At 42.4% G+C, this 72,089-nt stretch overlaps 2 long non-coding RNA genes across 2 annotated transcripts; both read right to left on the bottom strand.

Annotated features, from left to right (window-relative positions):
- Positions 1–23,801: 23,801 nt before the first annotated feature.
- On the bottom strand, positions 23,802–37,091 carry LOC140731992 (uncharacterized). Its single transcript, XR_012099957.1, has 3 exons — positions 36,876–37,091; positions 36,684–36,788; positions 23,802–27,425 (listed from the first exon to the last, which is right to left on the bottom strand). It is a non-coding gene; the product is annotated as an uncharacterized lncRNA (long non-coding RNA).
- Positions 37,092–38,015: 924 nt separating this feature from the next.
- Positions 38,016–52,437, bottom strand: LOC140731993 (uncharacterized). Its single transcript, XR_012099958.1, has 3 exons — positions 52,204–52,437; positions 52,012–52,116; positions 38,016–42,153 (listed from the first exon to the last, which is right to left on the bottom strand). It is a non-coding gene; the product is annotated as an uncharacterized lncRNA (long non-coding RNA).
- Positions 52,438–72,089: the final 19,652 nt, after the last annotated feature.

Below are 72,089 nucleotides of genomic sequence, written 5' to 3' on the forward strand. Positions count from 1 at the left end.
ATCACTCCGACTTGTGCCTTCTTTGCCATGTTATTCAATAACTGACTCTACACCCCCTCCCCCTGCATCTACATCACAACTCACTACTGCCCTGATACCTACCTCAATTAACAACACTCAGCTGCTCCTTTTCCGGCCACTCTTTTGGAAGAGTGAGCACTCAGCCCTGGTCATTCTGCAAATAGATCTTCGTCACAGTGCCTAGATTGTGACTGGAAGTTTTATTTCCCCACCACCACTAACTCCCACCCCCCCCCCCCCCCCACAACATAGTAAAACCTCTTAGTGTTTTATTCCAGGTCTGTTTATATCACTAATTTTTCAAGGATTATGACTACATAATTGACTCTAATTAAGGATAGAGTAAGTGACACAGAGTTTAGCAGTACGAGAGCACCCATCCCCCACATCGATCTATGATGACATCATACACGAGACAGGAGGTCATGACAAACACATTAAGTCACGCAGAGGTTAAATATGCAGCTCAGCCCTGGTAATTAACCCATCTTACATAGCCTGTTTTTTGGGAATGCTGTTTAATTAGATAAAAAAGACACTGGAGGCTAGGGTTGGGCCAATTCTGCCCACACTTCTATGACGTTTACTCCTCTCTCCGTGACAAGACTGCTCCGGCTTCTCCGTGCTTCGTGTCTGTGAGTCTCGCGCTGTTTTCTCCCCACTGCGTGGCGAACTGAGACTGAGGCTATGGGCCTGCTCCAGGCACTGGTTTTATGGACTCAATTTGGTTTGGAATGCTGTTGTTTGCATGATTTGTGTTTTTCCCCTCTCTGTCTCTCTCTCTCTCTCTCCCCCTCTCTCTCTCTCTGTCTGTCTGTCTCTCTCTCTCTGTGTGCACTGAGTGGTGTTCTTTCTTTAAAATTGGGGTCTTTCAGGTTTCTTGATGTATGGCTGTCTATAAGGTTGTATAATTTATACATACTTTGGCAAGTGTACTTTGATTCTTTAAATATAAAGTGAAGATCAGGTGTCCATAAGGTTTTAACAAAAGGAATTCCACTCATACAAATTTAATCTGTACCTAGAATTAATTACGTGTTTCAGTGAATGTCATCAATAGTAAAGAAACTATCAAATATGAGGCTTGATCTTCTTCACATCACTACTTTACCTCAGCTGTGTGGGATTTGTGCAAGTACAGTAAAGCTGGGACATGGTACCACATGCCAATGACATGACAGGTGAGCGCACTACAACAGGGAGGGTTAGGGATAGAAGCTTGGCCTAGCTATCAGACGTCTGTGATGGTTACCATAATTCTGCTGTTAGGAATGGGTGTCATTGTACCACCAGTCACACAGACACCATTGCCAGTGGCAGAACTGGCTGGATGCCCGATCATATCCGCATAAAGGTCAGCATGAGGATGCTTGAAATAATCCAGATTCAAATCTGGCTTCTGGAGGGTGGGCAGGTATCGCAAACAGAAGACAGAGATTTCAGGAATGCTCTGTTGATAGACAGGAACCAGAAAGGAAATGGCAAAGCCAGTGTCCGTTTCCCCATAGTGGTATGTCAAGATCCCGGTGATGCCAATGTTAGGGTTGGGGGAATTGCAGAACTCCAGTGTTGCATCTTTTCCCCGCGGTAAATCCTGTGGTTTAATTAATGGATTTTCCGGTGCACCCTCCTTCATATACAAACTGCAAAAGAGAATAAAAAGACTTCAAGAAGCGGCACCACAACCTAACCAAAAATTATCTTCTATAAACTTAACAGTCGGCTCATAGAGTACTGTGCAAAAGTCTTTGGCACATATATATAGCTAGGATGCTGAAGACTTTTGTAGAGTGATGTATTTGAGCGGAGAGCGAGTTTGTACATCTGGCTGTTGTGAATGATGAGGGTGGAGCACCGTGGAAGGGGTGTGGGACAAGTAGAATTGCCAGGGCACAGGTACAGACACACCCAGCCCTGAGACAGCAGGCAAGGGTATTTGATTCCAAACAATTGGGTTACTCATTATTACAAAATGCCTCTCTAGTGCTTCCCACTCCCTCCCCTTCCCCCTTCTCCTTTTCCTAACCATGATTCCCCTCTCCCTGCCTCCTTCCCACTCTCAGAACACAATAGAGACCCATATCAGAATCAGGTTTACCATCACTCACTGAGCAATCTAACCATGAAGGAACTGAACTCAGTCTCTCAAAATGCAAAATTAGCCTACACCAGTCAAAAACAATTGGGTTGCAAGAACTAACATTATTGATGACACGGGTAATTTAACCGTGCACTGTAGTTGGGGAAAGAATCAGGCATGGTAAAGTTACTTCTCGAATTGAATGACACACCAGTGACCAGGCTCTCCAGTCTGAGATGATGCTGGTAACCAGCGCATCAGTCCTGAGTCAGAGAGCTATGACAGAGGAGGCGGTGCACAGGTCAGAAGGAGAAGTTTAAAAGGGAGATCTTCGCAAGAACTCTGCTATAACCGGTGCACCAATCGTGTGTTGAGAGCAGGGAAGGTGCTGGCATAAAAGGGAGACACTGCCTAGCGGAGTGGTCATCAAAGCAATGGTCAGAGTGGTGGGGCTTTGGCTCATTCGGGCTTCAGCGAGGTAAATCGGCGAGTGGACTTCGTTTACCCTTGCATTTTTTGAGGAATACAGAGCATGTCTGTAGGGTTAGTACTTTGCTCTGGGTGTCAGATGTAGGAATTTCGGGAATCTTCCAGTGTCCCAGATGGCTACATCTGCGCCAGGTGTACCAAGATGCGGCTCCCGAGAGACCACATTAGGGATCTGGGGTTGCGGCTCGATGACCTACAGCTTATTAGAGAGAGTGAACAGGAGATAGAGAGGAGCTACAGGGAGTTGGTCACCCCAAGGGTGCAGGAATTAGATAAGTGGGTGACGGTCAGCGAAATGAAGGGAAGAGCTGATAGTAGAAAGCTCCCCTGTGGCCATCTCCCTCAGTAAATGTTATCTCGTTTTGGATGCTGTTGGGGGGGTGACCTGACAGAGGACGGCCACGGCAATCGGATCTCTGGCACTGTGCCTGGATTCATGGTGCAGAAGGGAGAGAAGAAGATGAGGAATATGGTAGTCATAGGGGGTTCCATAGTGAGAGGAACAGACAGGAAGTTCTGTCAGCCTGATGGAGATACCCGCATGGTGTGGTGCCAGGGTACGGGAGGTCTCAGATCGGGTGCAGAGTATTCTGAAGGGAGAGGGTGAACAGCTGGAAGTCTTGGTACACGTTGGTACCAATGACATAGGCAGAAAAAGGGAGGAGGTCCTGAAGAGAGAATTCAGAGAGTTAGGTAGGAAGCTGAAAAGCAGGACCTCCAGGGTAGACATCTCGGGTTTGCTGCCTGTGCCACGTGCTAACAAGCTCAAGAATAGCATGATCAGGCATATTAATGTGTGGCTGAGAGACTGGTGTAGGGAGCAGGGATTCAGATTCCTGGATCATTGGGGCCTCTTCTGGGGGAGGTACAACCTGTACAAAAAGGATGGGTTACACCTGAACCCAAACAGGTCCAATATCCTAGCAGGCAGGTTTGATAGAGCTGTAAGGGAGGGTTTAAACTAGTTTGGCAGGGGGATGGGAACCAGAGTGATAGGGCCGAGGAAGGGGAAAACAGAAATAAATCAAAGATTATATGCAACAGAGGTGATAGCAGGGACTGGCAGGAGATGAGGCATAATCACAGCCAGTGGGATGAGTAACAGGGCAATAGAGGCATGGTGCAGTTGAAACAGAAAGCAACAGATACTGAACTGAAAGTGTTATATTTGAATGCACACAGCATAAAAAAAATGGACAATATTGACATTCAGCTAAAGATTGGCAAGTGAGACATTGTGGCCATCTCTGAAACTTGGCTACAGGATGGCTGCCATTGGGAGCTGTACGTCCAAAGATGTATGGTGTATCAGAAAGATAGGTTAGTAGGCCGAGGGGATGGTACGGCCCTGTGTATAAGAAATAATATTAAATAATTACAAAGGGATGACATAGGATTGGAAGGTGTAGAGTCTCTATGGGTTAGTTAAGAAATAGCAAAGTAAAAGGACCCCAATGGCAGTTGTACACAGGCCTCCAAACAGCAGCCAGGATGTGGATTACAAATTACAGCAGAAGGTAGAAAAGGCCTGTCAGAAGGGTAATGTCATGATAATCACTGGGGATTTTAACATGAAAGTGGATTGGGAAAACTAGGCCAGTACTGGACCTCAAGAACGTGTATTTGTAGAATGTCTAAGGGACAGCTTGTTGTTGAGCCACTAGGGGATCAGCTGTGCTGGATTGGGTGCTGTGCAATGATCCAGAGGTGATAAGAGAGTTTAAGGTTAAGGAACCCTTAGGGAACAGTGATCACAATATGATCGAGTTCACTTTGAAACTTGAGAAGGAGAAACTAAAATCCAATGTGTCGGTATTTCAGTGGAATAAAGGAAATTACAATGGCATGAGAGGAGAACTGGCCAAAGATGACCGGAAAAATGAACTGCCAGATGAAGTGGTAAATGCGGGCTCACTTTTAAAATTTAAGAAAAACTTGGACAGGTACATGGATGAGAGGTGTATGGAGGGATATGGGCCAGGTGCAGGTCAGTGGGACTAGGCAGAAAAATGGTTCAGCACAGCCAAGAAGGGCCAAAAGGCCTGTTTCTGTGCTGTAATGTTCTATGGTTCTATAGTTCTATGAAAGAGACACTAGTAGTAAAGACAGCAGAGCAGCAATGGCTGGAGTTTCTACAACAAAAAATGAGGGAAATCCAAGACACATATATTCCAAATAATAAGAAATTTTCGAATGGAAGGACAGTACCGTGGCTGACAAGTGGATCATAGCCAAAGTAAAAGCAAAAGAGAGGGCATACAAGGAAGCCAGAGCTAGTGGGAAGATAGAGGATTAGGAAGCTTTCAAAAACTTTTAGAGGGAAACTAAGAAGGTCATTAGGAAGGAAAAGATGAATTTTGAAAGGAAGATTGCAACTATTATCAAAGAAGATACTAAAAGCTTTTTTAAGTGTATAAAGGGTAAAAGAGAGTTGAGGATAGATATAGGACCAATAGAAAATGACACTGGAGATATTGTAATGAGAGATACAGAGATGGCAGAGGAATTGAATGCATATTTTACATAAGTCTTCATAGTGGAAGACAACTGCAGTATACCAGACATTCAAGAGTGTTAGGGAAGTGAAGTATGTGCAGTGAAAATTATGAGTGAGAAGGTGCTCAGGAAGCTTAATGGTCTGAGGGTGGATAAAGCTCCCGGACCTGATGGAATGCACCCTCGGGTTCTGAAGGAAGTAGCTGGAAAGATTGCAAAGGCATTAACAATGATCTTGCAAGAATCGCAGATCCTGGCATTGTACCTGATGACTGGAAAATTGCAAATATTACTCTGCCATTTAAAAAGGATGGGAGGCAGCAGAAAGGAAACTAACGACCCGTTAGGCTGACATCAGTGGTTGGGAAGTTGTTGGAATCGATTGTTAGGGGAGAGATTACGGAGTACCTGGAGGCACATGACAAGACAGGCCAAAGCCAGCATGGTTTCCTAAAAGGAAAATTCTGCCTGACTACACTACTGCAATTTTTAAAGAAGATTACAAGCAGGGTAGACAAAGGAGATGCAGTAGACATGGTGTACTTGGATCTTCAGAAGGCCTTTGACAAGGTGCCACACATGAGGCTGCTTAGCAAGATAAAAGCCTATGGAATTACAGGGAAGTTACTAGCATGGGTGGAACATTGGCTGATCGGCAGAAAACAGAGAGTGTGAATAAAAGGATCCTATTCTGGCTGGCTGCTGGTTACCAGTGGAGTTCCACAGGGTTCGGTGTTGGGACCGTTGCTTTTTACGATGTATGTCAATGATTTGGACTACGGGATTAATGGATTTGTGGCTAAATTTGCCAATGATGCAACAATAGGTGGAGGAGCGGGTGGTGTTGAGGAAACAGAGAGCCTGCAGAAAGACTTAGATTGTTTAGGGGAATGGGCAAAGAAGTGGCAAATGAAATACAATGTTGGAAAGTGTATGGTCATGCACTTTGGTGGAAGAAATAAACGGGCAGACTGTTATTTAGATGTGGAGAGAATTCAAAATGCAGAGATGCAAAGGGACTTGGGAGTCCTTGTGCAGGATACCCTAAAGCTTAATCTCTAGGTTGAGTCGGTGGTGAAGAAGGCAAATGCAATGATAGCATTCATTTCTAAAGGTATAGAATTTAAGAGCAGGGATGGGATGTTGAGGCTTCATAAGGCACCCGTGAGACCACACTTGGAATATTCTGTTCAGTTTTGGGATCCTTATTTTAGAAAGGATATACTGACATTGGAGAGGGTTCAGAGAAGATTCATGAGAATGATTCCAGGAGTGAAAGGGTACCGCATCAGGAACGTCTGGCAGCTCTTGGGCTGTATTCCCTGGAGTTTCAGAGAATGAGGGGGACTCATAGAAACACTCCAAATGTTAAAAGCCCTGAACAGATTAGATACGGCAAAGTTATTTCCCATGGTAGGGGAGTCTAAGACAAGAGGCCATAACTTCAGGATTGAAGGACGTCCATTTAGAACAGAGATGCAGAGAAATTACTTTAGTCAGAGGATGATGAATCTGTGGAATTTGTTGCCATGAATGGCTGTAGAGGCCAAGTCATTGGGTGCACTTAAGGCAGAGATAGATAGGTTCTTGATTAGCCAGGACGTCAGAGGGTACGGGGAATGAGGATGACTGGAAGAATTGGATCAGCCCCTGACTGAATGGCGGAGCAGTTTTGATGGGCCGAATGGCCTGCTTCTGCTCCTATATCTTATGGCGAAGCATAGCGACAACTTGCTCATAGCAAGCAACACTATAAATGATTGCATTAGTCACACTTTTTGTCCAATATGATCAATGTAATCAATAGCTTGTAACTTTCTTTCTGGAGCTGAGCTGTTGAACCACCTGAATGAGCCAATGTATGGCCATTACTGGAGCGAGCATGGAGGCAACTCGAAACGGCAGAACCAACGCTAGGCAAGCAGAGGGAACGCGGAGTCAAAGCAGTGGGGCCCAAGAGTGAGGAAAGATCAGAAGTTTGATCAATTTAAGGGCCAGGTCGAATTGGAAAGTTCGAGTTTGGGCCAGATTGAGGCGGTGGGGCCCAGGGTCGAGAATGCCGAACGACCCAAGGTTTAGACGATTTAAGCGCCAGCCCAGACTGTAAAGGTCAAGGTGTCAGGGCTAGAGGCGACGGATGGGCCAGTTCAGCTTGCTGCTCCGTGAAGTCTGCTTATCTCTGCACTGAACTGAGGCTGTGGATCAGCTGCTGTGATGACTGGCTTCACGGCTGTGAGCTCACTTTCATGAATTTCAGTTCTGAACGTTATTTGCTTACTTCTGTTTTTCTCGTGATTTGATTTTCCTGCACATTGGGTGTTTGACAGTGTCCTTTTATTTTAAAATGGGTTCTATTCTGTTTCTTTGTTTTGTGGCTGCCTGTAAGGAGTCGAATCTCAAGGACTGATATAGTATAAATACTTAGATGATAAATGTCCAAAACCAACATATAAAGTTCGAAGTACAAGTGGTTGCCCAAATCAGGAAGCTATGGGTTCAAATCCATTCCAGTGGCTTGAATGGATTATCAAAACTCTCACTTCTGTCTTGTGCTTAGTAAATATTTTCAGAGGTTCCATCTCTCCAATAAGCCATTAAACTATTTTCTCTCTCTAAATGGTAAATAAAGAACCATATACCATTCATAAACAAATCAAACCAATAGATTATCTGGATTTTATATTCCTGTAGCTTGTGAACACAGTCTGGCTGCCACATTACAACAAATACCACAGTTTCATAGTTCTTCATTGGTTGCAAACTGTTTTGGAAAGTCCTGAAGAAGTGAAATGTTTTATAAAATTGTAAGCTTTTCCTCAATGCATTGCAGTACTGTACTTACTTGCAATACTTCAGATCAAACACTTCTGATCGATTGCTCAAGGAGAGTGTCAGGTGTCTGGGAGGCATCTTGAAATTCCAAACTCTAAATAAAACAGAATGTTTAATCTCATTTCTACATAAAATACATTTTCAAAATTTAAAATATGACATCATGACAAAAATAATTTAAGTCATCAGGTTTTAGAATCTACAAGTCTGCAGAAGTGACGAAGTTTAGTTTTTTTTGGATAGAGAAGTATCGGTCAGAGAATACAGAGAACAGGACATAGCTTGGGCGATGGGCTGCTTGATGATGACGCTGCCTTTTTGAGGCACCACTCCTTGACAATGTGTGGATACTACGAAGGCTGGTACCCGTGATGGAGCTGACTAAGTTTACAACTCTCTGAAGCTTACATTGACCCTGTGCGATAGACCCCTGCCCCATACTAGAGAGTGATGTAGCCAGTTAGAATACTCTCCACAGTACAACTGTACTAATTGCTCTTAATTTTTTAGAGAGGGAAATACCGGTAACTAGAAAGGCAAGACCATAAGACATAGGAGGAGAGTTGGGCCACTCAACCCATCATGACTATTCCACCACTCCATCACGGCTGATCCATTATCCCTCTCAACCCCATTCTCCTATCTTCTCCTCATAACCTTTGACACCCTTACTAAACAAGAACCTATCAAACTCTGCTTTCAATATATATAACCATATAACCATATAACAATCACAGCACGGAAACAGGCCATTCCAGCCCTCCTAGTCTGTGCCGAACTCTTAATCTCACCTAGTCCCACCTACCCGCACTCAGCCCATAACCCTCCACTCCTTTCCTGTCCATATACCTATCCAATTTTACCTTAAATGACACAACTGAACTGGCCTCTACTACTTCTACAGGAAGCTCATTCCACACAGCTATCACTCTCTGAGTAAAGAAATACCCCCTCGTGTTTCCCTTAAACTTTTGCCCCCTAACTCTCAAATCATGTCCTCTCGTTTGAATCTCCCCTACTCTCAATGGAAACAGCCTATTCACGTCAACTCTATCTATCCCTCTCAACATTTTAAATACCTCGATCAAATCCCCCCTCAACCTTCTACGCTCCAATGAATAGAGACCTAACTTGGTCTCCAATGTTAGAGATCCAATGACTTGGCCTCCACAGCTGTCTACGATAATGAATTGTACAGATTCAACACTCTCAGGTGACAGAAATTCCTCCTCATCTCTGTTCTAAATGGATGTCCCTCTATTTTGAGGCTGTGCCCTCTGGTCCTAGACTCGCCCACTATAGGAAACAACCTCTGCACATCCACTCTACCTAGACCTTTCAATATTTGATAGATTTCAAGGAGATCCAGCGAGTACAAGCCTCATCTTTCATTCCTGGGATCATTGTGAACCTCCTCTGGACCATCTCCACATCCTTTCTTAGATAAAGGGTCCAAAAGTGCCCACAAATGCGCAGTCTGACCATTGCATTAAAAGCTCAGCTACTCATAAGGCTGACAGCCCAACTCCAACACTCACATCATTTTCCAGACTTCGCCACAGGCAAGCACAGGCACTTAATTACAGGGGGCACGAAGGGAGGGGACGAGCGTCTGTAGGGTAAGTGGAGTTGAAGGGAGGGAGATGAGTGAGGTTAAGGTCTGAGGAGGAGGCTGGGGTGAGGGGGGCTGGAGTGGGGAGTGGGGGCAGGAGTTTTTCCTCTTATCAACCTTAGCAGCTGTCAGCCTATTCACACCTACACAAAAGATTCTGCCAGTAAATACTCTCTCAGATGTCCCTGTGTCTGATTCCACCCTTGTGCCGAAACGTCAGGTTCCACTGCAACCAGCAACACGTTTCTGGCAAGGATCCACGAGCTCCACCCTCTGTTTTTCTCCCCCATCCAAAATGTCTGACTTAAGAAAGGAGCTGCTCATTAATAGAAGCTGCCTCGTTTTCATTCCTGCCCTTACTAGCAAGTAATTAGAGGATGGTTAAACAAAAACAAAAAAAAAATCAGACTGTTACTCAACTCAACCTAGGAAGGAAAAATAAGGTTCAAAAATCCACGTTTGTAGACATTAGGATCTACAGCAATGATTCACCAAATGGTTGAAAAGTCTGAAACTAAGCAGAAAAATAATTCTGGAGGTACTTGTATGTTGATTTGACTAAGTACACGGTTATTTTGAAATGAGAGTGAATTCCACACTTCACTACATTTTCATTTGTAATAATTAACATTTTCATAAACCATCAGCCAAACAAGACACCCTCTGCTGTGATCGAGCACAGGATTCAATGCAAGTTCCAGTTACCGTATGGACATATATTTCGTTTCATAAACAATACTTTCAGTATTTCCAGCCCATGCCTAAATCTTGTTTCCTTATGGAACAACCAAGTCCTCTGTAGCTGAAACAAACACAACTCATCCCGTTTGTGGGGAAAAGCTCTTGGGAGTTACACAAGCCAACTGTTTGTATCTGATGAGTAGTAAATTCCCTGGGATTTTACAAAGGAGACAAACTTTGTGGTATCAACCCGAAACAAATCATCCGAGGCACTTTTTTTTCAGATGCCCTACCCACCATTCTCCCCAGATTCATCCACCCACTTCATTCCCCAGTCTCTCCCCTGAACCCATATCCTATTTCTCCATGATCTTAAACCCTACACTCCATTCCCCTGTACCTGACTCTACCCCAGCCCCCAACTCGGACTCTCCCTCCCTTCACCCCACTCTACACTCCAGCCCCTCCCTTCACCCCACTCTACCCTCCAGCCCCTCCCTTCAACCCCACTTCCCCCACAGCTGCTTGGCCCCTATCTCCCCCCCCCCCCACAGACACTCGTCCCCTCCCTTCACCCCCCCCCCCAGCCACGGCCCCTCCCTTCACCCCCCCCCCATAGCCACTCGGCCCCTCCCTTCAACACCCAGCCACGGCCCCTCCCTTCACCCTACTCCTCAACCTCAGCCCCGCTTTTCACCCCGTTCCTTCCCGGGCTCCTTCATGAATTTCCGCGGACATCCCCTTCTCCTGCCTTTGCCCCTGGTATCAGGACGTGTCCCCGACCTCTCCCAGTCCTGCTCCCTCAGTCACGGTACCTGCAGTTACCGGTGTCCGGGAGACCGGGAAGCGGAACATGCCGAGCCTGCAAGGCCCAGGATCGACTGCACTGCGCTGGGAGACACTCCGCGGTCCTAGCGCCCTCGGATTCACTCTGAAAGTTCCGAGCAGTGCAGAGTAACTCGTCAGAAACTGGCATAGTGATACCTATTCTACTCTTTCCAATATTTTATTAGTTTCTACATAGAGGAATACAAAGTACAAGAAAGTGTATATGAGGTCAAAAAAGATTTCAAAAAAGCACCTGTTACATTATATCTGTTCATAATAACAATTACATTACCCCGTATTCATATAAGTTAATCAATAGTTATATTAAACTATACTAATTTACTATAGAAGAAAAAAATCTAACCCCTACCAAGAACGAAGCTGTTCATTAAGGAGAAAAGAAGGTAAATACCTTCTTATATAATAAAAATTAATAATAGCCAACATCTGAGTTTAAATAACGAACTGAAGGCTTTGAAAATAATTCAGAAAAGCTCCCCACAATGTTTGAAAGTCTTGACGTCTTGAAGTCAGCGCAGGTGGTACCTATTCTAAAGCCAGTAAACCCTCATCGTTATATCGTTAACATCTCATTTATGTAAACTTAAGCAATGCACGGTAATAGAGCGTTTGAATTATATTTTGGAAAGTAGAGGTGATCAGAGTGGATTTCGGAAGGGTAAAATGACATTGGATATAGTTTTATGTTTGGAAGATGATATTAGGAAAGCACAGGTAGGTAACAAGTTATGGCACTATTGTTTATATCAAAAAAACATACGAAATGGAAGGACGAGGAAATCTGCAGATGCTGGAAATTCAAGCAACACACAGAAAATGCTGGTGGAATGCAGCAGGCCAGGCAGCATCTATAGGGTGAAGTACAGTCGACGTTTCGAGCCAAGACCCTTTGTCAGGACTAACTGAAAGAAAAGATAGTAAGAGATTTGAAAGGGGGAGGGGGAGATCTGAAATGATAGGAGAAGACCGGAGGGGGGGGGATGAAGCTAAGAGTTTGGAAAGTTGATTGGCAAAAGGGATACAGAGCTGGAGAAAGGAAAGGATCATGGGACGGGAGGCCTCGGGAGAATAAGGGGGGGAGGGGAACACCAGAGGGAGATGGAGAGCAGGCAAGGAGTGATTGTGAGAGGGACAGAGAAAGAAAAAAGGGGGGGAATAATAACTAAATAAGGGATGGGGTAAGAAGGGGAGGGGGGACATTAACAGAAGTTAGAGAAATCAATGTTCATGCCTTCAGGTTGGAGGCTACCCAGATGGAATATAAGGTTGTTGTTCCTCCAACCTGAGTGTGGCTTCATCTTGACAGTAGAGGAGGCCATGGATAGACATATCAGAATGGGAATGGGATGCAGACTGGGAGACCGTTTTGCTGAACACCTATGCTCTGTCTGCCAGAGAAAGCAGGATCTCCCAGTGGCCACACATTTTAATTCCACGTCCCATTCCTATTCTGATATGTCAATCCATGGCCTCCTCTACTGTCAAGATGAAGCCACACTCAGGTTAGAGGAACAACACCCTATATTCTGTCTGGGTAGCCTCCAACCTGATGGCATGAACATTGATTTCTCTAACTTCCATTAATGCCCCTCCTCCCCTTCTTACCCCATCCCTTATTCATTTATTTATTATTTTTCCCTCTTTCTCTCTCTCTCTCTCTGCCCCTCTCGCAATCACTCCTTGCCTGCTCTCCATCTTCCTCTGGTGCTCCCCTCCCCCTTTCTTTCTCCCTAGGCCTCCCATCCCATGATCCTATCCCTTCTCCAGCTGCGTATCCCTTTTGCCAATCAACTTTCCAGCTCTTAGATTCATCCCTCCCCCTCCGGTCTTCTCCTATCATTTCAGATTTCTCCCTCCCACTTTCAAGTCTCTTACTATCTCTTCTTTCAGTTAGTCCTGACGAAGGGTCTCGGCCTGAAACGTCGACTGCACTTCTTCCTATAGATGCTGCCTGGCCTGCTGCGTTCCACCAGTATTTTGTGTGTGTTGCTTGATATGGAGGGAAGGACTTTTGATTAAATTATGGAAATTAGGAGTAAGGGGGAGATTGTATTTTTTTCTGAGCTTTTTATTTGAACAGTCTATGCAGGTAAACTATGTTCTGGTTTCTGTGAGATAGAGAATAGGACCACACAAGTTGCTATTTTAGTCACACCGGCGCTGAAGGGAAAACAGCAGAAGCTCTTTAGAAGATTGCTGAGGGGAAATTGTCAGATAAGCAATATAAGCAATCACAGAAGCTAGTAGCTGTTGGCTGTTTAGTTGAGGATTGGATAGAATGTAGACAGAAAGCTAAAATGGATCAAGAAAGGTGACGAAAAGAAAACAGAATATCGGCAGAAGTTAAAGTAGAGCGAAAAAGATCAGAAGAGGGAAGCAGAGGATATCAACAGAAGGCTGGAGCAGAATGGGAAAGATTCGAAGAGGAGAACCAAAAGCTCTTCAATGAGGTAGAAAATCTTAAGGCAGGGGTTCCCAACCTGGGGTCCATGGACCCTCTGTTAATGGTCAGGCCTATGGCATAAAAAAGGTTGGGAACCTCTGCCTTAAGATTTTCTACCTCATTGAAGAGCTTTTGGTTCTCCTCTTCAAATCTTTCCCATTCTGCTCCAGCCTTCTGGAGCTGAAGTATTTCCCCTTCAGCAAAATACCCGGTACACAGATAATCATGTGGAGGAACACAGGTCAAGGGAGAAGAAGGTAGAGTGATTACAAAAGAGAAGTAATCAGCACTGGGATGCACCTTCACCCAGTCAGGGAAACTGTTGGGGGGTGGGTAGAGCAATCATCACTGGGGCTCAATGCTGCTGTTTCAGATGTGATCATGTGGACCATTATGCCCAGAACTCTACAGCAAACAGTTCATTTGATCTGAATTCTAACATAGATCAAAGATTGGAGCTACAGAAAGGTCAGAATATGTTGGAATCTTGGTTAATGTGGGGATGTCATGCTTTAACACTTGTTAAAGGTTGTTTACTTTGCATGATGACTAACTTACAGAATTTCTTTGTTTTAAAGTTTTAGTGTAACCTATTTCTTCCATTTTGTCTGATGGTAACTGAATATCTAGGAGCAAAAGATTTCCTGGACTATAGTCTGAATGGTTTCTGAGTTTCAGATGTTACATGAGGTGTGGCCACATGAGAGAGAGAGAGAGAATGAGAAAGAGTGTGTGTGAGTGCGTGCAAAGGCTGTTGTGTGTTTGCTCAATTGATATTTAGAGTGAGTTGGAATTAATGATATGTTTCAGACTTCAAAGGAAATGCTGAATAATTGAAATATTTGACTACTCTGAAGTGAATTTGCAGCAGCTCCTGTCCTTTAAGAGGTTGCGTGAATGCATCCCACCCAGTTTTCTTTCCTTCCTTTGTTCTTTGAAAAATGTGTGGAAAATTTTCCCTCTGGAAATTAACTATTTATTTTAAGTTTTGCGTTTACTTGCCAATTGTGGCTGGCTGGTGGCACAATGGCATCAGCACCGGACTCTGGAGCGAAGGTTCCGGAGTTCGAATCCAAGTTGGGCCACCCCCCCCCCCCCCCCCCCCCCCCGAGCACACTTTTCATCCATGCCAGGTTGAGTGTCAAACTAGCCACTCGGCCTTGTAAAAAAGTAAGAGTCAAGTCAGGAATGTTCATATCATGACCCGGTTAATCCGAAAGGAAACCAATCCTGACACCACGCGCCAGACAAAAATGGACACTAAAAAAATAGCCTATGAGCTGAAGGAAGAAAAGTAATAGCATGGGGTTTGTTTTGTTGTATCTGTATTTTTAATTTGTATTCTTTATTTTATAGAATTGAATTTAGAGAGAGACCCAGATTCTACACTAGCCATGTGGAATCCAGGTTAAGGTGATGGAAATCGGTGCATCTCTATTCTGGATATGAGATGCCCATATTTCAGAGGGAAATTGGCAATTGGGGAAGGTGGTCATTGGTGGACAGTTAAAGGGGAATTTTGGAAGACTGGAATATTTATGGAACAATCCTAAAAGTTTCTTTTACCAACAAGATTGCTTTCTTTTTGCGGAATGAATAAGATGTTGCTCAAGACACTTGACATACTGATTTTGAGCTGGAGCTTCTTGGGGAAAATAGTTTTGATATGATCATTGTGTTTATCATGTGAATTAGAAATTAAAGTTCAATTTAAATATTGGGTTGGTCCAAACTGCAGATCAGCATTAATTCCCTCACCATCTTAAAGCACGCATTTATCTAGCCGCTGCTGGATGGTCGAATTAAAATGATTTGGTCTGATATTGTAAGGCAGAGTGTATTAAACTTTCTATCTTCCACAGAGATATTCTTCATTGTACTGGAGAACCACACAATTGTCAGGATATGTTTGCAAAATGATTCCAAGGAACTATTTGCATCAAAACAATAAGGGGGAGGTGGAAGGAGATCAGTTAAAGTAACTCCTGAGAGCATATACAAATGACAACAGAAAAACTCAATTTTTAAAAATGTAGATGGTTCTTCACCTCTGCAGGATGGTGAGAGGGGAACCAACAGTGGGTTAAACGGGAGGTTAAAAGAATACAGAGTTAGAAAGGTGAAAGCTCATTCAAAACTATCCCGAGGACAGATAAAAAGGCTGACAAGTTAGCAAAGTAAGGTGCTGAGACCAGATCAGTTGCAGATTGGGCAAACTGGAAGACAGAAGGAACAACAAGTTAAGCTTATGGATTTAATAGAGGAGCAGGAGAAAGATAAAGAATTTTTAAAAATTGATGGAAGGAGCAGGGTCGGAAATGTACAAAGAGCACAAGGGAGTGCTTACTAAAGACTGGGTGGTGTTGAGTAAAATTGATGATTCCAGGGGGAGGGGGAGGTGAGGGGATGAAACCAAATGGCCCATTGGCACTATCCATTGGTGCTATGGGAGCTGAAAGTGCTCTGGAAAAGCTAAGTATTTCATTTAACATAAGATGGAGAGAATAATAGTTTTGGTTGCAATGGAATTAACTGTAACTGGGGTCATGATCGGTCTTGTTCCAGCATCATCGTAGCAGGCAAATGTGTCAACAGTGATATTGATACTTGGGGGACACTCAGTGATCAAAAGTAACCTTTCTCAATGGACTTGGGTAACTCGGAGTGAACAAAGGAGGCATCCAGATCCAATGTGTATTATGCCAGGGTGGATCGTTTGACGTACGTGGACAAAATCTTAGGTGTCCCAGAGGGTACAATTCTCGGTATAACAAGTGTCTGAATTTAGTAATTACAGTAGTTGTTACATTTACATACTGGGGGTCCATGGCAGTCCTATGGGCAGTCAACAGAATGAAAGGTGGATAATGATCCTAAGATGGATATCTTTGGATCAAGAGGAAGATGTTGGCCAGAAAAATTACAATCAGTGAACAGGAGCGGAGGTGGCCATTTTGTGAGACTGTCCTTGCAGCCGCCATTTTGTGAAATATTTGATGAACTGATTCTTGTTCTGGGATAATTGAATCAGAGCAATTGAACCAGTCAGGGTTGAACAGAACAAAAGTCACCTAAGGCACGAGATTGAAGGTGAAGGCCATAGGACAATTCTGCTGGTAGCCCTGGGTTACATCCAATGGGCATCTGCCACAGGTGAGTTGGATTACCTCAAGCCAAGGAAATCATAGATTGCCGTGACAAGGAAATGTATAAAAATAGAGGATTTTGGGAGCTCCAGCAGTGACAACTCTCTGGAGACCAACTATCACAGATGTGGAATACCCCATGTCGGACACATGGAGATTGCATCAGGACCATGAGGAATGCCTGTAAAGCATAGACTCTTTCCCAGGTATTACATTTTCTCTTCTTTAACTGTTCATGGAGGGTCAGAAAAACTTAATCATTGTACACACGGGCATTTGGTTGTGAAAATTCACAAGCTTGTGAACTGATTCAATAAAGGTATTTGTCAGTAAGTGCAGACTCTCTCTCAGCCTAACTGATCATTATTACTAAGGGGTCACCCCTGTTACATGCCATAAAATGTTATTCTTGTCAGTGCAAATCAATGATTTTGACAAAACACTAATCCAGGTAGAATCATTTTATTGCACGAAGTTCAACAGCACAACTCATTACAGTTTGTCAAAGCAATAACATACATCAAGATCATAGACATGTCAGCATTATCAAAGAAAAACAGCAGGTATCTGTAAGTAGAAGAACTTCAGTTTCAAACAGGCTTTGGTGCAGAAAATCATTCCACTTTCTGCATTCGGTCCAAATACCCGTTTACTGCATATCACATCTTCGGGTATCTGCTGATGGTTGTTAACTAAAATAACCAGCCAGGTGGCCCTCATTTTATTTTGACAATGTTATGCTGTTCAATGAGGTACTTTGTTGAAATCCGTTCTTTCATTGAGACAGATTGATGGACCAAAATAAATCTTTTTTCAATTAATTGGTCACATCCCAACTATCTAATGACAACCACCTGTCGCTAATATCAAGTGAGCTAGGAGTTTTCCTTTGGAGCAAAGGAAGATGGAAGTCACTTGATAGAGGATAACAAGATGATAAGAGGCATAGTGGACAACCAGATTCTTTTCTCCAGGCTTATATGAGGGGGCATAATTTTAAGGGGATTGGAGTAAAATATAGGGGAGATGTCAGAAATAGGTTTTTCACCATGAGAGTGGGTCGGTGTGTGGAAAGCATTGCCAGGGCTGGTGGTAGAGGCAGATGTATTAGGGGCATTTAGATAGGAACATGGATGAATGAAAAACGAAGGGCTATATGGGAGGGAAGGGTTAGACTGATCTTGGAGTCGGTTAAAAGGTCAGCACACCATTGTGGGCTGAAGGACTTTTACATTACTGTAATGTTTAATGTTCCCCTTTCCCCTTCAGTCACTGCCAACTCAGAAGATATCGAACCTAACAAAGGGATTCTTCCACCACCAGCCTGGAGTTAAATTGAAATCTGACTAATTTGTATTGTAACTTTCACATAAATCTAAGGACAAATTGCTTCCCATCAATACAAGAGACATATAGTTGGTATCTTGATCTTCCTTTCTACACCTAGCATTCAAAACTTCTCCTAATAAATCAAAAGGTTTCAATCAACTATAACTACATTTTCAATGTATTTTTAGGGCAATATGAGGCATCATAAAAGGATCCAAACCAAAGCTTCTAAAAAGGCACTTCATGGTGGCATGCTGGAGGTGCTCTGTGGCCAATAGGTAGCAGAGGGCTGGACTGTGTCATTGCCTGCCAGAACAAGTTTTCAATTTGGTTCAAGCTATTTTGCTTGTACAATTAGGTTCAAAATTTTTAAAAGACATGTTATTTAAAAGCACTAGACAAATTTCCTCGCAGTTAAGAAGCCCTAAAGCTGTACAGTAAATGAACATATTAAAGCACTTTACATCAAAATAGATGGCAGTTACATCCATTTCACAAGTGTCCTTTTGAAATACTACAAATGGGTCACAGTAGGATCAGGTTTGATTATTTTCAATAACTGATTACTACTAATGTTAGAATCAAATGTTGCTCTAATAAAGCACGTGACTGAATTTAGAGAGGTAAATGAGTGCAGAGGCTGGAATTTGAGAAGTGGCACGTTGCTGGAGGAACTCAACAGGGCAAGCAGCATCTATAGGGGAAAAATAAACTGAAACCCCGCTCCAAGCTGTTTGTAATTCCTTAACCCCAACCGATGCTGCTCGATTGGCTGAGTTGCTCCAGCAGGTTGTTCGTTGACTGAATTTTGAGATGGTTTTGGAACAAAAAAAATATTCTTAATTAGGCTTTTAAGGAGAAGAGGAATGATCATGAATCTCCAGCTTGAGTATAGCTTTGTGATTCACATTTGACATGGTGGCTGAAGCCTCAATCCCCCCTTTGGCCAAGCGCAGTGCTGTGTTTCCTCTCCCGACAGCAGCTTTTGTAAAGCAGTCAGATTCATGGAGCTGAGAGTACATCCTTGTATACAGATCTCGGTCGGTTATAACTTTAGTTTCAGGAATGTACAGGGCAAATACAGTGTCATAGCTAATACTATCAAAGGGGTTGGAAAACAGAAGGGAGATCTGCTGACTGCCGAAGTCATAGCTGAGGACACCAGCAATGCCATAGAGTGAGAAAGGGGTTTTGATGAACACACACGTTCCTTTCGTGTTCTTCTGTACAGTTGGCGGCGGTGGACTCTGTACCACACCACAATCAGCATATGTTCTGTAAAACAGGATGTCAGCACTCTGTAATATCAACGTAAGCATTATAGCCTTGTAAACTTTAAAATCTGATAGAGTTACTTTACAGCTTCTCTAAGTAAATTATTAAGCATTTACTATCTTGCAAGATCCAAAGCTATAAAAAAGCTGGATATTAGAATGCAAAGAAACATTGCAACCAATTTGGTGACAGGCCGATCTTGGAAATTAAAACAATAGAAAACAGATATAAAAATAGAAATAAAACAATATGATCTTGTGTATTCAATTTATCAGGATAGGCATTTTATGAACAGAGCAGCCTCCCACCCCACCTCCCAAACTATGAGAAATACTGGTCAAACAATCCTGCTGTCCGCATCCCGTGCTACTCCGCAAATCCCTGCATATTCTATCCAAAGTGGGAAAAATAAAATGAAACCAGCGTAGGTATAATGTAAATGAGTGCTTGTTAGTTGGCACAGACTTAGTGGGCCAAAAATCCTTTTTCATTGCTCTATGATTCTTCAACCACAACCTTTACCCAACTTCCATTGAAAGCCCTGATTGATTAATTCAGGTAGGGTGTTCAGACCATTAGGACTCAACAGAAGAAAAAAAATTCCTCACACATCTCCTTGACTCTTCTCATTGAAGGTTTAAATACTGTATGTCCTCTGATCTGCTTACCCATTCTGCACCATTCGCAACCTGCATTAAAACTCCTCCTGAAGTTAACAAAGAATGCTGGAAGCACTCTGCAGGTCAGAGGAGGGAAGCAGAGTCAACATTTTGGGTCAAAGATCCTTCATTCAAACTGGGAAAGTGAGAAGCAAGGCGTGAATTAAGCTGCAGCAGGAGTAGGGGGAAGTTGGGAGAAGAGGAATTGCCTGTGTTGGCTGCAGACCAAAGCTGGCAAAGTAACAATTAATTGAGAACAAACTGGTACAGAGGTAAATTGACATGTTAGGAATAGAAACAAACCAAATATAGAGGGAGAAAAAGTAAAGGGACCAATGGGGGAAAAGTCTAATCAGTTTAGTCAAATATAATTTGTCATTAATAAATCGTGCTGATTCTCCATCAACAATTCTGTGAAAATTCGAAGCTGCAGGAGGATTCTAATTGACAGCTTGGGGACTCAAAATTAGCAAAAGATTATTCAGAAATACAAGTCCATGTGTTTGGGGAAGACTAACACGGCCAGAGGATATGGAACAAATAGGGACTCTGTGAGACAGAATAACAGAGAGCATAAAGTGCATACTGTAACCAAGACAGCAGGGCAAGATAGCATAGCAGATACTCACCTTTACTGTCTAAGGCTCAGAATACAAAAGTGGGGAGATCATACTAGAAATGTACAAAATATTAGTTACGGGACAGCGAGTGTACTGAAATTCTTTCTGATCACTATACCACAGGAAAAGTGTGACAGCACAATCAGCAATTTACAGAATAGTCTTTTTCAGGAGGATAAAATATATTTGTTTTCTTTGGAACAAAAGAGTCCAAGGGGAGACATAACTGAGCTGTATATAATGTCATCGGTATTGGCATCATTATACTGGATGCCCGTGTCCTCTGGGATCAGTTTTAAAATTCTCGTAATTGTTTGTAAGGCCCTGAATAATCTAGTTCCTCTGTATATTTTGGAGTGTCAATCCTCTTACATCACTAATCGTAATCTTAGGTCCACAAACTCTGGGGTTTGCTTTGTGATCCTAAGGTCTAGCATATAAGAACTGGTGACAGGGCCTTTTGCTCTTCAGCACCAAAAATTTGAAAGTTCTACCGACTGAGAACTGGGATACTGCTACTGGTACTATGGAACAATTCTAAAAACATTATTTTTTAAAAAAATTTGGCCTACTTATAGCATTACTCAATACCTGTTGAAGCTGTTTACATTTTTATATATCACGGTCTGATCCGTGAAGTCCGCATTCCAGTTCACTGTCCGGTCCGTGGATTCCGTATTCCGGTTGTTTCTGTTTTCCCTTGTTCTATTGGGAGTCTTAATTCAGGAGCTGATCTTCATTTCGGGGTTGCAACATAAATAGCTCAGGAGTCCAGCTATTCCTTTGTTGGACAGTCCCCGTCAGCCTATCCACGTCAACTCTATTCCCCTCATAATTTTAAATACCTCTATCAAGTCCCCCCTCAACCTTCTACGCTCAATATGTTGCGCAACTTCCAAAAAAGCACATTTCTAAGTCTTTGAGCTTTACTTTTTGCTTTACAAGATTTTTTTTTCTTTTTCCATTCCCTCCTCCCTCCCCCGCAATGCCCCCTGAATTTGGTATCTTCCAACTCTCATACCTGTTCACTCTCCACTCCTACTAATTTTAGTAAATCAAGTTCTCCCTTGTCCATTCACACCAGATCTGACGACTTTATGGCCAAAACGAGTAACAGGAGATATAGAAAGAAGAGTTGACGGGTATCCTTGAAGGATATCGGGTCTCGGCGCGAAACGTCGACTGTACTTTTTCCCCATAGATGCTGGTGTGTGTGTGCGTGTGGAAATGAATAAACAGCGACGTTTCGGGCCGAGACCCTTCATCACGATAGACTTGACCCTCCTGAAGTTCCTCCAGCAACTTGCGTATGTTGCTTTCTAAGCAACCTGCGACGTGAGAAAGGCGATATGGAGCGAATAACCACATTAAACTACCAAATGATCCATACTCACGCAGCGGAGGTGAGGTTAAAGTGTTTGCTGTTGTTGCTGATCTCAATCCCCACTATTATAGTGGAATCAATGGATTTTACCATTTCCTGGATCATAGCCGCCATTCTGTTAAAATTGCAAACAAATTACTTAACACACCCTTGCAAAGGTAACAAATATATTAGCACCTCCAAACGTTTCAGCTCACCTTGACTGAATCCTCCTTTATTTTAACACCTACAGTACAAATCGACGCAGTTTTATTGAGACGGTTTTACATTGACAATCAAAGAGAATGTGAAATGCCTAACAATTTATGGTCTTCCTTTCATGAAGAGAGACAATATTTGCAAATTCCAGTTGCCGCCACTCCTCAGGTCGCAAGTCTTCAGCTGGAGTGAAAACAGCTGCGTGCGCGCGCAACCTCGAGGTGCGGGCATGTCGGGGCTGCGCATGCGCCTGGCAACAGCTGCCGTGAGCCCCGTCCGAGGCCGGACGTGTCCCAGTGACATCGTGAGTCCTTGGATTGAAATGACAAAGAAAGGCAGCGACAGAGTAAAGGGCGGGACAGCTAGGCAAGGAGCTGGAAAATAAAAGTCAGACGTATTAGATCTGTGCATTTCTCGCTTTTGAAGCGTAATCAAAAATATTTCAAAGTTATACCTTCTGGGGAAAAAAAACATAGCGTTAGGACATCAACATTTGCTTTGTTCAATTTGTGATAACTAAATTTACACAACGACCTGTGCTTCATATTGAGATGGGGGTGGGATTATACTCTGGTTGAGGACATGTTCTTTGTTCAAACCAAGTACAGAAACTTTAAAAACATATTCTCTTTTGTCTGAGCCCCTCCATTGGTCCGGGTCAACCATGGATTTTACGTGCCAGTTGACTCTACGTGATACGCAAGCCAGGGCAGTACGATTTGGAGAGAAAGCTGTTGCCCATGTAGCAGGCTCCCCCTCCCCATGCAACTGATGAGCCCAAACGAACAGCAGAGACGGCTTGGCACCAGCGGTGTCGCGGTAGTTGCTAGTCAGCGCTGGATTCAACGTAGCACTGCCTGCCTTAGGGGCTCCAGCTCCGGATTTTATCCCCTCAGGGGTCACTCCCGAACCTTCCCCATGACTGGGCAGCGGAGGTTTGCGATCAGTTTTCCTTCTCCTTGACGAGCTGCCAACCCCATCTGCCCGAAGCAACATGCTTGTGAACTGATTCAATAAAGGTACTTGTCAGTAAGTGCAGATTCTCTCTCAGCCTAACTGATCATTATTACTAAGGGGTCACCCCTGTTACATGCCATAAAATGTTATTCTTGTCAGTGCAAATCAATGATTTTGACAAAACACTAATCCAGATAGAATCATTTTATTGCACGAACTTCAACAGTACAACTCATTACAGTTTGTCAAAGCAATAACATACATCAAGATCATAGACATGTCAGCATTATCAAAGAAAAACAGCAGGTATCTGTAAGTAGAACTTCAGTTTCAAACAGGCTTTGGTGCAAAAAATCATTCCACTTTCCGTGTTCTCTCCAAATACCCGTTTACTGCAATCACATCTTCCGGTGTCTGCTGACGGTTGTTAACTAAAATAACCAGCCAGGTGGCCCTCATTTTATCAATATACATCAGTTTGACAATGTTATGCTGTTCAATGGGGTACTTTGTTGAAATCCGTTCTTTCATTGAGACAGATTGATGCACAAAAATAAATCTTTTTTCAATTAATTGGTCACACCCCAACTATCTAATGACAACTACCTGTCGCTAAGTCATTGTACTTAGACAGACATAAATAAGCTACATAATAACAGCAGAAGTGTTAATATTCTTTGATTAATCAGCATAGTCATAATTATTTAGTCAATTCACCACTCAATACAAGTTTCAATCCAATTCCATCTTTATTGCAATAATGGCAATACATTTTATAAAGGACAGATGAACTGGAATTCAATATATGTTTTCATCATAAAGATTAAAGTTTAAAATGTATTCTTAACAAGGAGCACAAGATTTAAGCCCTTGGTAGCAGCTGCTGGATAAATGGATATTTTCCCCATTTCCATGTTGACTGGAGCCAGTGTAGAATCGGATGGAAGAGGACACCAGTAACTGAAGATGGCAGTTATCCTCTAGCTCCATTATGACATGACCAGTCAGTCGCTAATATAAGAATATAGGTATGCTTTTTCTATTCAGTTTTAACTTTATATACGTGTACTGAATACAACATGCAAAGCTCAAAATTCACCCTTTGACGTGACTCTGGCAAAACAAGTATTTGAAGTCGTTCACATAACATTCTTTGAGTTTTCCTGTTCTACTGTGTACACAATAACGTTACTGTAGAACTACGATGATTGGTTTTGTATTATGATATTGTTGATCTGACTTTAATTTTCCCTGTTTTCCAAGCTAAAACAAATAGACAGAACAGACAAAAAATTCTCTATCCAGTATAGATACTTCTAATCAAAAGCAATAAACTGGATGTCTCATTACTAAGTCATTAATAAAAATTCATCTGACTTGCAACAATGCATTGGACAATATCTGCCAATTTCTAATACATGCTCCCAGTGAACAGTTTGTTTTAAATTGTAAAGTCATGAGACCATGTTCTTTTCTCAGGCTGTTATATTACACAAGTGTGACTCTTGTGGTTAATGTGATAATTTGCAATTAATATGGTGTCTATTTCACACAAACAGCATCCTGGAAAGATTGCAGTGTATGAGGATTCCCTAAAGCTGCAATTTTTACTGTCAACAAATGTTCCTCCAAACAAAAATAGGTAATTTTATGAACTTCTCTGAAGGTTTCAGCCAACATGTGATTTCACACAAAGTTCACATAAAGTGGAAGCTTTAGAGAGAGAGCAGAGGAGATTTACAGGATGCTGCCTGGATTGAGGAGCATGTCTTACGAGAAAAGGTCGTAGGAACGAAGGAAGATCTTGGAGCGAAGGAAGATCTTGGAGCGAAGATCTTGGAGCGAAGGAAGATGGAAGTCACTTGATAGAGGTGTACAAGATGATAAGAGGCATAGTGGACAACCAGAGTCTTTTCTCCAGGCTTATATGAGGGGGCATAATTTTAAGGGGATTGGAGTAAAATATAGGGGAGATGTCAGAGATAGGTTTTTCACCATGAGAGTGGGTCGGTGTGTGGAAAGCGTTGCCAGGGCTGGTGGTAGAGGCAGATGTATTAGGGGCATTTAGATAGGAACATGGATGAATGAAAAACGAAGGGCTATATGGGAGGGAGGGAAGGGTTAGATTGACCTTGGAGTCGGTTAAAAGGTCAGCACATCATTGTGGGCTGAAGGACTTTTACATTGCTGTAATGTTCAATGTTCCCCTTCAGTCACTGCCAACTCAGAAGATATCAAATCTAACAAAGGGATTCTTCCACCACCAGCCTGGAGTTAAATTGAAATCTGACTAATTTATGTTGTAACTTTCACATTAATCCAAGGACAAATTGCTTCCCATCAATACAAGAGATATATAGTTGGTATAACCATATAACAATTACAGCACAGAAACAGGCCATCTCGGCCCTTCTAGTCCGTGCTAAACGCTTACTTTCACCTAGTCCCACCGACCTCCCCTCAGCCCATAACACTCCATTCCTTTCCTGTCCATATACCTATCCTTTTTTTTTCAAACTTAACTATTTAATTTAAAATACTTACTGTAATTCTGGTTTCTTTTCTATATTTATCATTTTTGGATTGCACTGCTGCCAGAAAAATCAACAAATTTCCCAAAACATGCCAGTGATATTAAACTTGATTCTGAATATCAGTTCCAGCATGTTGTCATGCATTTTTATTCATCACTCTCTACTGCTTGTTCTACACTCTTTCAGGCAGATCGACTACGATTTACAAGCACTTCCCTCAACTAATATTATTATATTAGACTATCATAGACTACTGTGATCTTCATGCTATCAGCCATTCCTTCTGCTCTATCCAGCCTCTTCCTCTTTAGCATGCTTATTTCCTCACTTTCCCAGTCTGATGAAGGGCCATCAATCGCTGAATCGCTGTTTGAGCTATTCATGCCACCCTGTTTATATACTGACATTGTGCTATAACCATTATTTCTTCTAAACTTGACTTTTTAACCACCTTTTGTGTTGGGCCATCTCATTTTGTACTTAACTATTCTTGTTCCCCCTGTCCCCCCATTCCCAACCTAATGTCACAAGTAACAGCAATGGAGGAAAAATTAGCAAGAGCATTTCACCGGAGCAATAACACAAAATCAGAGATTGGAACATATAAGGTGCTATTAGGGAAAATTAGGGCAATGGTATCTTGATCTTCCTTTCTACACCAAGCATTCAAAACTTCTTCTAATAAATCAAAAGGTTTCAATCAACTATAACTACATTTTCAATGTATTTTTAGGGCAATATGAGGGAACATAAAAGGATCCAAACCAAAGCTTCTAAAAAGGCACTTCATGGTGGCATGCTGGAGGTGCTCTGTGGCCAATAGGTAGCAGAGGGCTGGAATGTGTCATTGCCTGCCAGAACAAGTTTTTAATTTGGTTCAAGCTATTTTGCTTGTACAATTAGGTTAAAAAATTTTAAAAGACATGTTATTTAAAAGCACTAGACAAATTTCCTCGCAGTTAAGAAGCCCTAAAGCTGTACAGTAAATGAACATATTAAAGCACTTTACATCAAAATAGATGGCAGTTACACCCATTTCACAAGTGTCTTTTTGAAATACCACAAATGGGTCACAGTAGGATCAGGTTTGATTATTTTCAATAACTGATTACTACTAACGTTAGAATCAAATGTTGCTCTAATATAGCACGTGACTGAATTTAGAGAGGTAAATGAGTGCAGAGGCTGGAATTTGAGAAGTGGCACTTTGCTGGAGGAACTCAACAGGGCAAGCAGCATCTATAGGGGAAAAATAAACTGAAACCCCGCTCCAAGTTGTTTGTAATTCCTTAACCCCAACCGATGCTGCTCGATTGGCTGAGTTGCTCCAGCAGGTTGTTCGTAGACTGAATTTTGAGATGGTTTTGGAACAAAAAAAATATTCTTAATTAGGCTTGTAAGGAGAAGAGGAATGATCATGAATCTCCAGCTTGAGTATAGCTTTGTGATTCACATTTGACATGGTGGCTGAAGCCTCAATCCCCCCTTTGGCCAAGCGCAGTGCTGTGTTTCCTCTCCCGACAGCAGCTTTTGTAAAGCAGTCAGATTCATGGAGCTGTGAGTACATCCTTGTATACAGATCTCGGTCGGTTGTAGCTTTAATTTCAGGAACGTACAGGGCGAATAGAGTGTCATAGCTAATACTATCAAAGGGGTTGGAAAACAGAAGGGAGATCTGCTGACTGCCGAAGTCATAGCTGAGGACACCAGCAATGCCATAGAGTGAGAAAGGGGTTTTGATCAACACACACGTTCCTTTCGTGTTCTTCTGTACAGTTGGCGGCGGTGGACTCTGTACCACACCACAATCAGCATATGTTCTGTAAAACAGGATGTCACCTCTGTAATATCAACATAAGCATTACAGCCTTGTAAACTTTAAAATCTGATAGAGTTACTTTACAGCTTCTCTAAGTAAATTATTAAGCATTTACTATCTTGCAAGATCCAAAGCTATAAAAAAGCTGGATATTAGAATGCAAAGAAACATTGCAACCAATTTGGTGACAGACCGATCTTGGAAATTAAAACAATAGAAAACAGATATAAAAATAGAAATAAAACAATATGATCTTGTGTATTCAATTTAGCAGGATAGGCATTTTATGAACAGAGCAGCCTCCCAAACTATGAGAAATACTGGTCAAACAATCCTGCTGTCCGCATCCCGTGCTACTCCCCAAATCCCTGCATATTCTATCCAAAGTGGGAAAAATAAAATGAAACCAGCGTAGGTATAATGTAAATGAGTGCTTGTTAGTTGGCACAGACTTGGTGGGCCAAAAATCCTTTTTCATTGCTCTATGATTCTTCAACCACAACCTTTACCCAACTTCCATTGAAAGCCCTGATTGATTAATTCAGGTAGGGTGTTCAGACCATTAGGACTCAACAGAAGAAAAAAAATTCCTCACACATCTCCTTGACTCTTCTCATTGAAGGTTTAAATACTGTATGTCCTCTGATCTGCTTACCCATTCTGCACCATTCGCAACCTGCATAAAAACTCCTCCTGAAGTTAACAAAGAATGCTGGAAGCACTCTGCAGGTCAGAGGAGGGAAGCAGAGTCGACATTTTGGGTCAAAGATCCTTCATTCAAACTGGGAAAGTGAGAAGACAGGCGTGAATTAAGCTGCAGCAGGAGTAGGGGGAAGTTGGGAGAAGAGGAATTGCCTGTGTTGGCTGCAGACCAAAGCTGGCAAAGTAACAATTAATTGAGAACAAACTGGTACAGAGGTAAATTGACATGTTAGGAATAGAAACAAACCAAATATAGAGGGAGAAAAAGTAAAGGGACCAATGGGGGAAAAGTCTAATCAGTTTAGTCAAATATAATTTGTCATTAATAAATCGTGCTGATTCTCCATCAACAATTCTGTGAAAATTCAAAGCTGCAGGAGGATTCTAATTGACAGCTTGGGGACTCAAAATTAGCAAAAGATTATTCAGAAATACAAGTCCATGTGTTTGGGGAAGAGTAACACGGCCAGAGGATATGGAACAAATAGGGACTCTGTGAGACAGAATGACAGAGAGCATAAAGTGCATACTGTAACCAAGACAGCAGGGTAAGATAGCATAGCAGATACTCACCTTTACTGTCTAAGGCTCAGAATACAAAAGTGGGGAGATCATACAAGAAATGTACAAAATATTAGTTACGGGACAGCGAGTGTACTGAAATTCTTTCTGATCACTATACCGCAGGAAAAGTGTGACAGCACAATCAGCAATTTACAGAATAGTCTTTTTCAGGAGGATAAAATATATTTGTTTTCTTTGGAACAAAAGAGTCCAAGGGGAGACATAACTGAGCTGTATATAATGTCACCGGTATTGGCATCATTACACTGGATGCCCGTGTCCTCTGGGATCAGTTTTAAAATTCTCGTAATTGTTTGTAAGGCCCTGAATAATCTAGTTCCTCTGTATATTTTGGAGTGTCAATCCTCTTACATCACTAATCGTAATCTTAGGTCCACAAACTCTGGGGTTTGCTTTGTGATCCTAAGGTCTAGCATATAAGAACTGGTGACAGGGCCTTTTGCTCTTCAGCACCAAAAATTTGAAAGTTCTACCGACTGAGAACTGGGATACTGCTACTGGTACTATGGAACAATTCTAAAAACATTATTTTTAAAAAAATTTGGCCTACTTATAGCATTACTCAATACCTGTTGAAGCTGATTACATTTATATATATCACGGTCTAGTCCGTGAAGTCCGCATTCCAGTTCACTGTCCGGTCCGTGGATTCCGTATTCCGGTTGTTTTTGTTTTCCCTTGTTCTATTGTGAGTCTTAATTGAGGCAGCTGATCTTCATTTCGGGGTTGCAACATAAATAGCTCAGGAGTTCAGCTATTCCTTTGCTGGACCGTCCCCGTCAGAAACCCACACCAAGAAGCTCGGCATCAGAAGCCCACACCAAGAAGCTCATTACCAGAAATACGTGACCTCAGCCAGTGCAGTAGGTCTGGACCATTATCAGAGCTACTGAGTATCAGGGACTCCAGGCTGCCTCTGTGTCCTGCGTCCAGGAAGGGTCCTGGCCCTGTGTCCTGAGTCCATGGTCAAGTTCCTGCTCTGTGTCCAAGAAGAGTCCAAGTCCAGTCAAGTCTGAGTCTGAGCTTGAGCCCGGGTTCCAGGTCAAGAGCCAAGTCAAGACCCAAGTCCCTACTCCCTGCCAAGACCCAAGTTCTCAGTCAAGTCCAAGTCCCAAATCCTAGCCCAGGTTGTTTCCTACGTCTACATCCCTGTTGTTATCTTGTCGTCACTCCTCGGCTTCCCTAGTATGCTTAATAAACAGTCTTATTCACAGTACTTCAGCGCCAGTGTCCTGCATTTGGGTCCACTCCCCAATACCCCCTTGTGACAATATAATTTAGTACATCTGATTACATTTTATTCTATACAACATTTGACTTTACTTATGATTTTTAGTTTTGTCTCATTTTTTATAACTGTATTGGTTTTTCTTTATGATCTATGTAAAGCATTTTGAGCCCGCATCTTAATGTATTGAAGGTACTATGTAAAGAAAGTTATTATTAATTTGGACAACCTATGGGAGATGCAAGTCATTAGAAGTTCAGAAGAAAGTTAGCTGTTGGGACAATTAGATTGGCATTGATACAGAAACATTATTTGACTGGGGATAGTCTGGCACATAGCTGAAGAAGGGTGTGTGATGATGGAAACTCTTATAACAGTCAAGAAGCACCTCAACAAACAACTTCATGGTTATGGACCAAAAAATTGGAAGTGCAGATAACCTAAAATAATTATTTTACCAGCGTAGACACAGTGGCTGAATGGACTCCTTCTGTGCTGTGAGCTTCTCTGAGTAGCCTCGAGAGTTTTGGCTAATTATTTAAAAATACATTTCATGTTCTGGCTCCCTTGAACTCTCACTGAGGTAAATGCATACTTCAGTGTAATAACAAGCAGAAAGATCTCTCATTTCAATACATTTAGTTCACCTCATTCCACAGAGCCACTGAGATAAATCAGTCAACTTGACAAAGTAAAAAGGTCAGGCAAAGGTTGAAATGACAGCAGGACTCCTATTCTTTAGTTGCAAAACAATTCCTATTAGAATCCACTCATCCTAACAAGCAACGGACAGACTGAGGTTTTCCGTCATGTCATTCCAATTTCAAGGTTCAAACACTACGAGTACAGAATGTAGGTCCACTCTCTAGTGCAGCTTTGAGGGAAGACTGCATTACTTCAGAAGACATCTTCAAGATCCACGTGCCTTTACCAAGTAGATGCCACTCAGGAGGAGCAGGGAATTCTTCAATGGTAGCAGTTAATATCATAAACAAACCACCATAGCAAACAAGGTACTTGCTAAATTTGACCAAGACATGAACAAAGAGGTGAATGCAAACTTGCCATTTGGCCCACTACATCCACACTACCTCATGGGCACCCTTCCATATTTATACCATCCACCTGGCCTGCAGTCTTCTAAGCCAAAGTCATTCAAGTACTTGTCTAGACATCCCCATAAATGTTAGTAATTCCACCACTCTGTCTCACAATGCATTCCAGGTCCTCTGAGCATAAAAGTCCCCCTCGGATTCCTTCTAAACCTCTTATGTCTTAAACTGGATCTATGTCCTTCAATTTTATACAACTCCTGCACACAACCTGGTCTGCCACCCTCACAGTTCTATATTCCTCAATGACGTCCACTTTTAGAAACACACACAAAATGCTGGAGGAACTCAGCAGGTCGGGCAGCGACTATGGAGAGGAATAAGCAGTCGACACTTCAGCCTGAGACCCGTCATCAGGAGAGGGGAAGGAAGGGAGATGAAGCCAGAATAAGAAGGTGGGGGAGGGAAGGAATACAGTACAAGCTAGAAGGTGACAAGTGAGGTCAGGTGGGTGGAGTAATGGGGATGAAATGAGAAGCTGGAGATGATTGGTGGAAAAGGTAAAGGGCTGAAGGAGGAGGAATCTGATAGGCAAGGAGAGTGGACCATGAGAGAAAGGGAAGCAGGAGGGACCCTCGAAGGAGGTAATAGGCAGGTTAGAACAAAAAGAGAAGAGGGGAGCCAGAGTGTCTTCTTTTTAACTCCTCTATTCCAGGGAAAACAGACTAAACTATTACAATTTCTTCTCATAACTAAAACACTCCATCCCCGGGGCAACATCCTGGAGAGTCTCTTCTGCAGCCTCTCCAGCACCATTGTATTCTTCCTGTAGTTTGGTGACCACAACGGCATAGAATAGTCCTGGTGGGATATGACCAAAGTTTAATAAAAGTGGAATATAACCTCCCTGCTCTCATATTCAATATCACAAGTAATGAAGGCCAGGATCCCATCACCTTCATGGGTCATCGAACTTGCACATCAATTCTGCAATGCTCCATTCCATGATGTATGACCTAGCCTTCCAAAATGTATCACTTCACACTAATCAGGGTTAACCTCCACCCGCCATTTCACAAACACATCGATATCACCCAATACCCTTCAAATACACCGTCAACAACTCTATCAATCTTAGTGACATCTGTGAATTTACTCATCATGCCTCAAAAACCCATGGCCAGGTTATTCATATAACATTGGTCTTGGTACTGATCCCTGTAAAATACTTGTCATAAGAATCCAATCATACAAACAACACACTGCAACACACAAATTGCTGGAGGAACTCAGCAAGTCAGGAAGGAAATAAACAGTTGATGTTTCAGAAAAAAATAAAAACACAAAATGCTGGCAGAACTCAGCAGGCCAGACAGCATCTATGCGAGGAGGTACTGACGACATTTCAGGCCGAAACCTTTCATCAGGAGTGTTGTTTCAGACTGTGAACCTTCATCAGGACTGAAAAGGAAGGAAAGAGAAGCCAAAATAAAAAGGGGAGAGGAGGGGAAGGAGTACAAGCTGGCAGGTGATAGGTGGAAGAGGTACAGGGCTGAAGGAGAAGGATTCTGATAGGAGAGAACCATGGAAGAAAGGGGAGGAGGAGGGGTAATAGAGGAGAGATAGTAGACAGCTGGGGAGAAGGGAAGCAGGATCCAAAATGAGAAACTGATAAAGAGGAAAATTGAGGGGTGAGAAATTATTGAAAGCTGGAGAAATCAATTTCCAAGCCATCAGGTTGGAGGCTCCTCAGACAGAATATGTGTTACTCCTCCAATCTGAGAGTGGCCTCATTATAACAGTAGAGGAGGCCATGGTCCAAATGCAAAAGGGAAGTAGAATTGAAATCGATGGCCACCGGGAAATCCCACCATTTGTGGCAGACATAGTGTTTCCCCCAATCTATGTCGGGACTCACCAATATTGAGGTCACACCAGAAGCACCTTAGAACCCTGATAGGAAACAGCTGAAGTGTTGTCTCACTTGGAAGGACTGTTTTTCTCCCTGAACAGTAGCGAGGGAGGAGATGAAGGGGCAGCTGTGGAACTTGTCCTGTTTGCAGAGATATGTGCCAGGAGGAAAGATTAGTGAGGAGGGACTCATGGACAAGGGAGTCACAGAGTGCGATCCCTGCAGAATCCAGAGAGTGAGGAGGGTAGGGAGGAGGTAGGAATAGAGAAAGGTGTGCTTAGTGGCAGGATCCTGTTGAAGATGGTGAAAATTGTGGAGAATAATGTGCTGGTTGCAGAAATTCATGGGGTAGTATGTTCAAGTGATTTGAAGGTGAAATGTGTTACATACACTTGTGGTAGACATTCTAGTTTATGTACATTTCCAGGTGACACGGTAAGAAAATCATTACACTTATTAAATCTACCTGAACACTTGAGTTTATAAATAGGAAGACAAGGTACACTTTTGGCAACTTACACCTGCTTTGCCACTGAAAACAACATGGCTAGTCTGCCCCGGACCTCAGACCGCCTTTGTGCCAGTTCCCCATAAACATCATGTGCAGATCTTTCAAACATATATCTCCAACTTAAAAAAAATACCTCCAATGTTGCAGTCTTCTCAACCCCCTGGGGTAGTGAATCCCAGAGATTCACTGTCCTCTGTAAGAGAAGGCTCCTACACGCCCCAGTTTTAAATGACTGCCTCCTTGTTGAAATGTACCTCTGGTTTGAGACTCTCCCACAAGAGGAAACTCCTCATGCTCCCTCAGCATCTTAAATGTTTTAGGAAGATCACTCCTCAGTCTTTGAATTACCAAGTGGTAACAGACTGAGCTCGAAGGGTGGGTATTGTCACAAAGAGGACATTTTACTTGGGATAGAAGTTTGTTTTCATAAGAATCAGACTGGTCATTTGCCAAATACTTCTAGCAATATTCTGCACCACTAATGTCAAATTGAAACTCTCCCTTTGCACAAATGTTCAAATATTCCTACAGCAGCCCAATAAAACTTGCTGGCTTCTAATCACCCAAATGTTTTATTGCAAAGAAAATCGTGTGTTTGTCATCTTTTGCAGAAAATAAAATGGTTTCATACAGATAGATAGATAGATAGATACTTTATTCATCCCCATTTGGAAATTCAACATTTTTTCCAATGTCCCATACACTTATTGTAGCAAAACTAATTACATACAATACTTAACTCAGTAAAAATATGATATGCATCTAAAGTCACCTTCTCAAAAAGCATTAATAAATAGCTTTTAAAAAGTTCTTAAGTAGTTTACTTAAATACATTGAGTCCTAACCCCGGCACTTTAACATATCTTACTCCTGGCGGTTGAATTGTAAAGCCGAATGGCATTGGGGAGTATTGATCTCTTCATCCTGTCTGAGGAGCATTGCATCGATAGCAACCTGTCGCTGAAACTGTCTCTGGATGGTGCTATGTAGAGGATGTTCAGGGTTTTCCATGATTGACCGTAGCCTACTCAGCGCCCTTCGCTCTGCTACCGATGTTATACTCTCCAGTACTTTGCCCACGACAGAGCCCGCCTTCCTTACCAGCTTATTAAGACGTGAGGCGTCCCTCTTCTTAATGCTTCCTCCCCAACACGCCACCACAAAGAAGAGGGCGCTCTCCACAACTGACCTATAGAACATCTTCAGCATCTCACTACAGACATTGAATGCACAAGGCATCTGTGTTGGCAGTCCAGTCTAGCTTCTCGTCTAACTGTACTCCCAGATACTTGTAGGTCTTAACCTGCTCCACACATTCTCCATTAATGATCACTGGCTCCATATGAGGCCTAGATCTCCTAAAGTCCACCACCATCTCCTTGGTCTTGGTGATATTGAGACGCAGGCAGTTTGAGTTGCACCATATCACAAAGTCCTGTATCAGTTTCCTATACTCTTCCTCCTGTCCATTCCTGACACACCCCACTATGGCCGTGTCATCAGCGAACTTCTGCACATGGCAGGACTCCGAGTTATACTGGAAGTCTGATGTGTACAGGGTGAACAGGACCGGAGAGAGCACGGTCCCCGCGGCGCGCCTGTGCTGCTGACCACCGTGTCAGACCTACAGTCTCCCAACCGCACATACTGAGGTCTATCTGTCAAGTAGTCCACTATCCAATCCACCATGTGAGAGTCTACTCCCATCTCCGTTAGTTTGTGCCTTAAGATCTTGGGCTGGATGGTGTTAAAGGCACTAGAGAAGTCCAGGAATGTAATCCTCACAGCACCACTGACCCCATCCAGGTGAGAGAGGGATTTGTGCAGCAAATACGTGATAGCATCCTCCACTCCCACCTTCTCCTGATACGCAAACTGAAGAGGATCCCGGGCGTGCCTGGTTTGTGGCCTCAGATTCTGTATTATCAGCCGCTCCATGGTCTTCATCACGTGCGACGTCAAGGCAACAGGTCTGAAGTCATTCAACTCCTTTGGTTGTGGTTTCTTCGGTACCGGGACAATACAGGATGTTTTCCACTGTCTGGGTACTCTTCTCTGCTCCAGGCTCATGTTGAAGATGCGCTGTAGGGGTTCTCCCAGTCACCATTTTGAACATTTAAAGACCACCTGCTGCACACCTTGTTTTGTTTGTCAACCATGACATTAACATGTTCCTCTCAGGGGCTTCCCCTCCCATCAGCAGTGGGGTGGCATGTACTGGCATAAAGGCACAACACTTTACAGTACAGGCAACACAGGTTCAATTCCTGCCTCAGCCTGTAAGGAGTTTGTACATTTTTCCCATGATGGCGTGGGTTTCCTCTGAATGCTCTAGTTTCCGCCCACAATCCAAAGACACGGTTGGTTAATCGGTCATTGTAAATTGTTCCATAACTAGGCCAGAGCTAAATCCGAGGCTGATGGGTGGCATGACTCAGTGAGCCCGACGGGCCTAATTCAGCGCTGTCTTTCAATAAGCAAACGTGTCTTTACAGGCACAAGATACTTTTGTTGATCAGACTTATGAACTTATAAATATGTTGCACAACTTCGAAAAAAAGCACATTTCTAAGACTCTGTGCTTTACAAGTTTTTTTTTCTTTTTCCATTCCCTCCTCCCTCCCCCGCAATGCCCCGAGTTAGATAGATAGATAGATACTTTATTCATCCCCATGGGGAAATTCAACATTTTTTCCAATGTCCCATACACTTATTGTAGCAAAACTAATTACATACAATACTTAACTCAGTAAAAATATGATATGCATCTAAAATCACCCTCTCAAAAAGCATTTTAAAAAGTTCTTAAGTAGTTTACTTAAATACATTGAGTCCTAACCCCGGCACTTTAACATATCTTACTCCTGGCGGTTGAATTGTAAAGCCGAATGGCATTGGGGGTCTTCCAACTCTCATACCTGTTCACTCTCCACTCCTACTAATTTTAGTAAATCAAGTTCTCCCTTGTCCATTCACACCAGGTATGACGATTTTACTCAGCCTATGGCCAAAACGAGTAACAGGTGATACAGAAAGAAGAGTTGACGGGTATCCTTCAAGGATATCGGGTCTCGGCGCGAAACGTCGACTGTAATGTGGAAATGAATAAACAGCCGACGTTTCGGGCCGAGACCCTTCATCACGACAGACTTGACCCTCCTGAAGTTCCTCCAGCAACTTGCGTATGTTGCTTTCTAAGCAACCTGCGACGTGAGAAAGGCGATATGGAGCGAATAACCACATTAAACTACCAAATGATCCATACTCACGCAGCGGAGGTGAGGTTAAAGTGTTTGCTGTTGTTGCTGATCTCAATCCCCACTATTATAGTGGAATCAACGGATTTTACCATTTCCTCGATCGTAGCCGCCATTCTGTTAAAATTGCAAACAAACCAAATCACTTAACACACCCTTGCAAAGGTAACAAATATATTAGCACCTCCAAACGTTTCAGCTCACCTTGACTGAATCCTCGTTTATTTTAACACCTACAGTACAACTCGACGCAGTTTTATTGAGACGGTTTTATATTGACAATCAAAGAGAATGTGAAATGCTTAACAATTTATGGTCTTCCTTTCATGAAGAGAGACAATATTTGCAAATTCCAGTTGCCGCCACTCCTCAGGTCGCAAGTCTTCAGCTGGAGTGAAAACAGCTGCGTGCGCGCGCAACCTCGAGGTGCGGGAATGTCGGGGCTGCGCATGCGCCTAGCAACAGCTGCCGTGAGCCCCGTCCGAGGCCGGACGTGTCCCAGTGACATCGTGAGTCCTCGGATTGAAATTACAAAGAAAGGCAGCGACAGAGTAAAGGGCGGGACAGCTAGGCAAGGAGCTGGAAAATAAAAGTCAGACGTATTAGATCTGTGCATTTCTCGCTTTTGAAGCGTAATCAAAAATATTTCAAAGTTATACCTTCTGGGGAAAAAAACATAGCGTTAGGACATCAACATTTGCTTTGTTCAGTTTGTGATAACTAAATTTACACAACGACCTGTGCTTCATATTGAGATGGGGGTGGGATTATACTCTGGTTGAGGACATGTTCTTTGTTCAAACCAAGTACAGAAACTTTAAAAACATATTCTCTTTTGTCTGACCCCCTCCATTATTCCGGGTCAACCATGGATTTTACGTGCCAGTTGACTCTACGTGATACGCAAGCCAGGGCAGTACGATATGGAGAGAAAGTTGTTGCCCATGTAGCAGGCTCCCCCTCCCCATGCAACTGATGAGCCCAAACGAACAGCAGAGACGGTTTGGCACCAGCGGTGTCGCGGTAGTTGCTAGTCAGCGCTGGATTCAACGTAGGACTGACTGCCTTAGGGGTTCATCATTTTTTCCCCTCAGGGGTCACTCCCGAACCTTCCCCATGACTGGGCAGCGGAGGTTTGCGATCAGTTTTCCTTCTCCTTGACGAGCTGCCAACCCCATCTGCCCGAAGCAACATGCTTGTGAACTGATTCAATAAAGGTACTTGTCAGTAAGTGCAGATTCTCTCTCAGCCTAACTGATCATTATTACTAAGGGGTCACCCCTGTTACATGCCATAAAATGTTACTCTTGTCAGTGCAAATCAATGATTTTGACAAATCACTAATCCAGATAGAATCATTTTATTGCACGAACTTCAACAGTACAACTCATTACAGTTTGTCAAAGCAATAACATACATCAAGATCATAGACATGTCAGCATTATCAAAGAAAAACAGCAGGTATCTGTAAGTAGAACTTCAGTTTCAACCAAGCTTTGGTGCAAAAAATCATTCCACTTTCCGTGTTCTCTCCAAATACCCGTTTACTGCAATCACATCTTCCGGTGTCTGCTGATGGTTGTTAACTAAAATAACCAGCCAGGTGGCCCTCATTTTATCAATATACATCAGTTTGACAATGTTATGCTGTTCAATGGGGTACTTTGTTGAAATCCGTTCTTTCATTGAGACAGATTGATGCACAAAAATAAATCTTTTTTCAATTAATTGGTCACACCCCAACTATCTAATGACAACCACCTGTCGCTAAGTCATTGTACTTAGACAGACATAAATAAGCTACATAATAACAGCAGAAGTGTTAATATTCTTTGATTAATCAGCATAGTCATAATTATTTAGTCAATTCACCACTCAATACAAGTTTCAATCCAATTCCATCTTTATTGCAATAATGGCAATACATTTTATAAAGAACAGATCAACTGGAATTCAATATATGTTTTCATCATAAAGATTAAAGTTTAAAATGTATTCTTAACAAGGAGCACAAGATTTAAGCCCTTGGTAGCAGCTGCTGGATAAATGGATGTTTTCCCCATTTCCATGTTGACTGGAGCCAGTGTAGAATCGGATGGAAGAGGACACCAGTAACTGAAGATGGCAGTTATCCTCTAGCTCCATTATGACATGACCAGTCAGTCGCTAATATAAGAATATAGGTATGCTTTTTCTATTCAGTTTTAACTTTATATACGTGTACTGAATACAACATGCAAAGCTCAAAATTCACCCTTTGACGTGACTCTGGCAAAACAAGTATTTGAAGTCGTTCACATAACATTCTTTGAATTTTCCTGTTCTACTGTGTACACAATAACGTTACTGTAGAACTACGATGATTGGTTTTGTATTATGATATTGTTGATCTGACTTTAATTTTCCCTGTTTTCCAAGCTAAAACAAATAGACAGAACAGACAAAAAATTCTCTATCCAGTATAGATACTTCTAATCAAAAGCAATAAACTGGATGTCTCATTACTAAGTCATTAATAAAAATTCATCTGACTTGCAACAATGCATTGGACAATATCTGCCAATTTCTAATACATGCTCCCAGTGAACAGTTTGTTTTAAATTGTAAAGTCATGAGATCATGTTCTTTTCTCAGGCTGTTATATTACGCAAGTGTGACTCTTGTGGTTAATGTGATAATTTGCAATTAATATGGCGTCTATTTCACACAAACAGCATCCTGGAAAGATTGCAGTGTATGAGGATTCCCTAAAGCTGCAATTTTTACTGTCAACAAATGTTCCTACAAACAAAAATAGGTAATTTTATGAACTTCTCTGAAGGTTTCAGCCAACATGTGATTTCACACAAAGTTCACATAATGTGGAAGCTTTAGAGAGAGAGCAGAGATTTACAGGATGCTGCCTGGATTGAGGAGCATGTCTTACGAGAAAAGGTCAAGTGAGCTAGGGGTTTTCCTTTGGAGCGAAGGAAGATGGAAGTCACTTGATAGAGGTGTACAAGATGATAAGAGGCATAGTGGACAACCAGAGTCTTTTCTCCAGGCTTATATGAGGGGGCATAATTTTAAGGGGATTGGAGTAAAATATAGGGGAGATGTCAGAGATAGGTTTTTCACCATGAGAGTGGGTCGGTGTGTGGAAAGCGTTGCCAGGGCTGGTGGTAGAGGCAGATCTATTAGGGGCATTTAGATAGGAACATGGATGAATGAAAAACGAAGGGCTATATGGGAGGGAGGGAAGGGTTAGATTGACCTTGGAGTCGGTTAAAAGGTCAGCACATCATTGTGGGCTGAAGGTCTTTTACATTGCTGTAATGTTCAATGTTCCCCTTCAGTCACTGCCAACTCAGAAGATATCAAATCTAACAAAGGGATTCTTCCACCACCAGCCTGGAGTTAAATTGAAATCTGACTAATTTATGTTGTAACTTTCACATTAATCCAAGGACAAATTGCTTCCCATCAATACAAGAGATATATAGTTGGTATAACCATATAACAATTACAGCACAGAAACAGGCCATCTCGGCCCTTCTAGTCCGTGCTAAACGCTTACTTTCACCTAGTCCCACTGACCTCCCCTCAGCTCATAACACTCCATTCCTTTCCTGTCCATATACCTATCCAATTATTTTCAAACTTAACTATTTAATATATTTAATTTAATATACTTACTGTAATTCTGGTTTCTTTTCTATATTTATCATTATTGGATTGCACTGCTGCCAGAAAAATCAAATTTCCCAAAACATGCCAGTGATATTAAACTTGATTCTGAATATCAGTTCCAGCATGTTGTCATGCATTTTTATTCATCACTCTCTACTGCTTGTTCTACACTCTTTCAGGCAGATCGACTACGATTTACAAGCACTTCCCTCAACTAATATTATTATATTAGACTATCATAGACTACTGTGATCTTCATGCTATCAGCCATTCCTTCTGCTCTATCCAGCCTCTTCCTCTTTAGCATGCTTATTTCCTCACTTTCCCAGTCTGATGAAGGGCCATCAATCGCTGAATCTCTGTTTGAGCTATTCATGCCACCCTGTTTATATACCGACATTGTGCTATAACCATTATTTCTTCTAAACTTGACTTTTTAACCACCTTTTGTGTTGGGCCATCTCATTTTGTACTTAACTATTCTTGTTCCCCCTGTCCCCCCATTCCCAACCTAATGTCACAAGTAACAGCAATGGAGGAAAAATTAGCAAGAGCATTTCACCGGAGCAATAACACAAAATTAGAGATTGGAACATATAAGGTGCTATTAGGGAAAATTAGGGCAATGGTATCTTGATCTTCCTTTCTACACCAAGCATTCAAAACTTCTTCTAATAAATCAAAAGGTTTCAATCAACTATAACTACATTTTCAATGTATTTTTAGGGCAATATGAGGGAACATAAAAGGATCCGAACCAACGCTTCTAAAAAGGCACTTCATGGTGGCATGCTGGAGGTGCTCTGTGGCCAATAGGTAGCAGAGGGCTGGAATGTGTCATTGCCTGCCAGAACAAGTTTTCAATTTGGTTCAAGCTATTTTGCTTGTACAATTAGGTTAAAAAATTTTAAAAGACATGTTATTTAAAAGCACTAGACAAATTTCCTCGCAGTTAAGAAGCCCTAAAGCTGTACAGTAAATGAACATATTAAAGTATTTTACATCAAAATAGATGGCAGTTACACCCATTTCACAAGTGTCTCTTTGAAATACCACAAATGGGTCACAGTAGGATCAGGTTTGATTATTTTCAATAACTGATTACTACTAACGTTAGAATCAAATGTTGCTCTAATATAGCACGTGACTGAATTTAGAGAGGTAAATGAGTGCAGAGGCTGGAATTTGAGAAGTGGCACGTTGCTGGAGGAACTCAACAGGGCAAGCAGCATCTATAGGGGAAAAATAAACTGAAACCCCGCTCCAAGTTGTTTGTAATTCCTTAACCCCAACCGATGCTGCTCGATTGGCTGAGTTGCTCCAGCAGGTTGTTCGTAGACTGAATTTTGAGATGGTTTTGGAACAAAAAAAATATTCTTAATTAGGCTTTTAAGGAGAAGAGGAATGATCATGAATCTCCAGCTTGAGTATAGCTTTGTGATTCACATTTGACATGGTGGCTGAAGCCTCAATCCCCCCTTTGGCCAAGCGCAGTGCTGTGTTTCCTCTCCCGACAGCAGCTTTTGTAAAGCAGTCAGATTCATGGAGCTGTGAGTACATCCTTGTATACAGATCTCGGTCGGTTATAACTTTAGTTTCAGGAATGTACAGGGCGAATAGAGTGTCATAGCTAATACTATCAAGGGGGTTGGAAAACAGAAGGGAGATCTGCTGACTGCCGAAGTCATAGCTGAGGACACCAGCAATGCCATAGAGTGAGAAAGGGGTTTTGATGAACACACACGTTCCTTTCGTGTTCTTCTGTACAGCCGGCGGCGGTGGACTCTGTACCACACCACAATCAGCATATGTTCTGTAAAACAGGATGTCACCTCTGTAATATCAACATAAGCATTACAGCCTTGTAAACTTTAAAATCTGATAGAGTTACTTTACAGCTTCTCTAAGTAAATTATTAAGCATTTACTATCTTGCAAGATCCAAAGCTATAAAAAAGCTGGATATTAGAATGCAAAGAAACATTGCAACCAATTTGGTGACAGACCGATCTTGGAAATTAAAACAATAGAAAACAGATATAAAACAATATGATCTTGTGTATTCAATTTAGCAGGATAGGCATTTTATGAACAGAGCAGCCTCCCACCCCACCTCCCAAACTATGAGAAATACTGGTCAAACAATCCTGCTGTCCGCATCCCGTGCTACTCCGCAAATCCCTGCATATTCTATCCAAAGTGGGAAAAATAAAATGAAACCAGCGTAGGTATAATGTAAATGAGTGCTTGTTAGTTGGCACAGACTTAGTGGGCCAAAAATCCTTTTTCATTGCTCTATGATTCTTCAGCCACAACCTTTACCCAACTTCCATTGAAAGCCCTGATTGATTAATTCAGGTAGGGTGTTCAGACCATTAGGATTCAACAGAAGAAAAAAAATTCCTCACACATCTCCTTGACTCTTCTCATTGAAGGTTTAAATACTGTATGTCCTCTGATCTGCTTACCCATTCTGCACCATTCGCAACCTGCATTAAAACTCCTCCTGAAGTTAACAAAGAATGCTGGAAGCACTCTGCAGGTCAGAGGAGGGAAGCAGAGTCGACATTTTGGGTCAAAGATCCTTCATTCAAACTGGGAAAGTGAGAAGCAAGGCGTAAATTAAGCTGCAGCAGGAGTAGGAGGAAGTTGGGAGAAGAGGAATTGCCTGTGTTGGCTGCAGACCAAAGCTGGCAAAGTAACAATTAATTGAGAACAAACTGGTACAGAGGTAAATTGACATGTTATGAATAGAAACAAACCAAATATAGAGGGAGAAAAAGTAAAGGGACCAATGGGGGAAAAGTCTAATCAGTTTAGTCAAATATAATTTGTCATTAATAAATCGCGCTGATTCTCCATCAACAATTCTGTGAAAATTCGAAGCTGCAGGAGGATTCTAATTGACAGCTTGGGGACTCAAAATTAGCAAAAGATTATTCAGAAATACAAGTCCATGTGTTTGGGGAAGACTAACACGGCCAGAGGATATGGAACAAATAGGGACTCTGTGAGACAGAATAACAGAGAGCATGAAGTGCATACTGTAACCAAGACAGCAGGGCAAGATAGCATAGCAGATACTCACCTTTACTGTCTAAGGCTCAGAATACAAAAGTGGGGAGATCATACTAGAAATGTACAAAATATTAGTTACGGGACAGCGAGTGTACTGAAATTCTTTCTGATCACTATACCGCAGGAAAAGTGTGACAGCACAATCAGCAATTTACAGAATAGTCTTTTTCAGGAGGATAAAATATATTTGTTTTCTTTGGAACAAAAGAGTCCAAGGGGAGACATAACTGAGCTGTATATAATGTCACCGGTATTGGCATCATTACACTGGATGCCCGTGTCCTCTGGGATCAGTTTTAAAATTCTCGTAATTGTTTGTAAGGCCCTGAATAATCTAGTTCCTCTGTATATTTTGGAGTGTCAATCCTCTTACATCACTAATCGTAATCTTAGGTCCACAAACTCTGGGGTTTGCTTTGTGATCCTAAGGTCTAGCATATAAGAACTGGTGACAGGGCCTTTTGCTCTTCAGCACCAAAAATTTGAAAATTCTACCAACTGAGAACTGGGATACTGCTACTGGTACTATGGAACAATACTAAAAACATTATTTTAAAAAAAATCTGGCCTACTTATAGCATTACTCAATACCTGTTGAAGCTGATTACATTTATATATATCACGGTCTAGTCCGTGAAGTCCGCATTCCAGTTCACTGTCCGGTCCGTGGATTCCGTATTCCAGTTGTTTTTGTTTTCCCTTGTTCTATTGGGAGTCTTAATTGAGGCAGCTGATCTTCATTTCGGGGTTGCAACATAAATAGCTCAGGAGTTCAGCTATTCCTTTGCTGGACCGTCCCCGTCAGAAACCCACACCAAGAAGCTCGGCATCAGAAGCCCACACCAAGAAGCTCATTACCAGAAATACGTGACCTCAGCCAGTGCAGTAAGTCTGGACCATTATCAGAGCTACTGAGTATCAGGGACTCCAGGCTGCCTCTGTGTCCTGCGTTCAGGAAGGGTCCCGGCCCTGTGTCCTGAGTCCATGGTCAAGTTCCTGCTCTGTGTCCAAGAAGAGTCCAAGTCCAGTCAAGTCTGAGTCTGAGCTTGAGCCCGGGTTCCAGGTCAAGAGCCAAGTCAAGACCCAGGTCCCTACTCCCTGCCAAGACCCAAGTTCTCAGTCAAGTCCAAGTCCCAAATCCTAGCCCAGGTTGTTTCCTACGTCTACATCCATGTTGTTATCTTGTCGTCACTCCTCGGCTTCCCTAGTATGCTTAATAAACAGTCTTATTCACAGTACTTCGGTGTCAGTGTCCTGCATTTGGGTCCACTCCCCAATACCCCCTTGTGACAATATAATTTAGTACATCTGATTACATTTTATTCTATACAACATTTGTCTTTACTTATGATTTTTAGTTTTGTCTCATTTTTTATAACTGTATTGGTTTTTCTTTATGATCTATGTAAAGCATTTTGAGCCCGCATCTTAATGTATTGAAGGTACTATGTAAAGAAAGTTATTATTAATTTGGACAACCTATGGGAGTTGCAAGTCATTAGAAGTTCAGAAGAAAGTTAGCTGATGGGACAATTAGATTGGCATTGATACAGAAACATTATTTGACTGGGGATAGTCTGGCACATAGCAGAAGAAGGGTGTGTGATGATGGAAACTCTTATAACAGTCAAGAAGCACCTCAACAAACAACTTCATGGTTATGGACCAAAAAATTGGAAGTGCAGATAACCTAAAATAATTATTTTACCAGCGTAGACACAGTGGCTGAATGGACTCCTTCTGTGCTGTGAGCTTCTCTGAGTAGCCTTGAGAGTTTTGGCTAATTATTTAAAAATACATTTCATGTTCTGGCTCCCTTGAACTCTCACTGAGGTAAATGCATACTTCAGTGTAATAACAAGCAGAAAGATCTCTCATTTCAATACATTTAGTTCACCTCATTCCACAGAGCCACTGAGATAAATCAGTCAACTTGACAAAATAAAAAGGTCAGGCAAAGGTTGAAATGACAGCAGGACTCCTATTCTTTAGTTGCAAAACAATTCCTATTAGAATCGACTCATCCTAACAAGCAACGGACAGACTGAGGTTTTCCGTCATGTCATTCCAATTTCAAGGTTCAAACACTACGAGTACAGAATGTAGGTCCACTCTCTAGTGCAGCTTTGAGGGAAAACTGCATTACTTCAGAAGACATCTTCAAGATCCACGTGCCTTTACCAAGTAGATGCCACTCAGGAGGAGCAGGGAATTCTTCAATGGTAGCAGTTAATATCATAAACAAACCACCATAGCAAACAAGGTACTTGCTAAATTTGACCAAGACATGAACAAAGAGGTGAATGCAAACTTGCCATTTGGCCCACTACATCCACACTACCTCATGGGCACCCTTCCATATTTATACCATCCACCTGGCCTGCAGTCTTCTAAGCCAAAGTCATTCAAGTACTTGTCTAGACATCCCCATAAATGTTAGTAATTCCACCACTCTGTCTCACAATGCATTCCAGGTCCTCTGAGCATAAAAGTCCCCCTCGGATTCCTTCTAAACCTCTTATGTCTTAAACTGGATCTATGTCCTTCAATTTTATACAACTCCTGCACACAACCTGGTCTACCACCCTCACAGTTCTATATTCCTCAATGACGTCCACTTTTAGAAACACACACAAAATGCTGGAGGAACTCAGCAGGTCGGGCAGCGACTATGGAGAGGAATAAGCAGTCGACACTTCAGCCTGAGACCCGTCATCAGGAGAGGGGAAGGAAGGGAGATGAAGCCAGAATAAGAAGGTGGGGGAGGGAAGGAATACAGTACAAGCTAGAAGGTGACAAGTGAGGTCAGGTGGGTGGAGTAATGGGGATGAAATGAGAAGCTGGAGATGATTGGTGGAAAAGGTAAAGGGCTGAAGGAGGAGGAATCTGATAGGCAAGGAGAGTGGACCATGAGAGAAAGGGAAGCAGGAGGGACCCTCGAAGGAGGGAATAGGCAGGTTAGAACAAAAAGAGAAGAGGGGAGCCAGAGTGTCTTCTTTTTAACTCCTCTATTCCAGGGAAAACAGACTAAACTATTACAATTTCTTCTCATAACTAAAACACTCCATCCCCGGGGCAACATCCTGGAGAGTCTCTTCTGCAGCCTCTCCAGCACCATTGTATTCTTCCTGTAGTTTGGTGACCACAACGGCATAGAATAGTCCTGGTGGGATATGACCAAAGTTTTATAAAAGTGGAATATAACCTCCCTGCTCTCATATTCAATATCACAAGTAATGAAGGCCAGGATCCCATCACCTTCATGGGTCATCGAACTTGCAAATCAATTCTGCAATGCTCCATTTCATGATGTATGACCTAGCCTTCCAAAATGTATCACTTCACACTAATCAGGGTTAACCTCCACCCGCCATTTCACAAACACATCGATATCACCCAATACCCTTCAAATACACCGTCAACAACTCTATCAATCTTAGTGACATCTGTGAATTTACTCATCATGCCTCAAAAACCCATGGCCAGGTTATTCATATAACATTGGTCTTGGTACTGATCCCTGTAAAATACTTGTCATAAGAATCCAATCATACAAACAACACACTGCAACACACAAATTGCTGGAGGAACTCAGCAAGTCAGGAAGGAAATAAACAGTTGATGTTTCAGAAAAAAATAAAAACACAAAATGCTGGCAGAACTCAGCAGGCCAGACAGCATCTATGCGAGGAGGTACTGACGACATTTCAGGCCGAAACCTTTCATCAGGAGTGTTGTTTCAGACTGTGAACCTTCATCAGGACTGAAAAGGAAGGAAAGAGAAGCCAAAATAAAAAGGGGAGAGGAGGGGAAGGAGTACAAGCTGGCAGGTGATAGGTGGAAGAGGTACAGGGCTGAAGGAGAAGGATTCTGATAGGAGAGAACCATGGAAGAAAGGGGAGGAGGAGGGGTAATAGAGGAGAGATAGTAGACAGCTGGGGAGAAGGGAAGCAGGATCCAAAATGAGAAACTGATAAAGAGGAAAATTGAGGGGTGAGAAATTATTGAAAGCTGGAGAAATCAATTTCCAAGCCATCAGGTTGGAGTCTCCTCAGACAGAATATGTGTTACTCCTCCAATCTGAGAGTGGCCTCATTATAACAGTAGAGGAGGCCATGGTCTGAATGCAAAAGGGAAGTAGAATTGAAATCGATGGCCACCGGGAAATCCCACCATTTGTGGCAGACATAGTGTTTCCCCCAATCTATGTCGGGACTCACCAATATTGAGGTCACACCAGAAGCACCTTAGAACCCTGATAGGAAACAGCTGAAGTGTTGTCTCACTTGGAAGGACTGTTTTTCTCCCTGAACAGTAGCGAGGGAGGAGATGAAGGGGCAGCTGTGGAACTTGTCCTGTTTGCAGAGATATGTGCCAGGAGGAAAGATTAGTGAGGAGGGACTCATGGACAAGGGAGTCACAGAGTGCGATCCCTGCAGAAGGCAGAGAGTGAGGAGGGTAGGGAGGAGGTAGGAATAGAGAAAGATTTGCTTAGTGGCAGTACACCTTTGGCAACTGACACCTGCTTTGCCACTGAAAACAACATGGCTAGTCTGCCCCGGACCTCAGACCGCCTTTGTGCCAGTTCCCCATAAACATCATGTGCAGATCTTTCAAACATATATCTCCAACTTTAAAAAAAAAATACCTCCAATGTTGCAGTCTTCTCAACCCCCTGGGGTAGTGAATCCCAGAGATTCACTGTCCTCTGTGAGAGAAGGCTCCTACATGCCTCAGTTTTAAATGACTGCCTCCTTGTTGAAATGTAACTCTGGTTTGAGACTCTCTCACAAGAGGAAACTCCTCATGCTCCCTCAGCATCTTAAGTGTTTTAGGAAGATCACTCCTCAGTCTTTGAATTACCAAGCGGTAACAAACTGAGCTCGAAGGGTGGGTATTGTCACAAAGAGGACATTTTACTCGGGATAGAAGTTTGTTTTTGTAAGAATCAGATCGGTCATTTGCCAAATACTTCTAGCAATATTCTGCACCACTAATGTCAAATTGAAACACTCCCTTTACACAAATGTTCGAATATTGCTACAGCAGCCCAATAAAACTTGCTGGCTTCTAATCACCCAAATGTTTAATTGCAAAGAAAATCATGTGTTTGTCATCTTTTACAGAAAATAAAATGGTTTCATCAAGTCACCATTTTGAACATTTAAAGACCACCTGCTGCACACCTTGTTTTGTTTGTCAACCATGACATTAACATGTTCCTCTCAGGGGCTTCCCCTCCCATCAGCAGTGGGGTGGCATTGTTATGACCCCAGCCCCCTCCTTTGTGAGAATCGCGAGAGAGAGCAGCCTTACGGTTTGGAATGTGGGCTGGCCCCTCAGCCAGACAAAAGCCAAGGACATGGCCATTGTCTTGGGAGACACCTTTGTGGAATAAGGGACTGGACTACGTGCAAACCCTCAGGGCAACGTGGGCTGGGTGATGGGGGAAAGATTGCCTCAACCCCACCCTGATTGACATCTACAACCCTGTCAGTCCAGATAAAAGGTGGGCTGCCGAGGCGGGGCCTCAGACGCACCAAGGAGACACACGAAGAAGACACGATAGTGCTTCCCGTCGGAGCGGGAAGCCATTTTGAAGGAAGCCACGTGCGTTAGATTCCGGATCGGGAGTCTGTGGCTGAAACCAAAGGAAAACCGTTTTAACTAACCGGGATCGTCTTCGTAAAGACGACGGGCAAGTGTTCCTTCTTTCTCACCACTCCCTCTCTCTCTAACACGTGAAATGCCAGCGGTTCCCAAACGGAAAAGCCTGCAGATTCATGAGTGACTTTTATATTCCATTGGACTCAGTATTCCCCTAGACAACGATAGAGCTTATTTCTGATTGATTATTACTATACCTGTGCTTTAGATTGAGTTTTGACGATGTATATGATCTGAATGTTTTGTATTAACCATACGTTTGTGCCCCTTTATAAATAAAAACGTTTGAAAATAGTACCATCAGACTTCAGCGGACCTCTCTATCTTTGCTGGTAAGTCACCCGGTTACTGGGAATGTAACAGCATGTACTGGCATAAAGGCACAACGCTTTACAGTACAGGCAACACAGGTTCAATTCCTGCCTCAGCCTGTAAGGAGTTTGTACATTTTTCCAAAGACATGGTTGGTTCATCGGTCATTGTAAATTGTTCCATCACTAAGCTAAAGTTAAATCTGAGGCTGATGGGCGGTATGACACAACAATCTGGAAAGGCCTAATTCAGCGCTGTCTTTCAATAAACAAATGTAGATTCACAGGCACAAGATACTTCTGTAGATCCGACTTATGAAGCCATGAACTTATAAATATAACCATATAACAATTACAGCATGGAAACAGGCCATCTCGGCCCTTCTAGTCCGTGCCGAACGCTTACTCTCACCTAGGCCCACCGAACTGCACTCAGCCCATAACCCTCCATTCCTTTCCTGTCCATATACCTATCCAATTTTACTTTAAATGACAATATGAAACCTGCCTCTACCACTTCTACTGGAAGCTCGTTCCACACAGCTACCACTCTCTGAGTAAAGAAATTCCCCCTCGTGTTACCCCTAAACTTTTGTCCCTTAACTCTCAACTCATGGCCCCTTGTTTGAATCTCCCCTACTCTCAATGGAAAAAGCCTATCCATGTCAACTCTATTCCCCTCATAATTTTAAATACCTCTATCAAGTCCCCCCTCAACCTTCTATGCTCAATATGTTGTGCAACATCCAAAAAAAGCACATTTCTAAGTCTTTGAGCTTTACTTTTTGCTTTACAAGATTTTTTTTTCTTTTTCCATTCCCTCCTCCCTCCCCCGCAATGCCCCGAGTTTGGTGTCTTCCAGCTCTCATACCTGTTCACTCTCCACTCCTACTAATTTTAGTAAATCAAGTTCTCCCTTGTCCATTCACACCAGATCTGACGACTTTACTCAGCCTATGGCCAAAACGAGTAACAGGTGATACAGAAAGAAGAGTTGACGGGTATCCTTAAAGGATATCGGGTCTCGGCGCGAAACATCAACTGTACTTTTTCCCCATAGATGCTGCCTGGCCTGGAGTGTGTGTGTGTGTGTTGCTTGGATTTCCAGCATCTGCAGATTTTCGCGTGTTTGTGAAGGGTATGAGGGTATCCAAATGTTCGGATCAAACCCAGATAGATAGACAAAATTGTCAGATGGGCACATAAACACAACGGGTCTGATTTATGAGTCACTTGTTCCAAAGTGCAGTGAAAACTTTGTTTTGCAAGCCAGATTATTTCGAAACTCATGTACTTTGAGGTAGTACAAGGAGAAACAATAGCAGAATGCAGAATAGAATGTCACAGTTACAGAGAAAGTGCAGAGCAGATCGTGGTCATGGCAATGGCCTTGACCAGGTAAACTGTAAGGCAAAAGTTCAAAGTAGAAGCGGTATGTTCAAGAGTCTGATAACAGCAGGATAGAAGCTGACTTTGAGCTGTGACCTGTTCAATGATACCATTTTACTATAAGGGCATTACAAATAATTGAAATGTTACTGTTCCTCGGATTTTAGAGCTGGCAATCTACACGCTGCTATCCCGTCCGAAAGCAAAGGAGGATATTCCCATTTCTGACGAAGGGTCCCATACCCGAAATGTTGGCTGAATCAGTCCACTGCTGGGGCTGACTTGATGAGGTTCTTCAACAAGTTACGTTGTTCTTTCAGAAAGTTCACCGTGTCGATGTGAATCTGATTGTTGGAACTTTCTAAATAATAATGAACACGAGAAATTCTGTAGATGCCGGAAGTCAGCTCCACCTTTGATACCAGCCTACAAAGTACCCAGGACATTTTCAAGGAGTGGTGTCTCAGAGAGGCAGCGTCCATCATTAAGGACTCCCAGCACCCAGGGCATGCCCTCTTCTCACTGTTACCATAAGGTAGGAGGTACAGAATCCCGAAGGTACACACTCAGCGATTCAGGAACAGGTTCTTCCCCTCTGTCATCTGATTCCTATCTCACTTTTTTTGAAAAATATACAGTATTTCTATTTTTGCATGTTTTTTAAACATCTATTCAAAATATGTATTCTGTAATAGATTTACGTGTTTATTTTTAAATTTTTTTTTCCTCTTCTAGATTATGTATTGCAAAATTAACAAATTTCAGGTCACAAGCCAATGATAATAAACCTGATTCTGATGCACTATCAATAACTCCAAAAGATTGAAAGTAAGTACTGAAAGGCTTTTAGGAGCAGTAAAATGGACCACGTCCATGCTGGGTGATCGCCCTGGATTGTGCGAGGAGCAGAGACACAATCCCCTTTATCCAGGTGTCTGTGGGAGGAGCCACAGGAGCAGTCAGCAGAGGGGCCTGTCCAGACAGGTATATGTAGTTTACCACAGATTCTGATCCAAAGCAACGCACACGAAATGCTGGAAGAACTCAACAGGTCAGGAAATGAATAAACAGCCGACGTTTCGGGCCGAGACCCTTCATCACGATAGACTTGACCCTCCTAATGTTCCTCCAGCAACTTGCGTATGTTGCTTTCTAAGCAACCTGCGACGTGAGAAAGGCGATATGGAGCGAATAACCACGTTAAACTACCAAATGATCCATACTCACGCAGCGGAGGTGAGGTTAAAGTGTTTGCTGTTGTTGCTGATCTCAATCCCCACTATTATAGTGGAATCAACGGATTTTACCATTTCCTCGATCGTAGCCGCCATTCTGTTAAAATTGCAAACAAACCAAATCACTTAACACACCCTTGCAAAGGTAACAAATATATTAGCACCTCCAAACGTTTCAGCTCACCTTGACTGAATCCTCGTTTATTTTAACACCTACAGTACAACTCGACGCAGTTTTATTGAGACGGTTTTATATTGACAATCAAAGAGAATGTGAAATGCTTAACAATTTATGGTCTTCCTTTCATGAAGAGAGACAATATTTGCAAATTCCAGTTGCCGCCACTCCTCAGGTCGCAAGTCTTCAGCTGGAGTGAAAACAGCTGCGTGCGCGCGCAACCTCGAGGTGCGGGCATGTCGGGGCTGCGCATGCGCCTGGCAACAGCTGCCGTGAGCCCCGTCCGAGGCCGGACGTGTCCCAGTGACATCGTGAGTCCTCGGATTGAAATTACAAAGAAAGGCAGCGACAGAGTAAAGGGCGGGACAGCTAGGCAAGGAGCTGGAAAATAAAAGTCAGACGTATTAGATCTGTGCATTTCTCGCTTTTGAAGCGTAATCAAAAATATTTCAAAGTTATACCTTCTGGGGAAAAAAACATAGCGTTAAGACATCAACATTTGCTTTGTTCAATTTGTGATAACTAAATTTACACAACGACCTGTGCTTCATATTGAGATGGGGGTGGGATTATACTCTGGTTGAGGACATGTTCTTTGTTCAAACCAAGTCCAGAAACTTTAAAAACATATTCTCTTTTGTCTGAGCCACTCCATTGGTCCGGGTCAACCATGGATTTTACGTGCCAGTTGACTCTACGTGATACGCAAGCCAGGGCAGTACGATATGGAGAGAAAGCTGTTGCCCATGTAGCAGGCTCCCCCTCCCCATGCAACTGATGAGCCCAAATGAACAGCAGAGACGGTTTGGCACCAGCGGTGTCGCGGTAGTTGCTAGTCAGCGCTGGATTCAACGTAGGACTGACTGCCTTAGGGGTTCATCATTTTTTCCCCTCAGGGGTCACTCCCGAACCTTCCCCATGACTGGGCAGCGGAGGTTTGCGATCAGAGATTTCCTTCTCCTAGATGAGCTGCCAACCACGGCTGACGAGCCCCATCTGCCCGAAGCAACTGGTTTTAGGACACCAGTAACCCGCCTTTGCCCCTTCTGTCAGTAGAAATAACTCTGCTGGACTAAACCACACGTGAAGGCCGCCTGTTTATACCAATGCTACATTTAATCTCATTTATTCTCTTCACCCTGTGCAGTTTGTACCACGTTCGTTGCCTTCGTGAACATTAACGCATAGAAAGGCTGCACAACTCTGTTGTTAGCACACCTTTTTAACCCTTGTTTTGCTGTAATTTTCACAGCAATGCATACCTCCAGTATAATGTATCTCCTGTACCTAATAAAGTGGCCAATGAGTGTATGTTCGTGGTCTTCTGCTGCTGTAGCCCGTCCACTTCAAGGTTGGAGATGTTGTGCATTCAGAGACGCTCTTCTGCACACCACTGTTGTAACACATGGTTATCTGAGTTACTGTCACCTTCCTGACAGCTTGAACTAGTCTGGCCATTCTTCTCGGACTTCTCTCACCTACAAGCTGTTTTCACTCACGGGATACTTTTTGTTTTTCACACCACTCTCTGTAAACTCTAGAGATTGTTGTGCATGAAAATACCAAGAGATTGGCAGTTTCTGTGATACTCAAACCACCCCATCTGACACCAACAAACATTCCATGGTCAAAGTCACTTAGATCCCATTTCTTCCCCGTTCTGATGTTTGGTCTGATCAGCAACTAAACCTCTTGACCATGTCTGCATGCTCTTATACATTGAATTCCTGCTACATGACAGGCTGATTAGATATTTGCAAAAAAAATGAGCAGGTGTATGGGTGTACCTAATAAAATGGCCACTGAATGTATATGTACTTTAATAATAGATTTACTTTGAGCATTCGGATGCTGGAAGAGTGTCTGGGTGGACCCCCAGGAGGAATGTGCTGGAAACTACAGATTAGATATGCACATCCTGTACATTTTCAGAAGAAAATGTCACTTCCTGTTGTAACTCTGGAAGAGGTAGCTCAGATTATTGAACAGAATCGAACCAAGAAATCTTTACGGCAGTTTCCCCCATCAGAGCCCACAGATCAACTTGATTAGCTCTCAGAGGAATTTACCAATTATCAAACTCTGCAAAACACTGAAGAACTATAATTGCAAAATACAGATGTGTCATAAAAACCAGAAAAAATTGATCTGGTTTGAAATTTCACAGATGAAATTTGCTCTATTTACTATGAAAGATTGTCAAATGGTTTTCGGCATGGACTAGATGGCTCCAATGGCCTGCTTTTGTGCTGTACTTCTGTCGTGGAAATACTAAGAACATCAGAGCAACTTTGAGTTTCATTTTCAGAGTTTATTAACGTGATATCACGCAGCCTCTGCAACCATCACCACCACCACCAGAGCTCTGACTTTTTTGGTTATACAGTATAGAGCTCATGTTTATACATCAACATAAACAACTTCATATAGCTTTGTTTAGCATCCCACAGGCAGTACATGATCAATTGTTTAAAAGCCATGTCAATTATCTCTCAACATGAGTCTAATACGCCTCTCTGTTCGTTGTTATCAGGACTCATGATTTAGCTCTGAGTGCGAGTCTAACAGTCCTCTTTGTCCCCTGTTAGCAGGATGCATAATTTACCCCCAGAGGTTTGGTCTCTTGTTTATTTGAATTCCTGGCACCCTACTTACCATCCAAGGTTATTCTCAACTTGCATCAGCAGTCTTAAGTCCAGTGGCTCCAGAGTGGTCAAGTATCCCATCATTCACTAATTTTAACCATTTCTACCACAACCTCTCTCTATCCCTTTGTGCTTCCTCAGAGTGCTGCTTAAATAGGAGTATTCCCCGTGGTAAAGAAAAATAACATTGAATTGCAATCTCACTATCTTAACCAATATCTTAGCATCTCTGTTGACATTCTAGATTTACAAAAAAAAACACCGCAGGATGCCATCAACAACCAAGAAACAGTCCAACTCAAAGTGTTTCAAATCATAGTCAGGGATTTCAATCAGGCTTATTCGAAGAAATCCCTGCCCAGTTACCATCAGCCCAATAACCTGTAGCACCGGAGTCCCCAACACACTAGACCACTGTCATTCTAAGATAAGTAATGTCTACTGTTCTGTGCCCAGACCATGTTTTGATAAATTGGATCACTTGACTGTCCTTCTTCTACCTCATACAGGCAGAGGCTAAAGAGCAAAGCTCCAGTGGTTAGGACAACAAAGAAGTGTTCTCAGGAGTCGGGGAGCGGCTTTGGGATTACTTTGAGTCAGTAACATGACTAGGCCATGTTCAAGGATGAATGAATACACCACAGTTGTCACAGACTTTACAAAAACAGTCACAGACAAGTGTGGCCCTCAAAATCATTCAGAGTGTTCCCCAATTGGAAGCCCTGGATGAATCATGAGATCTGCAATCTGCTACGGTCTAGATCACAGGCATTCAAGTCTGGTTCAGGTACAATCTCTGGAAAGCCATCTCATGGGCAAAGTGGCAATTCCAGACTAAACACGAATCAATGAAATATGCTCGACAGTTGTGGCAGGGCTTGAATACTAACACCTCATAAAGTTAAATCAGGTGGCATGGGCAACAACATGGCTTTGCTTAGCTCAATGCCTTCAATGCTCACTTTGACCGTCAAAACATATAGGAACCACTACAAACCCCCACAGCTCCTGATAACCCTGTGATTTGAGTCTCTGAAGCTGGCGTGAGAGCATCCTTCAGGAGGGTGAACCACAGAAAACTTCCGGCCCGGTGGAGTAGCTGGCTAAGTTCCGAAGACATGTGCTGATCATCTGGCTGGAGTGTTCACTGAGATCTTCAACCTCTCACTTCAGCAGTCAGAAGCATTTACCTGCTTCAAACTGTCTTTAATTACACTGGTGCCCAAGAAGAATGTGATACCCTCCCTCAATAAATAACATCCAGTAGCACTTACAACCGCAGTGACAAAGTGCTTCGAGAAACTGGTGATGAAGCATACCAGCTCCTGCCTGAGAAGTGACTGGCACAACAAGTCTGCAGCAGATGCCGTTTCATTGACACTTCACTCAGCCCTGGAACATCTGGACAGAATGAATGTTTGGGTTATTGATGGCATGCCTATCAAATAAACTGCTCTCTCCTGCATTATGTCAAGTTTCTTGAGTGTTGTTGTACCTCACTCATCCAGGGAACTGAAGAGTATTCCATCACATCTTATAGAATCACTGCAGCCTCTTACTTGTTCTTGTAGTCATAGTACCAGGTCATAAGAATCCTACAGCACAGAAGAAGACTCTACATACTCACCATGTCAATACCTACCATCAAACGCCTATTTATAATCACCCAATTTTCCATCAGTTGGTCCAGATCCAACTACAGCCATTTAAGTGCCTGGTGTAAACCTGATGAGCAGCCTCCCTTCTTCCAATTAGACACATGATTGCACTGGGAACTCAACACTGCATTAAGAATTTCAGATCATCATCATTTCCAGTTTGTGCCAGAACTGGTTAAGTGTGGGGCAAAAGGTAGCATCCAACATTGAGGACCCCCACCTCCCCAATCAGCCAGCACATGCCCTCTTCTCATAGCTACCATCAGGGATGAGTCCAGGATCCTGAAGACACACATTCAACCATTTCAGGAACAGCTTCTTCTCCTCTACCATCAGATTTCTGTATGGACAATGAACCCATGAACGCTACCCATAACAACAACCTGTAACATTATCTCGAGGCTTTCATTCTCTTAGCAGAAGCTGCCTATCCTGCCCAGTATTTCCAACATCTTCCAGCTTATCCACACTCACAATCACAATGCCTGGCTTATGTCATGGAATGTGTTGCTGTGCAGCAGCCGTATAATGCAATGTTGTTGTTTTACTTCTTTTTCACACCTTGTGGCATATCAGCCGGCATTTTTGCTGTTTCCGTGAGATTTGACTTTTTTTTGTGCGGGCAAGTTGCTAGGTCGACACTCGACCCAGCATGGATGGAAAGTGTAATAGGAGCTGCCCGGATGTGAACTTGGAACCATTCGCCTCAAAGTCCATTGCTGATGCCACTACACCACCGGTTGTCTTAGTACCTTGCAATATGTAATAATAAAAACTATAAATTACAATAAGTATATATAAAAATTAAATTAACCAAGTAGTGCAATAAGAGAGAAAAAAATACTGAGTTAGTGTTCATGGGTTCATTGTCCATTCAGAAAGTTGATGGTGGAGGGGAAAAAGCTTTTCCTGAACCATTGAGTGTGTGTCTTCTGGCTCCTGTACCTCCTCGATGGTAGCAATGAGAAGAGAGTATGCCCTGGGTGATAGGGGTCCTTAATGATGGATGCCACATTTTTGGGGCATCCTCTTTTGATGTGACACATCCAGTTAGAATGCTGTCCACGGTACATCTGTAGAAATTTGTATCTTTGATGACACACCAATTCTCCTCAAACTCCTTGTGAAATATAGCTGCTGTCATGCTTTCTTTCATCATTATGTTGAGTTCAAGATAGATCTGTAGAGATGCAGACACCAAGGAACTTGAAACTGCTTACCCTTTCCACGTCTGATCCTTCAATGAGGACTGGAGTGTGTTCCCTCAACTTCTCTTTTCTGAAGTCCACAATCAATTCCTTGGTCTTACTGACATTGAGTGCAAAGTTGTTGCCACGATAACTCTCAATCAGCTGATCAATCTCACTACTGTACACCTCCTCGTTATATGAAACTTTCCTTTTTTTTGTAATTTATTTTTTATCGAAGTTCATCATCAAACAAATATCTCCATAAGATGTATTTCAGACATTGTACATATATATCATATATATCACAAATCTCCACAAAGTATTTATCTGAGGTATACACTTATAGAAAAGAACGGAAAGAAAAAACAAGCAAAAGGAAGAAACTATGTACAAGTAGGGAGTGATCTTTTTTTTTTACAACAGATTCATTGATTTGTGAGAATAAAATCAGGCCTATGAGGCATTATGTAGTTAAACCATTTTTCCCAGTATGAATCAAATTGTTCCAGCTTATGATTAACAGATGCTGTTATCTTCTCCATTTTGTAAATGTCCATTGTAATTTCCCTCCATGCATTTAAAGTTGGGCTCTCCTGTGATAACCATTTCCTAGTAAGAGTCTTTTAACCAGCCACCAACAGTATATTCATTAAATATTTATCTCTTTTCAACTATTCTTGAGGTATATATCCAAAATATATAGTCTTACTCTCTAAGGGTATTTCACATTGAAAGATGTCTTGTAGGGCATTGTGTATCCCCCTCCAATAGTTTTTGATAACAGGGCAGTCCCAAAAAATATGATAATGATTTGCATTTTGATTTCCACAATTTCTCCAGCAAACAGGGAGGTTACTATCATAATGGGATTTCTGAGAGGGTGTAATAAAATATCTTATCAAGTTTTTCCATCCAAACTCCCTCCATTTCTGTGAACTGGTACACTTCCATTGATACCTCCATACTATTGTCCATTCTTCCTCAGATATAATTATCCCTCCTTCCTTCTCCCATTTTGTTTTAATGTATGAAGTCAAATGTATTTTAAGATTTGACAACCCCTTATACATGCTTGAAATGAATCTACTACCGTTATCTGAATAATATGCTTTTCTAAATAGCTGTATCAAGCATGTACTTGCCTTGGTTACATTTTTAAGCATCTTATTAACATATTGTCGCATCTGTAAATATCGATAAAAATCTTGTTTTTCTAATAAGTGTTTTTCTTTAAGCATTTCAAAATTGAACAGTGTTCCTTCTTTCATTATGTTGCAAAGAACTGTTATTCCTTGAGCTGTTCAGTCCTTAAATCTAGCATCCAATTTATTTGGTGTAAAATCTGAGTCATATGCACACCATTTAAGAATTGCAATATCTCCCTCTAGATTATATTCTTTTATAGTAGTTTTCCATATTTTAAGAGTCAATTTCACCCATTGGTTATCAATAGTATTTATGTACCAGGTTGTTATCAGCCAAAATTGCTTGTATGGGGATGGGCAGTACTCGCTCCTCAATGTTTTTCCATTGAGCATCATATGATGGGTTGCACCAACATATCACAGCTCTCAACTGTGCTGCAAAATAATAATCTCTTAGAGAAGGTAGGCCCCATCCCCCTTTTCCTTTGCTAATTGCAAAGTTTTGAGACGAACTCTAGGCCTTTTACCCTGCCAAATATACCTTGATAACATCTTGTTGCATTCAGTGAATTGATGTTGATTAATCTCTATTGGTAGGGTCTGAAAGAGATATAACAGTCTGGGCAGTATATTCATTTCAATAGATTCAATCCTTGAACTGAGACAGAAAAAAGGAATCGGGTTCCATCTTGCCACATCTTCCTTAATTATTTAATATAAAGGCTGATAATTATTCTGATAATTTTGCCAAATCTTTTGGCATAATGATGCCCAAATATTTGAAAGGCTGTGTGCCATGCCCAGGGATATTTACTTTCAATATCTCTTGGTGGGCTATAGTAATATGAAAGTAATTGGGTTTTATCTATGTTGATCTTGTATCCTGATAATTGACCATATTGTTCAAAGGATTGCATCAATTTAGGTAAAGAGTATGTTGGTTGCCCTAGATAGATCAAAATGTCATCCACGTAACAAGCCAATTTATGCTCTGTCCCTTTAATAGTAATTCCCCTGATATCTTCATTTTGTCTGATGTATTGAGCTAATGGCTCCAGATATAATGCGAAGAGTAGCAGTGACCATGCACAACCCTGTCTCGTGCCCCTTTCTAGGGTAAGACTATTTTATAAATATCCATTGATTTTAATCCTAGCAGTAGCGTTTTCATATAGTGTCTGTATAGTTTGAATAATTGTCTTGGAAACCAGATCTATGTAAAACTCTGTAAAGAAAATTCCAATTAACCAAATCAAATGCCTCTTCAGCGTCCACGCTTATCACTATTGCTTCGATTTTATTTTTTTGTATATGATCCATAATGTGAAGTGTCCTTCGTATATTGTCTTGCCTCTGGCGGTGTCGTATAAAAACTGTCTGATCGTTACGTATCAGTATGGGTAGAAACTCCTCTAATCGTTTGGCCATGATGGAGGTAAATAATCTATAATCTACATTAAGAATGGATATTGGTCTAAATGACCCGCATTCCATTTTATCCTTGCCTTCTTTCGGTATAGCTGAGATTATCGCTTCCTTCCAACTGTGTGGCATTTGTGCCTTTTTTAGAGCCCAGTTCAGTGTGGGGAGTAAAACAGGAATTAACTCATTTTTAAATTCTTTGTACCACTCTGCCGTATACCCACCTGATCCTGGTGACTTGCTTAATTTAAACCTACTAATTGCAGCTTTTAATTCAACTTCAGTTATGTCAGCAGTCCTCGTTCTATTTTGTTCTTCGCTTAAAGTGGGTAACTCTAGAGAATTCAAGGTGGTGTCAATTTGGGTTATGCATCCCCCTGGAACTTTGGAATATAGAGTTTTGTAAAACAATTCAAAAGCTTCTTGAATTTCACTTAGCTTATTTTTTTTTATCATTTTTGTTCTTGGGTCCCTAATTCTATGAATTGTATTTTCTGCTATCTTTTTTCAGTTTCCATGCCAATATTTTCATAAATTTTGATCCACTTTCATAATGTCTCTGTTTCAGAAACATTAAATTTTTCCTGATTTCTTGAGTAGCCAAACTATTAATTTCATTCCTAATTCTTTTAATTTCCCCTAATGTATCCTGTGCCAAATTTAATTTGTGTTTTTCCTCTAGTTCCTTCAACCTATTTTGTAATTCCTCTAATGTTTTATTCCTTATTTTTTCTTGTATTAAGATATTGCTATAATTTTCCCTCTTAAGACAGCCTTCAGAGTATCCCATAAAATGGGAGGTGAAACCTCTCCATTATCATTAAATTCTAAGTAGAGACCAATTTCTTTTTTAATTTGTTCCTTAAAGTACGGATCATTGAGTAGACTTGAATTTAGTTTCCAAATACAGTCAGCCCTCCTTATCTGCGGATTCCGCATGCGCGAATTCAACCAACCACGGATCGCAAAAACCCGGAAGTGCTCTTCCAGCACTTGTTGTTCGAGCATGTACAGACTATTTTCCTTGTCATTATTCCCTAAACAATACAGTATAACAACCATTTTACATAGCATTTACATTGTATTAAGTATTATAAGTAACCTAGAGATGATTTAAAGTATACGGGAGGATGTGCATGGGTTATCGTGGATCGGGATCGAAAAAAATCGTAAGTTCTCTTACTAGGTAAGTCGGAACAGGTACAACCGGTATTATTTAGCGTCAGTTAGTCAAACGTTTGTCTTAGTATATATTTTACCTTTCTATGCATATAAAACACTTAAGAACGTATGTTTCAGCGCCAGGCTCGGGAACAGAAGTTCTCGGGACTCGGGACAGATCGCTCCCGAGTGCGCTTTCCACCGTGCCGGGTTGATATAAGGATCAAAAACCCAAAACCCCAAAATTAAACCATTGCATTGCTTAGTAATAATTGTAGCTTTCATCGGAGCAGAGCCTTTCTCACTTAATCCTTTAAAATTTTTCCGATAGTTGACCGATGTAGCCTAACGCTTTTCCAATGACCGATGGCATTTCACCTCTTTCCGATCGCTTTATTATTTCCACTTTATTTTCAATCGCGATCGTAATTATTTTCGTGAACAGAAACACTGGACATTCAGAGCTCTGGTGCCGGGTCTTAATGTCCACCGCAATGAAACAGGTTAAATAAGGTCTGGAGTTTCGCTGGGTCCTAAAGTCCACCGTATTGAGCCAGGTTGCATAAGGGCCTTGAGCATCCGTGAATTTTGGTATCCGCGAGGGGTCCTGGAACCAATCCCCCATGGATAAGGAGGGCCGACTGTAGTATTCTTTGGTTGTAGGTCAAAATCAACAGATAAATATATAGGTGCATGGTCACTTACATCTATTGTCCCAATTCCACAGGTGTTTATTTTGTCTTTGTCTTTTCCAAATGTTATGAAATAGTCTATTCTTGTATATACAGAATGGGGAGCAGAATAATGAGTGTAATCCCTTTTGTCGGGGAAAAGGTCCCTCCATATATCAATTAAACCAACATCCTCAAAAAGTGTATTAACTTTCTTATGTAAGGATTTTGTTTCATAGGTTTTTCTATTGGAAGAGTCTAAGTTTGGTTGTAATTGTAAATTAAAGTCTCCCCCACATATCAGACCTTCTGTTTCCGCTACCATAATATCAGTAATTTTCTGAAAGAAACCGATATCACTTCCCGTGGGTGCGTATATATTCAATAGAGTAACTGAATTTCTATCTATATTCACCCTTACCAGAATATCTGCCCTCTTTATCTCTATTTCGAATACTTCTTCAAAATTTAGCTTACTTGAGATAAGAACTCAACTCCTCTCCTATGTCCTGATTTATATGAGGAGAAAAACAAATTAGTGAAGCCCATTCTCTTTAGTTTTCTATGCTCATTATCACTTAAATGAGTTTCCTGTAAATATACTACATGGGCTTGTTCTTTTTTCATTTTGGATAAAATTCTATTACGTTTGATTGGATTTAATAGCCCATTTACATTAAAAGAAATTTTACTCTGTCCTTAGCCATCTGTATTTATCTGTCAATGTATCATTGAAATTAGCAGAATAAAACTTAATCGATCTACTTCCTGAACAAATAAGAACCAAGAAATGCAAATAATAACATAAATGGCAACGAACGTGTGATTCCAAGGCTGAGGTCTGTGGTAGATGACCCTGCGTTGAGCTAGAGGAAATGTCTAGCTGTGGGGGATAACCCCTCCTACTTGTGAATTGAGGGCCCCCATTGCAGTATTCATAAAAGTCAGTGAACAAATCCATTACACAGAAAAGATTTCCCTGTGCACTCCTCCTATATATACAAACGCATATATGCACACACACACACACACACATATATATATATTACATACATACACATATATGCACACATATATATATTCTCATTTTGGTGGGGAAAAAGGAGTGAGTGAATAAATAACAACTAAGTAATATAAAATCCACATTATAAGTATTTCTCGAGATAGGTATATCACCCTCTACTTTTGCTTCCGTTTAGCTTCTCAACATTTTAAAAGTTAGCCAGACCTTATGGCTCTTCTGGAGGGGGTGAGCGCTGTCTTTGGGAAACCCCCGGTCTCTTCCTGATATACTTCTCTCAGCCTCCTCCCGTCTCCAAAAGACCCAACCACTGACCACTTACTGATATCCACACTGTACCATAATATGTGGAACCCAGAACTGTCTCCATAGCTACTCATGGACCCACCAATAGAAAACCCCTGAGCAGAACATCACACATAACTGGAGTGATCACACCACAACTACATGGAGAACTTCCAACAGAGGTGACAGCAACCTTGAACTTTTTGTTTGGCATGGGCTTTTCCCAAGGGCTAGGCAGGTTCTGTATAGTGTTTTGATAAATAAAGGCAGTCGTGTTTCTAGGGGCAAATGTCTAATACCAGATGGCATGCACTGAAGATGAGAGGGGGTAGGATGTGAGGGGCAAGTATTTTACTCAGAGAGTGGTGGATGCCTGGAATGCGCTGCCTGGTATGTTAGTAGAAGCAAATCTATTAGAGGCTTTTAAGAGATAGGCACATGCATAAGAGGAAGATGGTGGGATATGGGAGTTGTGTAGTAAGAGGGATTAGTTTTGGGGGGATTTTTGATTTACTTTTTAGCTGCTTCATTATGGGCTGAAGGGCCTTTTCCTGTGCTGTACTGTGCTATGTTGCATTTTGTTTGCAAAAGACAGAAGTAATTTCTCTGGTGTGAAATCCCCACGATTTTCATTCATTTTGGAGAACAGTATTCATCAATAAAAATAGCTTCCAAGAAAAAGTATGTTTAGTTTACCCAGTGCGTGGGCAGTGGAATATTCACTTGCAGACAGCGGTAATCCTGCATTCTTTTCATACCAATCCATCTGGTGCGGTTATGAGGATAGAAAAACTGCAGCAGATATGTAGATCCTGGAGATACGTGTTAGGCAATCTCATTCCATCTGTGCTACTCGTGACCATTGAACTGACCATCTATATAACAAAATTAACTTGTGCACCAGATTTATTGCCAAGTAAATGTAGTCATGGGACGAAACAAAGTAATATAGAGGAAGTCAAAAAGACACTTAGAATCTCTATGTATAAAGGCAAAACTTGGTGTAGTGCAGGCATAAATAGTCGTGATGGAACATGATGTTGTAGATGATGACAGCACAGGCTCTGAGTGAAGAGAACTGTGCTCTGCATGGTCAGGGATGAAAATTTAACATTCCTGGACACATGGTGTTTAGAAAAGATTGGGAAGGGGAAAAGATTGCAAATTGGCAAGTAACACATGACAATAGAATTTCAAAGAGGTAGCTCAATTGTGTAAATGGGTGTGAAGAAAAAATTATAACAAGGGAGAGAGAAGGGAGAACGACAGAGGGGAGTGGGATCAAGTAAGAGGAAGAGGGAGAGGGGAGTGGGATCAAGTAAGAGGAAGAGGGAGAAAGAGAAAGAGGGCATTGAGGGAGAGAGTGGGATAGAGCAAAAGGAAGAGAAAGGGGGAGAGCAGGAGAGAGGGGTAAAGGAGGGGAGAGGGAGAGAGGATAAGGTAGGGGAAAAGGAGGAGAGGGAGAGGGGTTAGTGGAGGTGAGGCAGAGAGAGGGGAAAAGGGAGACGGGAATAGAAACAGGAAGATGGTGAACTGAAAGGGAGAAAAAGGGAAGGGGAAGAGTGATGGCAAGAGTAGGAGAGATAGAGAGGGAGAGGGAAAGAGGGGGATAGAGGGGAGCGAGAGTAGTGTAGGAGGGGGATTGACAGAGAAGAGAGGCACAGAGGGAGTAGGGGAGGGGGATGGAGAAAAGGAGAGGGAAGGGGAGAGGAGGAGGGAGGCTGAAGGGGAGGGGGAGATACACCAAATCTGAAAGGGTGTTTTATGTGGCTGAGCACTTTTGGGAGTACAGGATAAAGTAGAAGAGGCTACACCTAGTGATATTCCAGGCTGTGGTTGAAGCTGCTGGGAAATGGGCGAGGATGGGATTCTTCCTGATTAAGATTGGGGAGCAACTGTTCCTTCAGTTTCTTGGGGTTATTCTGCACTGAAATGAGCCTTTGACATCTATGTTCATCCTGACCAGTGACACTTGTTCTGTCAGCTCTCTCTGGATTGTGAACTTCAGGAAAGGGAAGTCAGAATGTACACCACTCCTCAGTAAGAGACCAGCAGTGGAAAGATCGAAAAGCTTCAAGCTCCTGGGTGTCAGCATCTCAGAGCATCTATCCTGGGTCCAACAAATCCCACTCCTGTGTTTCTCTTTGTGTCATTGTGAGGGTTAATATGTTACTGTGGCATGACAAGCCAGAGAGAAAAAACTGCTTCAGTCTTGTGATTTCAGCAGCCACTTTCCTAAAAGCGAAGTGATACTGCCAGCAGTAGACAAGACAAAAGTAGACAAGGGAAGTTGTGCTTCCCCTTCGAGTTGGAAGCCTAGAGCCACAGCAACAGTGGCCTGACTGGGCAGCCTGTCTCAGCAATGAGCAAAACGAGACTTCAAAGCATTGTATAAACTATCCTGTGCTGTGGCAATTGGTTATCAAGTGCCTGCTTCACCTGAAAGGGTCGTGTGTGGAATGAGGAAATGCCATGAGAAGGGGGTAGTTGGTGCACAGCAAGAAACATAGACCAAGATTTGCAGGTCATTTTGGAATGCATTTGGAAGGGAAGATGAAAGAAAGATCTACCTAATGGTGAATTGTAGTGATAAAAAGCAAGTACCAGCTTCAAAATGCTTCCATTAAATATCTACATCGTATTGCACGACCACATGAAGTTTTTTATTTATATTTAAAAGCAAACTTTGTGGGAAGCTAGTGCAGGGCCCTGGAAGAGGTATTTTAAATCTCCTTACCACAGGTGAGGTGACGGGTGACTGTAAAATGCTTAATGTTGTTTAAGTTCTAAATGTAAGCTGGGAAAATTTAGGCAGTGAGGTTGGAGTCAGTTGTGGATAAATTATTGGAAGATATTCCATTTGAGGAGGTTACCTGGAAAGATGATGAAGGACATACAGTGCATATTTTGTCTATATGGGAGGTTGATCAAGAGGGCTCAGTTTCTCGGCATGAAGTAGAAAATTCAACATTGGCTTTGTGGAAGAAAGCAGAGTGTGGTAGTAGATGGTTGCTTCTCTGAGTGGAGGCCTGTGACTGGTGGAGTGCCACAGGGATCGGTGCTGGATCCTTTGTTGTTTGTCACCTATATCAATGATTTGGATAATTGGTCAATTGGATCAGCAAATTTGCAGATGACGCCAAGATATAGTGGACAGCAAGGAAGGTTGCAGCAGGATCTGGACCAGCTGGAAAAATAGGCTGAAAAATGGCAAAAAGAGTTTAATGCAGGCAAGTGTGAGATGTTACACTTTGGAAGAACAACCCAGGTAGGTGTTACACAGTGAGCCATAGGTCACAGAGGTGAGGGGTAGAACAAAGGGATCTGGGAATACAGATCCATAATTCCTTGAAAGTGGCATCACAGGTAAATAGGGTTGTAAAGAGAGCTTTGGCACATTAGCCTTCATAAATTGGAGTATTGAGTACAGGAGTTGAAATGTTATGTCAAAGTTGTACAGGATGTTGTTGAGGCCAGATTTGGAGAATTGTGTGTAGTTGCGGTCTCCTACCTACAGGAAAGATACTGATAACATTGAAAAAGTAGAGAGAAAGTTTACAAGGATATTGCTGAAGCTTGAGATTCAGAGTTATCGGGCAAGCTTGAATAGGTTGGTACTTTATTCTTTGTAACACAGGAAAATCAGGGGAGGTTTTATAGAGGTGTAGTCAATTCTGAGGGTAAATGCAAGCAGGCTTTCTCCACTGAGTCTGGATGAGACTAGAACCAGAGCTCATCAGTTAAGATGAAAGATGAAAAATTTAAGGGGAACAACTTCTCTCAGAGGGTGGTGCAGGCTTTCAGCAGAAGTGGTGGATGTGACTTTGATTGGAACATGTAATAGAAGTAATAATGGGATGGTCAAAAATCTTCCTTATCTCTGAAATGAAGGTGGGGAAGGAAGAGCAGGTCTCTGGATGATTGTCCCAAATCGCAGTGGCCCAAGCTAAGGCATTTCCTCGCAACAACCCCATAACGTAAGCTATTTTTGCTCGGTCAGTGGCGTATGTGGATGGCTGCTGCTCGAATACCAAAGCATTGCAGAAGAAAAGCCTGGCACTTCCCCAGATCTCCCGCATAGGGTTCTGGTTCGGGCGTCGCCACTATAGGCTGTCTGGGTCAGTCAGACAGAGCTCCCTGGGTCGACGGGGTAAGATGGACGGACACTCAGTCGACCTGTTCACTGACCTTCTTTACGTCTACTGACAGGGAGCGGAGGTTCTCCATGACATCCCGAAGCAGCTGATCGTGCAGGCCCAGCAGGGAGCCCTGGCTGGCGAGGGCTTGTTGCAGGGGATTCGTGTCTGCTGGGTTCATGTTGGCCAGTTCGTTCTGTTGCAAGGACATGGCTGTGGAACAAACCCCATTGCTGAACACGGGCGCCGAGGAGGGAGATGCTGCCATCATAGCATGTGGGGGAAGGGTTCCAAGGGGTGTTTTACCAGGAGTCTTGGTCTTAGTAGATAATTCAGGAACAAGGCTTGACTGAGAACTGATAGTCCTAAACACCATGGAGTGAGGTTACTCATACACGAGTCGACCAACAAACTGGCACCTTTTAGTAGTGGTCACAGGACTCTTATACTCCTCTGGTTGATGGAATGCATGTGTTTGTAATTATTGGAACCCAGGAATAGATTAGGAACTAAACGAGGTGTTAAAGGCCCATTTGTAATTATTGGAACCCAGGAATAGATTGGGAACTAAATGAGGTGTTAAAGGCCCAATTCCTGAGTCAGACAGCCAGGTGCCAGAAGGGACCATGGCATCACCTCCTGGAAACTAATCACTGTATTTATAGACTAATGTTGGTTCTTCAACATGTACTGTATATATTATTGATATATTTCTTCATATGGGACTCAGCAAATGTGACATGACCATATGGGGTAGTTGGCCAAGTATATGGGAAGATAATTTTATACAGGGGACAGAGATTGATCTTGGAGTAGGTTAAAGGGTTAGCACAATATTGTGGGCTGAAGGGCCTGTACTGCACTGTTCAATGTTCTACAATGGAGCACACCAAGATGGATGAGACAAAGAACACAAGAGAACAGGAGGAATAGTACACCAGGTCACTCAGACCTACCCCACCATTCTCTACGACCATGCCTGATCTTGGCTGTCCTCAACTCTTGTGGTATTTCCCCATAATCCTCCACTGGCAAACTCTTGCTCAGTTTTACCAATGTATCTAAAAGATATCTGCCTGGAAGTTTTATTATTCGACCTGATCTCCCTTGCACAAATACTTGGATTAGGATTGATTAAATTAAGATCTGTTACATCTGCAGCTCCAGTTTCCATGTGGCTGTTCAACCACACTTTCTCCCAACTCTTTGTAATTTAAAAGCAACTCACCTTTCCAATTTTCATCAAGGGAGTTTGACCTGAAACAAGTTGTTTCTCATTCCACAGATGCTGCCTGACCTGCTATTTCCAGCATTTTCTGTTTTTATTTCAGATATCCAGCATCCGCAGTATTTTTCTGATTTTCAACATTTTTGGGTAACGATTTGAAAACTCAATTTGCTTGAAAGTGGTAGCAAGAGTAAAGAAACCCAGTTTAAATTGTAAAACGCTGGTTAAGATTCTACTGCATAAGAAGCCCTGCTGTTATAACTTAGGAATGTTGTGTCAGCCAATCAGGATGGTGGGATCTGGAGAAAGTTCTGGAGAGAGCAGGGTGGAGAGATTTGTGTCAGACAGTGGTCTGGTTCGGGGTCTTTTTGACAGGAGCTGCGGGTTGCGATAGAAGGGAAGATGCTGCAAAATGCTGTGGGAAGGAGAAACCCCGTTCTGAGAGGAGCTTTGTGCAGTTGAATGGCTCCAAGAGGAGCAATACAAAAGTGAGAGGGAGAGAGTGAGAGTGAAAGTGTGAGAAGTGAGAGAGTGAATGAGAGAGTGCGAGTGCAAGAGAGAGATTGGTTGTTCTCAATGGACCGGACTGTGGCAGGTGCTTTCACACAGTCCCTGGGTTCGGTACCAGAATGATTATACCCAGCTTTGGAAGAGATGAGCTCCAACGGTCATGTGCACGTCTAGGCTGGTTTAATTGTAATGGACCCTTTTATTTTTTCATTTTCTTTTAATGAGTTTTATAAAGCTGAGATATGGAAATATACTTTCTTTATAATTTTATGTGATGTACAATCTGTCATTTCTGGGCGACTGACAATTATGTATGGGCAGTCTTCACACAGCATTTGCACAAATCGAGGTTTCTTTAATTGGAACATCACGATGTTCCTGTTTGTTTGACTGAAGTCATGCCGACCCTAGATGTACATTGTTTATGAAAGGTGGCCTTCTCCCCGTTGAGTCACGTGGCTGATAGCAGAGCTGGTTAACGAGCCGAGTTTCTATACGAGCCCAGTGAGAGCATTACAGGAGCTAAAGCAACATTCAGCATTTTCTAAAAATGTTAAACACGAGAAATTCTGTAGACGCTGGAAATCCAAAGCAACACACACAAAATAATAGAGGAACTCAGCAGGCCAGGCAGCACCTATGGAAATCCATGTGTTCAGAGCAAGAAGGGAGAGTGAGGAGGTGTTAGAGAGGAGTTACAGGCAGGTGGTCACACCGGGGCCACGGGAGGCAGACAAGTGGGTCACAGTCTGGAAGGGGAAGGGAAAGAGTCAGGTACTAGAGAGTACCCCTGTGGCTGTACCCCTTGACAATAAGTACTACTGTTGGGGAGTGGGGGAGAAAAAGCCTACCTGGGGGAAGTCGCAGTGTCCGTGCCTCTGGCACAGTCTAGCCCTGTGGCTCAGAAGGGTAGGAAAAGGAAGAGGAAGACAGCAGTGATAGGGGATTCTATAGTTAGGGGGTCAGACAGGCGATTCTGTGGACACAGGAAAGAAACTCGGATGGTAATTTGCCTCCCAGGTGCCCGGGTCCGGGACGTTTGGCTCATGTCCAAGATATCCTGCAGTAGGAGGGAGAACAGCCAGAGGTCGTGGTACATATTGGTACCAATGATATAGGCAGAAAAAGGGAAGAGGTCCTGAAAAAAGACTACAGGGAGTCAGGAAGGAAGTTGAGAAGCAGGACCGTAAAGGTAGTAATCTCAGGATTACTGCCTGTGCCATGCAACAGTGAGAATAGGAATAGGATGAGCTGGAGGATAAATGCATGGCTGAGGGATTGGAGCAGGGGACAGGAATTCAGATTTCTGGATCATTGGGACCTCTTTTGGGGCAGGTAGGTGTAGCCTGTACAAAAAGGACGGGTTGCACTTGAATCCCAGGGGAATCAAAATGCTGGCGGGGAGGTTTGCTCAGGCTACTTGTGAGAGTTTAAACTAGAATTGTTGGGGAGTGAGAACCGAACTGAAGAGGCTGGGGAAGAGGAAGTTAGCTCACAAATAGAGAAAGCTTGCAGACAGTGCAAGAGGGAGAATAGGCAGGTGATAGAAAAGGGACGTGTTCAGACCAAAGGCTTGAGAAGTATCTATTTTAATGCAAGGAGTGTTGTGAACAAAGCGGATGAGCTTAGAGCATGGATCGGTACTTGGATGTATGATCTGGTGGCCATTACAGAGACTTGGATGGCTCAGGGAAAGGATTGGTTACTTCAAGTGCCGGGTTTTTAGATATATCAGAAAGGACGTTGGGAGGCAAGAGGTGAGAGCGTGGCTCTGTTGATCAGAGATAGTGTCACAGCTACAGAAAACGTGGACGCCATGGAGGGGTTGTCTACAGAGTTTCTGTGGGTGGAGGTTAGGGAACAGGAAGAGGTCAATAATTTTACTGGGTGTTTTTATAGGCTGCCCAATAGTAACAGGGATATCAAGGAGCAAATAGGGAAACAGATCCTGGAAAGGTGAAATAATAAGAGTTGGCGTGATGGGAGATTTTAATTTCCCAAATATCGATTGGCATCTCCATAGAGTGAGGGGTTTAGATGGGGTGGAGTTTGTTAGGTGTGTTCAGGAAGGTTTCTTGACACAGTACGTAGACAAGCCCACAAGAGGAGAGGCTGTACTGTACTGGATTTGGTATTGGGAAATGAACCTGGTCAGGTGTCAGATCTCTCAGTGGGAGAGCATTCTGGAGATAGTAATCATAATTATATTTCCTTTACAATAGCATTGGAGAGAGATAGGAACAGACAAGTTAGAAAAGCGTTTAATTGGAGTAAGGGGAATTATGAGGCTATCAGGCAGGAAATTGGAGGCTTAAATGGAAAACAAATGTTCTCAGGGAAAAATATGGAAGAAATGAGGCAAATGTTCAGGGGATATTTGTGTGCAGTTCTGTATAGGTACGTTCCAATGAGACAGGGAAGTTATGGTAGGGTACAGGAACAGTGCTGTACAAAGGCTGTAATAAATCTAGTCAAGAAGTAAAGCTTACAAAAGGTTCAGAGAGCTAGGTAATGTTAGAGATTTAGAAAATTGTAAGGCTACCAGGAAGGAGCTTAAGAAGGAAATTAGGAGAGCCAGAAGGGGTCATGAGAAGGTCTTGCCGGGCAGAATTAAGGAAAATCCCAAGGCATTCTACAAGTATGTGAAGAGCAAGAGGATAAGACGTGAAAGAATAGGACCTATCAAGTCTGATAGTGTATGAAACCGGAGGAAATAGCAGAGGTACTTAATGAATACATTACTTCAGTATTCACTATGGAAAAGGATCTAAGTGATTGTGGTGATGACTTGCAGCAGACTGAAAAGACTGAGCACGTAGT

The sequence above is a fragment of the Hemitrygon akajei genome, chromosome 8, assembly GCF_048418815.1.
Source record: "Hemitrygon akajei chromosome 8, sHemAka1.3, whole genome shotgun sequence".
Classification (NCBI taxonomy): domain Eukaryota; kingdom Metazoa; phylum Chordata; class Chondrichthyes; order Myliobatiformes; family Dasyatidae; genus Hemitrygon; species Hemitrygon akajei.